At 34.4% G+C, this 50,881-nt stretch overlaps 3 protein-coding genes and 1 pseudogene across 3 annotated transcripts; 2 read left to right on the top strand and 2 right to left on the bottom strand.

The window, feature by feature from the left end:
• Positions 1-4,132: 4,132 nt before the first annotated feature.
• LOC112039053 (vesicle-associated membrane protein 711) lies at positions 4,133-13,926 on the bottom strand. Its single transcript, XM_024071889.2, has 4 exons — positions 13,438-13,926; positions 6,371-6,561; positions 5,700-5,863; positions 4,133-4,426 (listed from the first exon to the last, which is right to left on the bottom strand). Exons 1-4 carry the CDS (start codon positions 13,667-13,669, stop codon positions 4,336-4,338), a joined length of 678 nt encoding a protein of 225 aa, XP_023927657.2. The 5' UTR covers positions 13,670-13,926; the 3' UTR covers positions 4,133-4,335.
• Positions 13,927-32,289: 18,363 nt separating this feature from the next.
• On the top strand, positions 32,290-34,012 carry LOC112039050 (36.4 kDa proline-rich protein). The gene is made up of 2 exons (XM_024071886.2): positions 32,290-33,229; positions 33,800-34,012. The coding sequence occupies exon 1, from the start codon at positions 32,462-32,464 to the stop codon at positions 33,221-33,223; it is 762 nt and encodes a 253-aa protein (XP_023927654.1). The 5' UTR covers positions 32,290-32,461; the 3' UTR covers positions 33,224-33,229; positions 33,800-34,012.
• An 8,180-nt stretch (positions 34,013-42,192) lies between these two features.
• LOC136062647 (uncharacterized) lies at positions 42,193-48,108 on the bottom strand. The gene is given in 5 exon segments (XM_065761969.1): positions 42,193-42,603; positions 42,606-42,971; positions 42,974-43,252; positions 43,255-43,724; positions 48,089-48,108. Coding segments are annotated over 5 exon segments (1,170 nt in total). The 3' UTR covers positions 42,193-42,568.
• A 1,221-nt stretch (positions 48,109-49,329) lies between these two features.
• Positions 49,330-50,491, top strand: LOC112010044 (low affinity inorganic phosphate transporter 4-like; annotated as a pseudogene).
• Positions 50,492-50,881: the final 390 nt, after the last annotated feature.

Genomic DNA, 50,881 nt, shown 5'->3' with positions numbered 1-50,881 from the left:
GCATATGTGAAATTTTGTATCAATCAGATCTTATTTACTATTCATACATATATTTATTTTTGGACAAAGTTTGGCTACAATTCCCACTAAAAAAATTAACATGGTTATAGATTTTGAAAATCTAATCTTTACATTGCCAACGAGGGCTTGGCTGAGTGGGTAAGGCTCAGACGCTTCGTGCAACACACCTAGATTCGAGTTCCGCTGCCCGCAAGCTTTCGTTGGTGGATAAACTTAGTAGTAAGGTGTACTAACAAAATGTGAGGTGACTCCCACACAGAGGGTACAGAACGGGTACCAACTACGAGCTCCTTGACCGAGGCCACTAGCTCCCTGCCCGGGGGTGTAATATGACCATAAATACCCCCATTTTTGCTTCTCAAAAAAAAAAAAAAATCTTTACATTGTATGCTCTTAATGTTTTTAACATGCTTGTCAAATTTATTGTCAATCAGATGTTATTTATTATTTAACCCATAAAATTTTATTTATGCATAATTTTAGATTGCAAAAACATAAAATTTATATATTCAATTGATGATATAACTTTTGATCTTTGATTTCTAGAAATTTTGCACAAGTATAGAGGATATAAAAAGAAAATGTTATCCAATTGTGGATTTGTCAAAATTCACGTTAAATAAAAGATATTGAGTAGAGTTGTCATTGGCTACAACCAAGTTTATAACTAGACTTTATTCTTTATTTTTTATGCATAATTTTATTCAAAAACTTGAAATTTACATTTGATTGATGACATAACTATTGATCTCTAATCTTTTGAAAATTTTGCAAGCATAAATGATATAGGAAGAAAATGTAATCCGATAATGAATTTGTCAAAATTCACATACAATAAAAAGATTACAATGTTTGGCTACAAACTTAGTGGTAAAATTTAATATCATTTTATTAGATATGAATTTTGATATGAACTATAATATCATTTTATTATATATGAATTTTTACAAATCTACCATTGAATTACTTTTTTTTTTTTTTTTTAAATATCCTGCATGCTTGTAAAATTTATATAAAATGTAAAATTTATGTAAAATTAATAGCTATGTTATTAATCAAATGTTTAAATTTCAAGTTTTGTAATTTAAAATTATGCATAATTAATTGGTTTATGGATTAAATAGTACTAATAATGTAGGGTCGGTTTTTGTTGCCCAAGCCCAAAGGATATGGGTTAAAGGCCCAACGAACCCAGAACAATGAATTTGTAGAGAGTGGGCGAAAGAACTGGGCTGGTTATGAAGCACAGAACAGTTGGCTAGGTTACGTGCAGTGATGATAACAGGAACTAAAGCTCAGATAAGTCCATGAATGAATGTCTGAAGAGGTGTTTATTAAGTGAACGGTGATTACAACATTCAGAGCTACAGTAGAGCTTTTCTCTCTCTTTCTCTCTCTTTTTTCCGGTCCCCATTACCAGTGACCCTTCTTCTTTATATAGCATCCATTCCTATCATCTCCATCGTCCACCTGTTCTTCATCTGCGCATCTACTCAAGTGCATGTCACGTCATGTGTCTACTTTAGTCCTTTGTGAGTGACGGTAGCTGAGGTTGCACTGTTCAGGGGTTTTCTCCACATAAATGCGGCCAGAAAAGCTGTGCTAAGCATTAAATGCGGTGGTAGCAGCTTTTCCTTTAGATATTTTTTAGTTCTGATCATCCCCGGATCCACTCAGGACCTATCATTACCGTTGGGGTTGTTAGGCAGATTAGTCGGACCCTCCACATGTTCGTTTGATCAAGGCTCATCGTAGCAGAGGAGCAAGACGTCTTCGGATCAATGGTGACCTCTTCGGTCGACACTCTCCCGCTGCTTCTGGGCTTCCTTCTTTAGATGGGCCGCCCCAACCACCTATTGATCCTTGGAAATACAATAGTCCTTAACAGGGGGTTCCGGGCCCATTAAGTGGTTTTGAGCTTTTTCCCCCCACAAATAACATATGATTAATTTGCATGAAATTTGACATGCGTTAAGAACATAAAGAATATGAAATCCAATAGTTAGATTCTCAAAAAATGAAGTCATGTTAATTTTTTTTTTTTTTTAATTAGGAGTTGTAGCATTAGGCTACAACCAAGTTTGTAACCAGATTTTGTCCAATAGATATTAATTAAGTAAAGTTGTAGACAATGGCTAAAACCAAATTTTTTAGCCAAACTTTGTCCAAAACTTTTTTTAGACATTAATATTTTTTTAAAATTTAACTCATTTTTCCTATGGTTGGTAGTATTTTTTTTTTTTAATATTTCCTTATTTCCTATATTTAGTAGCATCCTTTTTTTTTTTTTTTTTGGTAATAGTTTGGTAGCATCCTTAAAAATGAGATAAAGTTTTTTTCAATTTCTCAAAAAAAAAAAAAATTTATTTTCCATATTGCCTCTTAGCTTCCTTCATTCAACGTGGACAAAGTTGTTTTCCAGAATATTTTAGTGAAAAACAATCTTTAAAGTCATATTTTCAATAGAATTTTCCATTAACCAAAAATAATTTTCCTTCAAAATATTTTTTCCGATATTACCGAACACGGGAAAAAACATAAAACTATCTTCGCAAAAAGTTTTCCATCAAAATTAATGGACTGATAGTTTATTTTCTTTTATTCTTCGGATCCCTTGTATTACTATGACAGTATCACTTATCTTATCAGTGAAAAGCAAATGAACCCAGTTGCATACTATTAAGCCTATGTTTGGTAAGTGGTAACTCTATCAAAAATGCGTTTAATCTTTTAGGTAGTCAAAAATACATTTTGAAATTTTCTTGTTTTGTAAAGCTTTTCAATTTTCCTGGAACCCACTTGCATACTGTTAAGCCTATGTTTGGTAACTCTACCAAAAATGCATTTAATCTTTTTAGGTAATACACCACTGTAAATTTCTTTAAAAACCTTATCCTCTCTCCCCATGTGTGTGTTAAAAATATTTAGTATTAAAAAAAATATATATATATATATATATATATATATATCTTTTTAGGTAGTAAAATAAATTTTGCAATATTTTTTTCTTTTTGTTTTGTAAAGCTTTTCAATTTTCCTGAGATGCATTTTATGAAGAATGCATTTTACATTTCTTTTTCTTACTTTTTTTTTTTTTTTGGAGGCAAAATGATTATAAAAAACAAAGAAAGAGGGAATAGAAATGGGAGTAGGAAAAAATGAAAAGGAGAAAAAACAAGAAAGAGAAAATAAATTGATAATAAAAAGTAAAATGATAATCTCCAAAATTGAGGATTATCATTTTTGTTAATGGAAGAAAAATATCATGAATATTATTAAGGTGCTATTAAATTAGCATAAAAGGGCCATTGCACATAATAAGCCACAAAAGCCCATATCCTTTAACGAGAGCCTTTGACTAAAATTTATCATATACTATTAAAAATGGATTACACTTGATACCCACATTATTGCGATTTTGACTTCGAGTTCAAACCAAACCAACTTGTCTAAACCAAGCACCAATAATTTTGATTGCAAAGTTTTAGTGACCATAAGTAACAAAAACCAGTTTATGTACGTACCTCAAAGAGAGAGTAGTATTATTTAATTTTTAACGAATAGAAATTACTTAAGGTAGTGATAGTGTATGGTTTTAATATTAAACCATGTACCACAATTGGTCAATTATGCATTGAAAGCTTTAATTGGGTTGCAAGGATCCCAAAATGTACTATCATCTAGTGGTTGAGCTTAGTTAGGCAGAACTTGCAAGCTAATTATGTATCGATCCAATACATATTAAGGTAACGCTCAGACTCTCAGAGCCATACGAATCATAACTACTAGTTGTTTCTCACCAGAAAAATGACATCTTTTAGACTCGGTTAAGAAAAGAACTCTTCTCAAAAAAAAAAAAACAAAAAAAAAAACAAAAAACAAAAAATAGAAAAGAATAAATGCTTCGGACAATTTTTTTTATTTTTTATTTTTTATTTTTATATTTCTTTTGTTGATAAAATGCTTTGGACAATCCATCATATGCACAATTCCTACGGAAATGATAATAGAAATTTGTAAAAGTTGTAAACATTAAAGTCACGATGTCCCAAATTCCACCTATGTATATATCAGAATGATCTTTCAAAATTAATCAGTCCATGAGAGTATATGACTTTAATATGTTGGCACTGCTGGGAATTCAAAAAACATATTCAAGCAATTGTAAGCTTTACAAGAAAGGGACAACTCTACTATATGTGAAATTGCATCCCCTGGTTTTGAGTAAATAAATCATAAAAGCAGCTTGAAAAGAATAGGCTATAAGATCTACAATTATGCAATGCAAAAATTACTCGACTGCAACTGCTGTGTTTACTTGAAGCAGGACGCCAGCAAGGGACCATGACAAACAAATACAAGCACAACATAAATGATGATCAAGAGGACAGCTACCAGAGCAAACCTGCAGCACAAAATGAAATTCGCAATAAGCTGAGTAAGCTTTTCATGACATGGTACATTGCAACTTAATTAAAACAGTACAGATCCATCTCACTCACAGATTATTTAGGCGATTACCAATATATGTAGAACTATCCATTTTATGAAGAACAATATAGCAGATGAATATAGAAGATGGATTTGACCACACTGTGTGTGAGAGAGAGAGAGAGAGAGAGAGGGGGGGGGAGGGGAGATAGAGAGCGAGAGAGAGGAAGATCTATTGGGGACAGATAGCCACCATTTCACATCGACTGCTGGTGATGGTGTTGGAATTATACTTAAAAAGTAATAACTCAAGAGAAACAAATATAATACATCTATCAATTAACAATTATATCATGTGCATATATAATAAAAATCAACAATAAGATGTGAGAAATTTACATACTAGATTATGTTATTCAAGGACCTCACAAGCAATCAGGATACTCTCCCCAGCTAGTCAAGATTAACAAGAGCTTTATTTTCTCTTCCACACACCCCCTTGCTAATACATGGATACATCTATCGTTCATATCCAGAACTACTATAATAACAACACTTTTAATAGGAGTTCAAGTTACTGGTATTGACACGATAGATTTATTAAAGCCAACACTCAACGTGCATGAATCTCATTATGGAATGACTTCCGAGATTATTATGCACTGACCATCGAAAGACTAGCCCTTATTGTCTTCCATAGTCTGAGCAATTTTAACTTGCACCTCCTTTCCATCATGGTCCAACAATGTACCTATCAGAATAAGCTACATCATGATGAATATGGTCAAGTCAAGGACTACAATGAATGAATTCATAATCTTAGTCTACTAAATCAAGTAGACCTATTTCAATATATCAATATCTTACATCATAAAAATATTGCATAATTTCATAAGAGATTTAACATTTATTTGTTAATAATAAAGGCATTATATATGTATATATATATATTATGTTGGGCCACATTATTCTAACAGATGGCAACCAGAAAACTCTTGGGAAGAATTCTTTTGTGCCAGTGGTCAAAGAATGACACTAAAAAGAGAAGCATTCTTGACAAGAAACTCAAGGGCTGCACCTCCATAATATGACAACTTGAAATCTAAAGACAATTTAACCCAACAGGTGGCATCCAATTAATAGAGTAGTTTCATTGACAATAGTGACTTGCACAGCATCTGTACACGCATTTGCAAATGTTTAACAAGTCCATTTATGTGAAAGTGGACAGCATTAAGCTTACTTACATGAGCTTGGCATTTCTCCACCATAGAGTATTCTTGAAACGACGGGAACTCCTGTTGAAGCGAACTGCACTCCCTTGAAATGAAGTAGTTTTATCAACCAGCAATGCCAAGCGGTCACCCCTGTCCAAGACTTTTTCAATATTGTCAATCATGACACTTTGCACCTATCATCATCACATGACCAGTATATGAAAGAATTTAATCTTCAGAATCAATTATAGATAATCTGGATATCACATTGTAGTGTATTTTGAGACAATTTAAAGCCAAGCTGAGTGAAGATATTTAATAACAAATAGCATGGTGACTAAGATGATTGGTAAAACCTCCAAAGGGCCCAACAAAATCAATTTGGTTAAATAATTCCAAATCCATCCCTAGAATCTCGTGTGGGATATCTTTCATAATAATCCAACTAACAATCATTCATAGTCAACTGCACAACAGGAGCAATTGACAAGAGCCAGTACAAATTGGACAGTTAATCAACTAAACATGGAAAGTTAAAGGAATCATGTCTTTCAAAAGACAAGCATGAATGAATATGAAAGAGAAAAAAGTAACTACAATCCAAAAAACCAATGTATATAAACTCACACATACTCACACAGGCACATACAGACACCCATATTTATATAGATAGAATATAGAGACATATAATATGAACTTACCTGACTCATTTCACCTTTCAAACGATTTAATCTATCAGCATTTGGATCATTTGTGTAATAGTCCATCTGTTGGCTCAAGACCCTTGAGAATTCCTCATTCATGGCATAGGCAGGAGCAGAAAGAATAGCACGACCATAAGTCTTCACAAACTTTAGATGAATATCTTCAAGAAATGCAAAAGGGAGTCTCCCTGTGCATAATAAATTCATGTGGACACGCATTACAAATCAATAGAAACAAGACTGAATTTCATCCTTATGTTAGAGTACTACAAACAACTCCACAGAAAGTATTGTATGTAATAGTAATAACTGTTACTGAAGTCTCAATTTTATTTCATACTAACAATCTGATATTCTTCTAAACTACCCCCCCCCCCCCCCCCCTCCCCCCCCCCACCCCCCAACCACAAAAACTACTTGACCTTAATTTCAAAATTACATCAGAGTTTCTGCATAAATTAGTGTATTGCAAAACGCATCTGATTGCAGTTAAAAGCGAAGAGCAAGTCTAAAGATTGTCATGATTTCAACTGTTTCACCAATTATAAATTCTAGCCACATCTTCTTGTTTCAAAGCATTAGGTTATATGTAACAATGGCCAAATGTAGTGTGCAAATCTCTTAAATAGCCCTCCAGAAATATAATTTTGAAATTCTTTCCTAGTGGCTTATTAAAGAAAACTTCTAGAAACTGCTTTGAGAGAAAACTATTTGCTTCAATTGATTAGAATGAAGAAGTGATTAAGTTACACTAAGGCTCTGCCATATATACACGTTCACAAAGCAAAGAGGGAAACTAAACTGCTCTAACTAACTTCTAACAAACTAATCAATTCTAATATTACAGCTGTACACCACTTAAACACTCTCACATGCCAACTATCTCACGTGCCAATCACTTAAGTAAAACGCCGCCGTTTGCCTTTAACTTTCCTTTCTTCTTTTGCTTATAAACTCTGTCGTTTACATCACTACATCTGTGCTCTTCTTCTTTCTTTTTTTTCTGTATTGCTTTCCTTTATGTCTTCTTTCGCAGTTGCATTCTCAACACTCCCCCTCAAGTCATGATTCACAAAATCATTGACTTGACTAGTTGAAGTCTTCAGACTTGGTGAGTAGATATCAATCAAACCCAAACAATTGACCAATCTGCTAAAGGCTGGAAGTCCTAAAGCTTTGATAAAAATTTCTACTGTTTGAAATTGGCTTGAAACATAAAAGGTTTTAATCACACCCTCTGTTATTTTGTCCTTGACCAAATGGCAGTCAACTTCTTTGTGTTTTGTTCGCTCGTCGAAAACAAGATTAGCTGCAATATGTAATGCAACCTGTTTGTCACAAAAGAGCTGAGCACTACTTGGATGAACAACCCTTAAGTCTCTTAATAATTGAAGAACCCACACAATTTCACAGGTTGTAGTAGCCATTACTCTGTACTCTGCCTCTGCTGAAGACCTAGAGACTATACTTTGCTTTTTGGACCTCCAAGAGATTAAGGAATCTCCTAAAAATACACTATAACCTGTCAGCCTGCCCAATTAGCATCACAAAAGGCTTTCACTTGCATTGTTGAGTTGCTAGAGAAAAAAAATCCTCTGCCTGGAGTACCCTTCAAATATTGCAGCACTCTATTGACTGCTAGCATATGAGGCTCTCTTGGTTCAGGTAGAAACTAACTCAACCTATGCACTGCATAAGTGATGTCAGGTCTGGTCAGAGTAAGATAGAGCAATCTTCCAATCAGTTTTCTATACTGACTTGCATCTGGAAGCAGTTTTCCCACATCTTTTGAAAGATGCAAATTTTATTCCATTGGAGTTCTAAGGTTTTGACCCCAAGAAGCCTGTATCTTGCAAAATCTCCAAGCAATACTTCGTTTGGTTCAAACTTATACCCTTGTCACTTCTAGCAACCTCAAGACCCAAAAAATACTTCAAAGAACCCAAGTCTTTCAGGCCAAACTTAGTGTCAAGCAAATGCTTCAAATCAGTAATGCAGCCAGGGTCATTTATAGTAAGTAAAATATCATCTACATACACTAGTAAGGCAGTGAAAGAAGCACCTTTAGTATATGTAAAAAGGGAGTAATCTGCCTTAGATTGGACAAAACCAAAATTCAACAAAGTGTAAGAGAATTTGGCAAACCATTGCCTTGAGGCCTGTTTCAAACCATAGAGACTCTTGTTGAGTTTGCAAACCAAAGGACCACAATTAGAAGTAGAAGCACACTCCCCCTTGCTGTGAAAACCAGATAGAAGGCTCATATAAACTTCTTCAGCCAAATCACCATGGAGGAAGGCATTATTCACATCCATTTGGTGAAGAACCCAACCTTTCACAGCAGCTAAAGATAAAACCATTCTGATAGAAACTGACTTGGCTACAAGAGAAAATGTGTCAGTATAATCAAGGCCTTCCCTCTGTGTATACCTTTTAGCAACTAAACGAGCCTTATGCCTTTCAATGGAGCTATCAGACTTATACTTAGTCCTATAGACCCACTTGCAGCCAATAGGAACCTTACCAAGAGGGAGGTTGGTTAATGTTCAAGTGTTGGTGAGTTCTAGAGCTGCAATCTCCTTATCCATAGCAGCCCTCCAATTAGGAGATTGAACAACCTCATGGAAGGAAGTAGGGTCTGGTGAGGTGGAATCAACTGCCATGGCAAACTGCTTGTAATGCTTAGTAAGGTTAGAATAGGTGAGACAAGCAAATATGTCATAAGGTAAGCAAGAGGAAGGTTTATAAGGTGTGGAAGTGACAGACTTGCAAGAATAGTCTTTTAGGTAGGATGGAGGGTTGTGGGATCTGGTGGATTTTTTGAGGGGCAGAGGAGAATTTGGCCTAGATACAGTTATAGGAATAAGATCATGCTCAGAATCAACAACAGGGGTAACATGTGGAAGTGGAGAAGGTGATAGAGAACTAGGAATCCGATCTGCAGAAACATTATCTGCAGAATCAAGGAGTACAACACTACTTTCATTTAAAAAATTGGAATCTAAAATGCAAGAATCAGGAACAAAACAAGAGAAAACAAATGAGGTTATATCAATAGAGGGAGAATCATATAAGTGCATTGAGGAAGAAGAAGAACCAAAAGCAAAAGGGAAGATATGTTCATAAAAAAACACATCTCTAGAAAAAAATATGGAGTTGGTTGCCAAATCAATGACCTTGTACCCTTTAATACCACTTGAATAACCTAGAAAAACACATTTCTTAGCTCTTAATTGGTGCAAATTTGTGTCTGTTTTGACAAAGAGTAGAAGTGAAGCATAGACAACCAAAAGTTCTAATGTGACTATATGAAGGAGGTGTTTGAAAAAGCATTTAAAATGAGTTTTATTTTGTAAATGTTTTGAAGGCAGCCTATTGATGAGATTGACTGTAGTAAGAATGCAGTCGCCCCACATCTTCAAAGGCAAGGAAGAGTGAAACCTTAAGACTCTTGCGACATTTAAAATGTGTTGATGCTTTTTCTCAACAATTGCATTTTGTTGAGAAGTCTCAATACAAGTTAATTGATGCAAAATACCTTTTGATTTGAAAAAATCCTTCATAAAGAATTCTATGCCATTATCACTTCTAAGACACTTGATTTTTGCACCAAATTAAGTTTCAACCATGTTAGAAAACTATTCAATAAGAGCTTGTGTTTTTTACTTAGATTTAAGCAAGTAAACCCAAGTACATCTAGAGTAATCATCCACAATGGTAAGAAAGTATTTGTAACCTTCAATAGTTGGAACTGAAAAAGGTCCCCAAAGGTCACAATGCACAAGATCAAAAAGACAATGAGATACATGAGTACTACTAGGAAAAGATAACCTCTTTTGTTTGGCAAAATGACAAATGTCACAACAAGCTACTTTATTAGGATTTAAACCAGATACAAACTTATTAAGCAATGACATTTTGGCATAAGAAAGATGCCCTAAAAGAAAATGTCACAAATCAACACTATTAACAAAAGTATTATTGACAGGAGGAATTGAAATAGGTATCTGTGAAGAAGCAGGAAGAACAAATGATGATGGAAGACTTTGTTATAGTAGATAAAGGCTTTTTGATGCTTTACCCAGTCCAATCATGTTCCAATTGACCAGGTCCTAGATAAAGCAAAAAGAACCAAAGAATACAATACAACAAAACAATGTTTTAGTGAGTTGACTAATTGAGATGAGATTAAAAATAAAAGAAGGAACACAAAGAACTCCATAAAAAGTAAGTTGATCTGAGATATGAACTGTGCCTATGTGAGTAACTAAAGCCTTTTCTCCATTGGGCAGGTAGACAAAGGTGTTAATGGTGGAAGTAATAGAGGATAAGCAAGACACTGAATGGACCATATGGTCTGAAGCACCAATGTCAATAATCTAGTCATTAGATTTATGAGCATGCCTATCACCTATATGAGTAGAAAAAATGGAATGGGAAAAATTGGGAGGCAACCAAAAAGGATTACCTAAAAAATTAGCAAGATAAAGCATGGAAGAGCTAGGGCTTGCAGAAGCAGCAACACCACTCAGTGGAGACAAGACTGAGGCAGCTTTGTGAGAAGGCTAAGAGGCATTAGACTGAGAAGCAAGGAAAGAAAGCAGTTGCTCACACTGACTTTGGGTGATGGGACACTGAGGTGCACTGAATTGAGACTGGGGTGCACTGAATTAAGACTATGGCATAGACAATTGAGGCTGTGGGGTATAATGTATCAGATTAGGTTGATTGGGAAAGCTTTGCATAGGCTAAGAAGTAACATTCCCAAAACCACCATTGTTGCAAAAGAAACTTCCAAATGAGCCATTACTAGAAACCTGATTAGTAGATGCATTCCCTTTGTGCTTATACCCTGGAGGGTACCAATGTAGTTTGTAACACTTATCTGCTACATGACCAACAATCCCACAGTAAGTGCACACATGCCTTTCCTTCCTTGAATTGCCATTCTTTCCACCCTAATTTCCATGAGTCACACCTTGATTGCCATGAGTCACACCCTAATTCCAACCTTGATGACCTTGAAACCCCTTAGGATTAGAATTATTAGCATATAAATCTGTTGGTTCAAGGACCCAATCAGCTTGACCAACTTGCCCATGTTTTTCTTCTTGTAAGATCAAAGAATAGGCTTTGTTCAAAGCAGGTAGTGGCTCAGTGATTAAGATCTGACTAGTAACAGTAGAATAACTGTCATTGAATCCCATGAGAAATTGAAAAACTTGATCCTTTTGCTGAGCACACAGTTGATTTCTTTGAGAACCACAAGTACAAACACAAGTACAAGCAAAGAAAGATTGATAATGCACAAGTTCATCCCATAAAATCTTAAATTTGGTGAAATAAGAACTCACCGATATGGAACCTTGTGAAAGCTTCGAAATTTCCTTCTGACTCTCAAAGAATCTTGGAACATTTGACTGTGAAAACCTAGCACGCTTATCAACCCACAATTTCCTTGCAGTGTGAATGTACATGACACTGGTAGCTAGATCCTTGCTCAAAGAATTCACCATGCATGAAAGAATGGTGGTGTTTGCTCTGTGCCATGCATTGTACAAAGGATGAGAGAGATCAAGTGTAGGATTGAACCATCAAGAAAGCCAAATTTATTTCTACCACTGAGAGATAAAAACACAAACCTCAACCAACGAAGTAATTTTTTGGGCCAATCAACGGTTGGGAAACCAGAACAACATCAAATGGTGGAATGAAATAAGGGCTTGAAGGGTTGGTATTCACATCATCCATTGAAGGAGCTTGGTTGGATGATCTACAATTTGCAGTATCAGAAGTGTTTGTGGGAAGAGTTTCAAAATCTGAAGCAGTGTTAGAGACAGAAGCCATTGATGAGCTATTCGAGCTCTGATACCATTTTAAAGAAAACTTCTAGAAACTGCTTTGAGAGAAAACTATTTGCTTCAATTGATTAGAATGAAGAAGTGATTAAGTTATACTAAGGCTCTGCCTTATATACACATTCACAGAGCAAAGAGGGAAACTAAACTGCTCTAACTAACTTTTAACAAACTAATCAATCCTATTATTAGAGCTGTACACCACTTAAACACTCTCATGTGCCAACTATCTCATGTGTCAATCACTTAAGTAAAATGCCACCGTTTGCCTTTAACTTTCCTTTCTTCTTTTGCTTATAAACTCTGTTGTTTACATCACTGCATTTGTGCTCTTTTTCTTTCTTCTTTTCTGTACTGCTTTCCTTTATGTCTTCTTTCTCAATTGCATTCTCAACATAGCTAGTCTCCTTCTGTTCATTCATATAGCCATTTTTAAAGTGGAATTCACTGTTAACAAACAATTATTTCCCCTGGATATCCTTAAATCTCAACCCTGCAAAATCATGTGACCATCCTAAAACCTTTTTCATTGTAAATGTTAGCTCAGTATGTCATTAAATTTCCAAAAACTACATAAATCTATCACCACAAAAGTGATCACTCTATTAGATACGTGGACACGCAACGTGACTTATTGATGTCAAATATCACTATATTTCCGATACACAAAACATGATCTTAAAAAGAGAGAAAATCCTGCATTCCTAAGTCCTAACAAAACCACAATTTTTAGCCCAACAAAATTAAACCCAGAAAAAAAAAATGCAAATTCCTAAACTTCATTCCGTTAATCAAAATTCATTCCAAATAATTCACATCATCAAACCAAAAATTCCATAACATAAAACGATATACTAATTAATTAATTGATTAAACAAAAGGACCATGAATTAATTCACACGTCAAACAAACGTAGAATTCGAAGGCTTAGATTCACCTCGTCTACCATGCACGTTGTTGCTTACATAACATAAACCAATATAAACAGACAAAAAAATAATAATAAAAACCAAAAAACAAAACAAATGGAGGGTATTAATTGTGACACCTTTTGACACAGCCCAAAGTTTGTATAACTCAATTGACACTTTTTGATGTCTAACCGAGAGTTGGAGACGTTCAAGGATCAAATCACCTCTTTCCGCAAATATCCAATTAAAAAAATCGTGAAAGAAGGAAAAAGAAAAGGTAAATAATAATAATTACGTCCAAAGGCGTCGTCAGCCATGCAAAGAACGGTGAGGCCATCGGTTCTCTTGACGTGAAAAATGCAGCGATCATGGGAGTACGAGGCATTGCTGTTATCTTTAGCTGCTTGCATCGTCTTCTCAAGGACTTGCCGGGCTAAGGAGCTTGCATTGGTGGCCGTGGCGGCGGCGCTGGACTCAGCCAATACCACGTTGCCCCTCGCCACCAAGCAGTAAAATATACCCATCATCTCTGTCTGTCTGTCTGTCTATCAAATTCTAGAGACAGAGAGAGAGAGAGATGAGGACGTTTCAGCTGCTAGGTTAGCCTTTCGGCATAGAGGTGGGGCTTGGAAGAACAAAACATAAATTTAGGAGAGATAGAGAGAGTCTATTACCATGTCCATGTGGAAAGTGGACACTGGACATTGGGTTTTAACTTTCAACTTTTTTTTGGGAAAGGACAGAGTGGAATTTGAACGGAATAGGGGCAAAGGGCGTCCAGAGAAAGAGAGAGAAATTTTCCAAACTATTAAGATGGTTAAGGCGAAAATTCCCCTCCAAAAAAAAAAAATTTAAATAGGACTTCCCTTTTCAAAAAAAAAAAAAATTTTTTTTAAATTAAATAGGACATTGGGTAGCATCTGCCTTCGGGTGCATCTTGGCTTGTATATGAATGGAGGTTACAATAAGAATGATAAAATTTATTACTAAAAATAAAGATGTTGCAATAAAATAACTTCTATTGTTGTAATATTAGAATAAAACTTAATATTAAAATTTTCACATCTATGAGTAAAAAATAGAAATTAATGATCAATAAAGAGAGCGAGTGAGCGCGAAACACTTGGAACAGCCATCCTCTTTAGTCATATACACCAATGAGATCGCCAAACACGGTGCCAACTCACTCGAAACATATAATCAATAGAGATTACAATAAGAATGATAAAATTTATTACTAAAAATAAAGATGTTGTAATGGAATAACTTCTATTGTTGTAACATTAGAATAAAACTCTGGATTTTTATTTTTGGAATATATTACATATTTCATTTATATTTCCCAAAAAATAGTAGTTTTAAAATTTGAGAGAGACTATTATGATGATTTTTTATTTTTATAATTATTATGTGCACTGATTAAAAAAACTATTATGTACATATGGAAAGTTTATTTTTTGAAAAATATATTAATTTTAAAAATTATTACACTTATTAAAAAATGGACAAAGTTTAGCTACAAAATTGGTTGTAGCCTTAGGCTACAAACTCATTTAATAAAATAAATATTATTGCATATTTTGAAAATCTAACCATTGAATTACATGTCCTTTATGCTCTTAATACACATGTCAATTTTTATGTTAATCGGATATTATTTACTATATAATCTATAATCTTATATTTTATGTATAATTTTAAATTACAAAAACTTGCAATTTAAAAATTTATTGATGACATAGCTATTGATCTTTAATTTTCTTAAAATTTTGCAAATATGGAGGATATAAGAAGAAGATGTAATCCAATGGTGGATTTGTCAAAATTCACCTCCAATAAAAAGATATTAAGTGAGTTTGTAGCCTAAGGCTATGATCGATTTTGTAGCTAAATTTTGTCCTTAAAAAATAGATGTTACATTTTTTTAGAGGAATAGTTATTCCTCAATTAAGGAATAGCTATTACTAACAAATAATATTACTTGTAATAAAAATGCAACCAAATAATTAAATAGTTATTCTACATAAATAGGCATTCCATTATAGGATATATTACAACATACCAAACATATCCTAAGTCTAAGCATATAGGCAAAATATTTCATATTGAAAACAATAAGTCTAGATTCACAACAATTTTCACAAAATATTTCACATCTACTGAGGTAGCAAATTATGAACGAGACAAGATAAAAATAATGTCGATGGTGCTTCAAGATAAAAAATAATAAAAACTTATTAACTCAATTTTTTTTTAAATTTATGTTTGTCTATTGAAACTGCACAGTAAAAGCAGCATGTTCTAACGATAATGCTTCAATTTTTTTTAGAAAGAAAAAGTATTGTAATTTTAAGGTGATTTCTTATGTAATATCTTATTCCTTGCTCTCTTTTCCTTTTAAAGTTGTTTTGGTACTTAATTATGGATAAATGTTTCCCTTAAAAAAAAAAAAAAAAATTGTCATGGGTGAAGATCGCGACCTAAGGGGTCCACTTTAGATTCTCCTCTTTAATTTAACAAGTAAGGAGAATTCTTCTGGTTGCAAATCTCAAGTCTTTTTTTTTTTTTTTTTTTTTTTTTTGAGAATTCCCCAATCTGGGGATAATTTATTTAACAGGTCAAAATTCAAAACATTTGATGGAACATCCTCCATCCAAATACGTAAAGGAAAAGACATTCTAGCCTGCCTAACTAAAGCATGGGCTACACTATTTCCCTGCTGCCTTACATGAGAGATAGAATAAGTTTGAAACAAACTAGCTATAGACTTAAAATCTTTTACTAGGTGCCCCACAAAAGCATTGGAGCTATCTTCCTCTCTGATACTTCGCACCACCCCCTCAATGTCCCCATCAAAGCATACATTCTTGAACCCCAAATCATTGGCGAAGATGGCAGCTCTCCTGGCAGCCAGCATCTCAAGTACCTCCACTGACGAAGGCATCGCTATTTTCTCTGATAGGGCAGCTCTTAGCTCCCTCCTTTCATTTCAAACCACAACTCCCACCTCTGCCTCATTCGAATTACTAAAAATTGCACCATCGAAATTGATCTTGACTGAATTAGGTAGAGGAGGCATCCAGTGGTTTGGACTTGATTGGCGCTGACCTGATGGTCTTGACTTCATTTATTGGAACTTAGTGAGGAGTGACAAGGTGGATTTATAGACCTTATTGATCGGGGTGTTATCTTCATTTAACCAAAGCTTGTTACGACGTTGCCATATTGCCGATGCTACCAAATTTTTCTAGCTCACTAGTCTCCTTAAGTATGAAGCTGATCGACCAGATCACACATGGAATTCATCCTCGGGTTTTTCATCCTAGCTGCTACAAATGGGGCTTCCTGAATTGCTTGGATTCAGTCATAACTCCAGATTGCATGAACTTCATCTTCAATTTCCACCAAGCACTAGTCACAAAGTTTGTCATCAACAATCTTCCTTTTGTGTAATCCCACCTTAGTAGGAAGGGCACTAGAGCATGCTCGCCATAGGAAGACTTTTACCTTATTTGGTACTTTAAGATGCCAGATACCCTTCCAAAACCTCTTGACACCTTCATCCGTAGACCTTGATGGTGCACCTGTTGCCTCAGTTTCACACAATAATTGATAACCCAATCTGACAGAGTAAGACCCAGTTCTACATTTAGGCCATGCCACACAGTCTTCTTGGCTTGTGACACAAATTGGGATACCTTTGATTCATTGTGCCTCAAAAGGAAGGAACATGGCATCCATTAGTTGATCATTCCAGCCAGCCCCATTCGAATCCAGTAGCATACTCACCATCCAATCTGTAGTAACACTATTTGAGGGTGAAATCACCTTAGCAAGTTCCTCCCCAGGCAGCCACCTATCCCCAAAAATTTTTACTTGCTTACCAAAATGCTTTGCCAAGCATATGAGCCCGACGAAGGTTTAGCATCCAAGACCAAGCACTAGGAAAATACTTGGAGCTAAAAACTTGGTAAAACAAAGATGTGTGATCTGTTAGCAACCTCCAAACTTGTTTTGCCAACATCGCCTCATTGAATTTCTCCAAATCCTTGAATCCCGTTCCTCCTAAAGTTTTCGGTTTACACAATGACTCCTAATCCTTCCAATGAATTTTTTGTTGGTCTCCCTGTTGCTCCTGCCAAAATTTTCCAATCAATCTCGTAATATCTTGTATGAGTCCCTTTGGTAGCTTGAAACAACTCATTGAAAATGTGGGGATTGCTTGAACTACCATCTTAAGCAAGACTTCCTTACCCGCTTGAGATAGAAGCCTCTCTTTCCACCCTTAAAGCTTATTCCACACCCTTTCTCTAATGTAATTGAGACTTTCTTTCTTATTTCAACCCACCATTGCCGGTAATCCTAGATACTTCTCATACTTCCTAACCTCATTCACTCCCAAGAACTCCACCAACTCTACCCTTCGTTCCTCAGTAGTAGCCTTACTAAAAAACGCCGTGGTTTTGTCTCTATTCAACTTTTGCCCTAAAGCTTGCTCATACAGCTGTAATAACTAAAGAATTGCTTCCAAATCACCCCTTGATGCACGGTAGAACAGTAAGGTATCGTCGACAAAGAACATGTGGCTGATTCTAGGACCATTTCTACACAAAGAGAATCCTCTAATCACCTTAGATCTGGCTGCATGTTGTAGTTGCTGGTTTAGAGCTTCTGAACATATCAAAAATAAATATGGGGAAAGCGGATCACCCTACCTAATCCCCCTTGTTGGCCGAATATCCCCTCTTGGAACACCATTTACCAAAACTTGATAGGAAGCTGACCCCACACAAGCCATGATCAAATCCACCCACTAATTAGAAAATCCCATCTTCCTCATGGTTAAATCTAAAAATCATCATTCAACCCTATCATACGCCTTGCTCATATCAAGGTTGAGAGCCATAAACCCCCCCCCCCTTTTGACTTATGGTTTTTCATATGATGTAGAGTCTCAAAAGCTACAAGGATGTTATCCGAGATTGCCTTATCAAATTGGAAGGCACTCTGTGATTCTGAAATAATAAGAGGTAGTAAACCCCTCATCCTGTCGACAACAACCTTTGAAACAAGTTTATAAAAAATGTTACATAGAGAAATAGGACAAAATTCAAATACTTTGGTAGGGCTTTTTACCTTGGGGATAAGAGTGATGAATGTGCTATTAAGAGAAGTAGGAATGACTCCCATGGATAGGTAACTCAGCACCGCCTCAATCACATCGTCTCCAACTACATGCCAATACCGTTGAAAGAATAAAAGAGGTAACTCATCCAGCCTTGGCGCTTTCAAAGGTTCCATTTGCTTCAAAGCCACTACCACTTCTTCCCTTGTGAAATCAGCCAAGAGCTTGGCATTCAACTCATCTGTAATGGTACATGGAATGTGGGCAACAACCTCATCTATCATGGACAGATTTGATGAAGTAAAGAGCTACTGGTAGTATTCAACCAATATATTTAAGACGCCCTCTTCATCACTACATAACTCTCCATTTGAATCTTTCAAAGTATCAATCCGGTTCCTCCTAAATCTGTGAGATGCTCGGCTATCGAAGTACCTTGTATTGTTGTCACCTTCTTGCAGCCACAAGGATCACGATCTTTGCTTCCACATTTGTTCCTCCCTCACCAAGAGTTTGGAAATTTCTTTTTTCAACCTCAAAACCTAAGCATAGCTGCCTCCCCTTGTTGCTTCAGCTTTGGTCAACCCCAACAATTCCTTCTTTTCCTTCAATTTTTGGGTTACATTACCAAAGGAAACCTTACTCCACCATTTCAGATTTCTATGACACCGATCAACTTTCATTTCTAATCCGTTTATAGCACTTCCCTGAGAATCATAAGCCCATGCATCTTCTACCACTTCTCTACATCCCTCATCCTCCATCCACATTTGTTCAAACCTCTAAGGTTTATTAATCCTCTTAAGTATGCCCACTAAATAAATCATAAGAGGCTTATGGTCGGAGGAACCACTCTCTAAAAGGACCACCTTGGATGCCGGAAACATATCCATCCATTCCACCGTACCCACTACACTATCCAACCTTTCCCACACCATGTGCCCTTCCCCATGGCCATTACACCACGTAAACTTATTATTGTTAAATCCAAGATCTTGAAATCCACATTAATTGAGTACATCTCTGAAATCCTCCATTTGCTTATTCGGCCTCAACCTCCCTCCTAACTTCTCATGTGCCCTGGTAATTTCATTAAAATCTCCAGTACATAACCAAGGCAATGAGTATTTCGATTTTAAACTCCTTAGAGTAGCCTAAGAGATGTGGTGGTTTCTTGTGTCAGGTTTGCCATAAAACCCTATGAACGTCCATTCATCCTCCTTGCCCTTATTTATAATAGCATCTATATGATTTGGGGAGTAGATATCAACTGAAAAATCTACATCCTTTTTTCACATGATACCAACCCGCCACCTCTTCCCTCTCTTAAGAAATCCAGCAAGCCTTCAAATTTGAGCTTGTCTTTAATGAAAAGCAGCCTAGCTTTATCAAGCCATGTCTCGACTAAAAACACGACTGAGGGACCTTGAGCTTGAATAATGTCACCAAGCTCTTGCTCTGTTTGGGGGTTTCCAAGCCCCTGACAGCTCCAGCATATAAGATTCATTGTTATTGGCAGGGCTGCTTAGCAGCCTCCACCATTAATGAAAGTGTAATTTGATCATAGCCAGAAACCGCTCTTTTCTTGCTTGGTAACCCACTACAATCCTCTCCACAAAGTCTCTTCGCCTTAGTCGAACCCAACAAAATCATATTCTCATCTATACTAGCCCAACCTTGCTTCTTTCTTCTTTATCTCATCTCAATAGTGGCTGTGTTATTGGTTTGTCTAGAGCATTAGTGATATCACCCAAAATATTTTAAGTGATTAGGACACTTACCAGATCAGCTTCATTTACACATGGCTACTTACTCAAATTCTGACTCAGCAAACTCCCAAAATGATCCTCATAAGGAAACAGCGCCTCAACATGCATGCTCTGATTAGAAACCAGCTGTGTTACATGATCAGTGCTAGCATCTTCCTTCAAATTTGAATCCTTATCAAATCGCGATCCTGAGATATTACCCTTTTCAAACTTATTTAATTCCATATCAATTTCCATAATTCTCTCCTTAAACCCCTCACTAGTCTCACGATTTTTTTATACTCTCCCACTCGTGATTCTTTCCTCAATTTTAGGATCCGATCCCCTGACATTACTCCCCTCCGAAAAATCCTCACCTCCCTTTGCTTCTGGCAACACCACCACCTGTGAATTATGTGAACCCAAAACCACCACAGGGATCGGACTTTGATCTTTGCTGTTCACCTGCTTCCTCTCCTTTTTCCTTGCCTCATAATAACCTGGAACTTTGATAACCGGACTACTTCCCTTAACAAATGAAGGAGCATGGATCCAAGTCCCGTACGCTTGCTCTTCCTTCTTCAACTGACCTTCACTATCGAGCCATAGCTTGCAATCTCTGTCCACATGACTCAAACACCCACACGAGTAACATAGGTTAGGTAATCTTTCATATTTAAAAGAAACCCACCCTTGTTCTCCCATAGACAAAGAGAAACGTCGCCCATGACAAAGAGGTTTATTGATATCAATGAGAACCCTAAGCCTCATAAAACTCCCTCCATCCATTTGAGTAACATCATCCACGCTACATACCGAGCCCACCACATCACAAAGATCTTCAGCAACCTTTCAGTTTAGGAATCTCACTGGGATGTCATGGACTTGAACCCAGACTAGAATCTTATTAAAACTTAATGCCCTAATCGGAACTCCTCTGTTATACCACTACATCACCACCAAGTGTTTATCGAAACTCCATGGTGCATTGTTTATAATTTTCTCTGCTTCCTCCTTATTGTCAAACACAAACAATAGAACATGATCTCCCGCTCTTTGTAACTCAAACCCCCTCACAGATCACCACAAAGGGCTAAAGGTTTTTGTTACTACCTCCACACTCAGAGCCCTCTTTGTTAGGAATTTCCCAGCCAGGATGTATTCAGTTGTTGAAATCTCATCAGGTAGCTCTAAGTTTTTTTCCTCTCTATCATTCAACGATACCTTCTACCAATGCTCAACCAAACTATCCATCTCAGGATCACTCCACTTCTAGTGTTCCTCCAATACCTTAGAGAAAGTAAAAAGAAAAAGATAGTCTTCCAAGATCCTCCAAGCAAAACAAGTTTACTTGAGGTACAAAATAATCCTCACACTAGGAACGACAATTCTATAGCCTAAGGAAAGTTTCCTTGGGTACCAAAGAGAACTTTCTTAGTAACAGAGAAACTACAAGAATATCAAGATTTTAAACTGTATGTAATCTCAAGTCCATTGTTGATAGTGATTCCCCTTAACCTAAGAGACTTATAATGCAATTGCTACTTAATATAATTTACTAGAAAAATTAAGAAAATATCATAAATAAACTTAATTAATTATTAATGACAATAAATAAATTACAGCATTTTGGTCCTACGCACATTGTAAGAAAAGAAAAATTCACAGTTTTTTTTTCTAGTAATATTCTAAAAGAAATTATATGGACAATTCTTAATGTATCTCATAAACTAAGCTTGAGTGTTAAATTATTAGGTGCAAAAGAGCACCCAATTGGCCTCCTAGAGTTCAATGGCAAATATATAACAAGTTCAACTACTTTATCATATATATTAGGCATATGATTACACCTGAATTCAATCCGAACGCAATTTCATGAGAATTACAATACTGTTAACAGCGGGTTAATTCCATATCAGAAAATAAGTATGAGTTAAAGAGGTTTAAATTATGTGCTTTGTATCTAAGAATTAGACTCTTTTAGATATATATCACTGTCAATTTCTTTAAGATCTTCTCCCCTCTCCTTCTGTGTGTGTTAAATACTTAGTATTCTATAAAATAAAATAAAATAAAATAAAAAAACTGTTGTGAACCTAAAAAATAAAAAAAGAACTTAGTCGATTCTATGTGATTAGTCTCCTGAACTTGAGAGGGAGAATAGAACTTTTGGGTTAATTTTCTAATTTTTCTCATTAATACATTTAACGTACATAAATAGCCAAGCTTGAGGTAAACTCATCAACAAATCCTAAAATATAGGAGCTAATCTTATCCTAAAACATAGTGATTAATTTGAATACAAGCAAATAACAATACTGATCTATTAGAGCATTAGTAATTGGGATGGTATAAAAGTTGCATTTTACCATCTAAAATCCTACTTTATCTATTATACCAACACATTTTACAATACATCCTACATCCCAGTTTCTATTTTTACATACAACCGATTAAAATAATATAACTATACAATAAAATAATATTAAATAAAAATAATGTTTCTCTTTTATCTCTTTCTTCTGCTATCAGTCAAAACCACCAGCAAACTACCACCATACACCACCATAATTGACCAAGCAAACCACCATAAAAAACCATATTCAATAGTAAATTCAGAAACAACCCAACAAACCCATACCAAACACCACCACAAAGTAAACTTTCTTGCACCAAACCCACCAAACTAGCACCACAGCACCACTAGCAGACCCACCACCAAACACAATAAATAAAACAACCATTTATCCACCCATCTAAAGCCTCCACCCACAGCCGATCTGAAGCCACCAAAGCCGTCACCCATGGCCCCACGACCATACCACACCCACCAGTATTTCACAACCCGAAATCCAAGATAGACAAGTTGATCTACAACCAACCAACCACCCAAGGCTGATCTGGCCAAACACCGATCCAAACAACCACCAACCCAATCTTCAAGCTGCCGCCACTGCTACTGTTGCCATCCCCTGCTTCTACCATCGCCATCTCTATTCATCTTAAACCTATCTATTCTCACCAACTCTTCCTCATCATCATCATCATCTTCACCGAAACCCATTACCAAACAAACCCAGCAAACATCGAATCCCACCATCAAACCCATCGAAACAAATCCCCCAACCCATCGAAAAAAATCACAACCACCAAACCTAAATCCAACCACCCAAATGCCAACCCAAATACCACCTAAATCCCACCCAAACGCCAACCAAATTCGACCCAAACGCCGACCCAAACCCACTAAACAACAACCACAACTATCTATTTCTATTACAGTAAGCAATCTATGATTTACAAGGGAGATGAGCTAAGAAAGAAGATAGATTCAAAGACTGAAAGGGGCTGAGGGAGAAGAGAGAAGGGAGAGAGAATGCAGAACACACACGCAGAGAGAGAGAGAGAGAGAGAGAGAGAGAGAGAGAGAGAGGATAAAATATATTATTATTGGTTTGCAATCTGATGAACAGTAGGTTGTAAATATAGACACCTACTGTTCACAGATGCTTAAGAATTTGGAATTCCCATACCTAGATGTAACTGTATTTTGGGTCTTAGTTGCTAAAATAGCAACTGGGGGGTTTTTACACCCCCCCATTGCTAGTGCTCTTACTACCTTATTCAAATAAAGATCTATCACTAAGTCTAAATTTAAATTCTTCTAATTAAAATAATAATTTATCCAGCACATTATCTTAGGTCATAACAAATACGGAGTACCAAAACTTGGATAATGCCATTGAAAATAATATCAAAGTTACATTAAAGTACTAAACACAGATCAAGATATTTGTGATTTAGTGTTATTACACAATCTTTGTCATGAGAAAACATAAGTTTAAATGAACCCCTTTCTTCACTTGTTACATGAAAGAAAAAAGTGACTGTGAAATAAATTTTGATTATATTTTTATTGCACAATCTAACCAATGAGGAATCTACTAGAGGTTTCTCTCTTTGTAAGAATGGTCCTCGTCTTACTCTTTTTCTTTTCTTTTCTTTTTTTGGTTGATGATAGCTATTGTTTTGTCGTGCAAACTTGGAAGAATTGAAGATTATTCAGGGGATGTCTTTGTACAAAAAAGCTTCAAGTCAACAAATTATCAAGAGAAGAACACACTATTCTTTAGTAAGTGTGTCCCAGATGGGAGGAAGGAGGAAATAAAAAATCTATTAGGCGTTTCGGAAATCAAAGAATATGAAAAATATTTGGGGATCCCTACATTAGTGGGGAGAAACAAAAAGGCAAGCCTTAACTATATTAAGGAGCGAGTTTGGAATAACTTACAGGATTGGAAGGAAAAGTTATTGTTCCAAGCAGGTAGAGAAATCTTACTTAAGGCTGAGGTACAAGCTATTCCAACCTTTGTGATAAGTTGTTTCAAACTTTCCCTTGGCCTTTGTCACAATAATACATCATGAATTCAAATCCTAAAGTTCAACCAAAAGAATAATGAACTCATGTAGTGCAATATTGATCCAATTGCTTGGTTATACCTCTAAAGGAAATTTACCCTAATGGGATGTCGGGCCAGCTCTAGGCCTATGGTCCCATAAGTATTGTAGGATAATAATTGATATTTTTTATTAGAAAAATTGGAATGTACCTTGACCTCCGAAAATTCTCCAAAATATTGCATCAATAAAAATCCAATCCAATTGAAACTTCAAACTGCCCAAAAAAAAAAAAAAAAAAAAAAACCCATTGAGTATGTCAAATCATCAATGTCAATCAATTTACCCTAATAGCTTGAGGTTTTAACTTTTGTAAACCAATATTTCACACAATAAATTGCCAAATTATTCACAACAATAAATTGTCCAAATTATTCACAATCTCTCTCTCTCTCTCTCTCTCTCTCTCTCTCTCTCTCAACACCATAATCAAAATTGAAAATTTGTTTCAACTTTCTTTATCCATGCATCACTTTATCTAAGGTAAAGTATACATAATTTTTTAATAAAGAAATAATAAACTTCATTTCCTTTTTGTTAAATTTTATACTTGAACTATGATAGTTGATTATCTGTATGAAATTAATCTTGGTTTGGTTAGTATTCATTCATTGACTTATGTTTTAAGTGAAGTGAAGTTGTATTGGTAGATTGGGGCTTTTGGGTGATTCTATTATAAAGTGCAGTTGCAATAATGCCTTTAATGAATTAGATTATATTATTCTAAGCTTTAAAGTTTTGTTCTTATCATGTTATAAATTTTTTTATAAATAGTGTTTTTTAAATAAATATTTTGTTATTATATATATCTACCAAAAAATATCACTCTGGATATGAACAAGCAATTAATCAAAAAAGTTAGGTAGATCATGAAATAATACTACAGAAAAATGACAATTCTTTATTACTTAAAAAAGACTAAAGGCTAGATTTTTTTTTTCCAAATATGTATATCGCTAACAGAATTCTATTGACAATACTTTACATATGTTTATTCATAAATAAGTTTTTTTTTTTAAATTAATATTGATAAAATTATTCTTGAAATTAATCGATCATGTCCCAAAAAAAATTAATTGGATAAACTATTATCAATTGAAAAAGAATTGTTAGCAAAAATTCTAAATACAAAAACTTGAACAATAAATTTGCAACTCAAAAAGCAAGAGTGGTTTTTAAATAAATAAAAAAATTATAATATAGAAGTTGAATAAATATTATTTAAATGATATTTTATTTAAAAAAATTCCTTATTTAAATCTGAAATTGTATCAAGTCGACTCTAATGCATAATGGGATCGGATGTCAAGCAATTATAATCTTCTTAAATATGAAAACAACATAAAAGTTTAATTGTGCTTAAAAAGTGAGATTTTAAAAAATTGTGCATAAGCTAAACAAGTTTGAGTGAGTTTGATAAACCAGTGCAAACCTACCAAAAGGGGTACAACAGCACCAATTTGGTATCTTTTTCCATTCTAATGTGCTTGATTTGGAAAATAAGCAATTAGAAAGAATGTCTATATTTGTTGAGGACATAAGCTAGCTTGTTGATGTTTCCTTTTAAATTATTTAAAAATAAATAAATAAAAGGTAGCCTGTTGATTTCCATTCGAATTCTGCTCTCTCCTGTTGGAGGACGTCAAGACTTCAGATTTGTTGTTGAATTTGCTTTCAAAAAAAAAAAAAAAAAGATTTGTTGTTTAATTTCTGGGCATGCTCTCATGTGTATGGAGTATGGAGTATGGACATTCTAATTGCTTAGCCCACGCCCATTGCTGCGTGGGCTCATGATTGGGCTGATTCATGTTCTTTTGTAGAATCTGATACCCATCCATAATCTCTACACTGAAGTTTTTGTGGAGGAGATGGGTGATGGACTGATGGGTTTAGAATATATATCCTTCCCTTATTCAACCAAAAAAAAAACCTATACGAACTAAGCTATTTCAATTTAGTTCATCTTCTATGCCTTCACACTAGAAAATTCCAAGCTTACAACATCTCTCTCCAGGTTTGTAAAAATATCATAAGTCACCTCCAATTTTTATAAACAACACTTCAGACCTTGAGATTTATATATTAAAATAAATAAATAAACTCCTATGATCATTTTGTTCATTATAAATTAAGTCAAAATAAATATTTTCCAAGTTTGATTCTCATACAAAATAATTTTAAAATAATGCTTACTAACCAAATAAATTGTATGATAAGCAAAATTAAAAATTAAAAATAATAACTCCAAGCATCTGTCTTTTTCAAATATACAAGGAGATTTTGATATTTTTCTAAATCGCAAAGAAGATTTGTATAATTTTTTAAACTTAACATAGGGCTACTCTGACCACATCCATAGCATTGGGATCAATTATATAGCATTGGTTGCATTGCCTTGCTAGCTACATTAATTTACACGGTATACACTCATGGAAATTGGAATCGATATCTCTTCAAAAAATGTAGTATAACAAATAAATGACCAAAGGCCTTGTAGATTTGTAGTCCAACAAATACCTTTTAATATTTCTAATGAAAATATTCATAATTTAAATCTCACTTCGCTATTTTAATTATCGAACTAAAAGAACAAAACAAAAGAATATGATCGCTCTCCGTGCTTCCCATGTGCCATTATTGATAGCATCACATTTTTTCTTTGGCTCCCTATACAAACAAACTAAAAGAGATTAAATTTTATAAGGATGAGATGTAAAACTCATGTTTTACACCATCTAATAAGTGATTGTCACATCAGCATTTTACTTAAAATTCAATATATCCTACTACACCTAATAACATCTCGATAGATTCCTAATTTGGTTGGATTTATATATGCGTATTAGAATTGATTGAGTGTGATTGTGTTTATTTTTAAATATGTGATAAGATGATGTGACATGCTGGGATTAGAGGAGTAAAACATGAGTTTTACACCACATTCTTATAGAATTTAATCTCAAACTAAAAACAATTAGACAAGCATTCTGTGGATGTACAATATCCACGTACATGATCACAGCCAAGCCAACCCAACACTATCATCACTGGCTCAGATTTCATTTTTATCAGAGACTTGCATTCAGGGCCGTGAATTTCATGGAGGAAATCTGATTCTGAGCCATGAAGACCCAGCGTCCATTAAATTTAAATGTTACTGTATAGAGACACCACACGCGACAAAAAAAAAACCAATTAATAAGACTCGTGTCTTCGTATGCACAGAGGAATTTGTGGATCGATGTAGATCAAACATGGAGTAATGTACACGTATGTGCGTTGGATTAACGTTTTCATGAGTCTTGACCAGGAAGTCTGTCTCGTGATAAATTCACATTTTTCGTCGTACATGTGTTGACGTATATATGCTAGTAACTTTTTTTTTATCTAAGATAGAATTCTATTGACCCTACCCGGACCTTATACCTTAAAAGTACACTATACTTGTGAAGTGATTACAGCGCAATGAGAGGCGCGATGATCATATACACTAGTAACCGGTTATGATCATAAAGGTATAACCAATTTAGCAAAAAGGATAAAGGAATATCCTTATGGTGCAAACATGGTATATTAGTGAAACAAGTAATGATACAATCATAAATTGTTGATATGGCCAGTTTTTCATCTAGGCCTATAATTAATCAATAATCATTCACCACATTAGCAGTTTGTAAAAAATTTAAAAAAAAAGTTTGTATCTCAAACATTACTCTTAGTAAAAAAAAAATTGGCTAGATCGTTTAAAACTCAACCCAAAAGTAGAACAACATTGAGAGAGACATTCTCAAACTTGCCAAAAAGAGATTGTAATAATAAAGTGAACAAGATGTCACTACGGTATTGATCCAAGTGATAGGTCACTCGTGACAAAGATGCCAATTGAAAAGTTTCTTCCTCTACTCTATAATAAAACTTAACTGGGGGTTTTTTTGCTACTCTCCCTCAAAAATAACAGAAGGATACAAAGTTTCTTTGTTGGGATTTGTCAATGGATGGGTTCGTAGTTTAGATTCGATGATATCTCCTGATAGGTCCCCAACGTTCAGCAAGCCAATCCAATCATCTCATTTGGGACAACGCTTATCCAAGTGGACTTTACAACCTGCTTCAATTGCATGCAAGATGATCCAAAGCTCTCCCCATCAATAACATTTACCATGTGAGCAAGGTGTTCTAAATGGGAGGGTAATATAATGAACCCAAACATGTACTATATATATATAGGGGTGTAGGTGTAATTCTTCTAATCACACAGTTACAAGATTAGTTAGCTTGGTAGTAGTAAGATTGCACTAGTGTAGCCAAGTTTTTTTTTTTTTTTTTTTTTTTTGAGAAGTGTAGTCAAGTTGGTCACAAGTTGTTATGTTGTGGGATATTTTGACCAATAAGTTTTGCAAGCAATTTTTATAAATACTTGTAATTTAAAGCATTTCATCGTTGAAGAAATAAGATGATCATTGAAGAGAGAGGAGAGAGAGAGAGAAAGATCGGTAAGAGCAAAAGAGGGCGACCGATCACATCAGAGTGAGCAAAGCAGTATCACGGATTCACAACATTACAAAACTTCCAGCCTCTCAAGGATATCCTTTCACAAATTGACTCACGGACGGACATATAGACCAACTTCCAGACCCATCACCATGTCCATGCATGCCTCTCTCTCCCCCCACCTTGCTTCAGTACTGTACACACTTTCTACCTGTATAATCCTTTTCTTTCTTTCTTTCTTTTCCTTCTTCTTCTAACCCCACCATTGCACATGCTTGCATAGCTGTACAGCTCCCCAAACACAACAGCTTCACCACTCTCCACTCTCTGTATGTTTGCATATATAATACTCTCTTTTTTATTAGCAAAGCAGATGGTATTTTGCCTTTTGTTAGCTCACTGTTTTTCGTCCTAGACTATTTTATCTTTTTTCAGATCTTACTATGTCCGAACAAATTTGATCAAGACGTAATGTTTGGACTAAATCATAAGAGAGAGAATTGTTTTCTAGCAACAAATGTCAGAACAAAAATATGAAAGGGAGTGAAAATAATAGAGTCAAAGATTTCAAGGATTTGCATGTACTAGCTTCTGTAATTTCCATGGTGAAGTTTCTTTGTTATTGCACATAATAATAATTAACGCATAGTAGTTCCTGTAACCCCACCTCCATCAACGCGTTTATAAAGCGGATTTTGTCCGTCCAAACGTTCAGTCTCCTTTCATGTGGGACCTATATCGCTTTAGAAATGGTCAAGCATGGAACCTCAAGTTACATCTTTTTCCATGCCTTTTTTCGCTTCAACTCTAATAATTAATGCAATTAAGGTAAATTTTGACCTTCTTCAACCATTCCAACTAAAATTGTTGGAGGGATGCTCAGAATTTTACTATATTATAGTTCAACTGACACCATCTTATATATATATATATATATTAATAGGTAAAATTTAGAGAAAATTCAATTAGATTTTACAATTGAAGTCGAATTTTGCATCATATATTCTAAATTATTTATTTTTAGAGATTTTTATTTCTTAATTTTGGAGCCAATTATGGGACCACATTATAAATATTTATCCAAGTGAGTTATTGAATATAAAAACCAAAAAGTATAGAATTAATGAACTATAAAAAAAAAATAAGAAAAAAAAGTACTTCACAATATCGAAAATTAAGAATTCATAAAAAAAAAATTAAAAATACAGACAATTTACATTTTCTACCTAATAATATTCTTACTTAATTTTCTAAAGAGTTAACAAAATATAAAAATAACTATATATCAATAGTATTTAAATTATATATATAAGAATTATATTATGCATTTTAATGTATATCTTTTAAATATATTCATGCATATATATGCATGAGGTTACAAACTAGTATTTTTAATAGAAATGTTCATGATTCAAATTCATCTTCTCTCTTTGTAACTACTCAATTTATCAAAAAAAATCAAAATCGTTGGAGGAACCAAGGGATACCTTAATAACACCTCTTATGATGCTTAGGCATTTGGCTTCAAACCCCCACTAGTCCTTCTCCAGTTCTCTCCCTAGTTAGTTAGCAAGTACCAAAATTTGTCTCCACAATGAAATTGTGAAGTGATTTTTTGAGTCTTTAGAAACAATGAGCCAAATGAGTTTTCAAAGTAGGTCCCACCCCATTTTGTTTTAATTAAGGGAAGGAAAGATGCATGTATTGTACTAAAAAAATCTAAATCAAATCCCTTTAAAAAAAAATCTAAATCAAATCAAACATCCATTAAACAATTTTATTCTTTTCTTATTATTTTAACTATCAATAATTAAACCATAGATCAATTTCATTTGCACGTAGCATTTACCAGTTGAGAATATCAACAAAATAATATATATATATATATATTGGTGATTTGATAATTACAATAATAAGTGTTCGTTTGAAATCCGCTTTTTTTGCTGAAACTGAAAATTTTTTCCTGAAAGTACTATAGATAAAAGTAAAAGTAGTACAAATAGTACAGTAAAGTCATGAATAGTAATAAAAAGTGCAATGTGACTCATAAATAGTAGTAAAATTAAACTAAATAGTCAAATTAGTTAACAAAAATAATCATTGCCAAACGACACTTAAAAGAGATAATTTGAATCCAATCTTCCTTATAAAGGACCTATAATGCTGGTGAAATATGAGGCTATATGTATGACAGGTAGACTGTTGAAGTACAATCCTAAGAGTAAATGATGGAGTTAGATTCAGGTTCGGCAAACTTTTATTAATATATGTTATTTTGCATAATTAAAATTTCTAAGATTTTAATTTCCAAAAAATATGGATTCCCCACAAAATATATATATATATATATATGAAAACAGATCAAATCGTACTGCACCACACAATGAGCGATCTATTAAGGTGAGGTACAGTGAAGGTTTTGGGCAAATCTCACTATGCATTGTGGTGTTAAATATGGCCTAAATCTACATTGAGCTACATTATGAACACCTACTTGTTATTATCATCAATTTATCTATAATATATATATATAACCGAAAGCAATTGTCTTTTAGTTGACTTTATAATATTTTGCCACATAAGTTTTTGAAACCTCACAATTTTACATGTTATTATTTAATATATATAAATTTTAATTAAATTTAGATTCTATACCATATTTAACCATCCATTAGAAATTGTCACATTGCATTTTTAAAATTTTAAAATAAACAATTCCATATAAATACAATCATGATAAATTAATATTAATTTTTTTTTTTGAGAATAAGAAAGAATATATATATATATATATATGCATTGCTCAAGTTATTTTTGGTAAGTCTATTCTCGAATATGAGTTTTAATTAATTCAATTGATAAAATCTATTATTCTCAAATGGGATTAACTGGAACCCACAGGGGCCAAGTAAAAAGGGGCGGGCCCCCATTGACAACTCTTAGACCTAATGATAAAGAGTAATCATATATCATGGAGCGAACATTATAAATTAAAATTTTTATTTATAAGAATTTATTTAAAATTTTTTGTTGCTAGAACAACAATAGCCAAGGTTTTTAAACATGGCCTGCCCTGCCAATTAGATAAGGTGACTAAAGGTGGATGAGCATAGATCGAGTTTCCTCCACCAAAAACCATGTATGTTAGCGTTAATGAAGTCTCTACCTCAATTTTTTTTTTAATTAATGAGCGTCTCTCCCTCAATCAGATGAAAACGAAAGATGATGTTAAATGTTAATGATGAAAAAAAGAATAATAGCACATGAACATATAGTCATATGGATTCACGCATTTGTATGGTAGTTGCCAACTAGCAAAGTTTGGCAGCTGCCTTTTGAGGCTAGCAAGCCCCCTTATATTCACGTGATATGCTTCTAGGGTTCTTGTTTTCTTGCAATCCTCACTATCCCTATATAGCACCCTATTTCCTCTTCAAAAAAAGAAATCACCACTCTATATTTCTCTCTCTTTGTTCCATAGAGAGACTTATAACCCCATGAAAATGGAATCCTCTAAGATCTCTGCTCTCTTGTTCATTTGCATGCTCTTCATCTCCTCAGTCACCCCCATTCTTGGCTGTGGATACTGTGGTGGTGGCAAGCCCCCAAAGCACAACACACCCAAGAATCCAAGGCCACCCAAAATAACAAGGCCACCAAAGGTAAAGAATCCCAAACACCCCATCACTCCACCCACTGTCAAGCCCCCAATCACATTGCCCCCAGTGACAGTCCCTCCCATTAAACCACCAGTGACTCTTCCCCCAATAGTAAAACCACCAGTGACTCTACCCCCAATAGTAAAACCACCAGTGACTCTACCCCCAATAGTAAAACCACCAGTGACTCTGCCCCCAGTAGTACTCCCTCCCATTGTGAAACCACCTGTGACTCTACCTCCAGTTACAGTCCCTCCAATTACAGTTCCTCCAGTGACAGTACCTCCAGTGACCAAGCCACCAAGTGGCACGCCATGCCCACCGCCACCAGGAACGGCCCAAACATGCCCCATTGACACATTGAAACTAGGTGCTTGTGTGGATCTTCTCGGTGGGTTGGTTCACATTGGGCTTGGAGATCCAGTGGTTAATCAGTGTTGTCCAGTGCTGGCAGGACTTGTTGAGCTAGAAGCTGCAGTTTGCTTGTGCACCACTCTCAAGCTCAAGCTTCTCAACCTTAACATCTATGTCCCACTAGCACTTCAGCTTCTTGTAACTTGTGGGAAGACACCTCCTCCTGGTTACACCTGTTCTCTGTAGAAACAAGTTAAGTACTGCACTTTATCTATCTCGAAACCGTAGATAACCCTTGAGCTTTTTCTGCATGTTCATGAGCTTTATCACTATTAGGACTTAGAAGTAAATTCATTGCAAAAACTTTATTTCTGCTTCATATCAAGGAAAATTCTTTTTTTACATTGTGCGGAATAATTTATTCATATTAATATTTGAAGATATAGCATTTGAAATGGATGTTAATTAACTTAATTAATTACTTGTGCTTGTAATCCGAAAAAGGAAGTGTATTAGCTAGCTTGACTAAACATTGGTACGCTTATGATTTTTATAATGTATGAGAGCTAAAAATGCGAGGCAATTTGCGCACTCACTAACTCATAATCTGAACTAGAAAAGAAAAGACAATGTCCCTTTTTTTTTAAGGTTGAATATAGTGCATTTGTAAATAGTGAAGCTATAGTTTAGCCAATCTAGTCATTTTCTTGAAATATCCAACCATTCAGATGTTATTTGCTAATAGCATGCATATGTATTATTTCTTTGGATATGGGATAATTAGGAAAATTTGGCTCATTGGATGTTGTAATTGCATTGCAGGTTGCTTGATGGCTGGACTGACAGGATCGACATGAGAGGATGTCGACCTTCCTTCTCTCTCTCTCTCTCTTCCAAGAATCTTATCCTTTTGTTGATTGGTATTCTAGTTTGGCGAAATTGTACACCATTTGTTTTTAAATTAAGGGATTGTTGCATGTGTGGTTTTGTCTTAATTAAGCAAGGAAGCAATCAAAGATGCTTTTTCGTCTCAAATTTCAATTCTTTATCGGTCTCTCTCCTTGTTGTATATCATCTTGTATTATATCTATTGTATAATAAGAGTAGTGAGCCTAAAAAATAAAAATAAAAAGAAGAGAAAAGTAGTGAGCCTTAGATTAATAATAACTGCGAGATGGAATCCTCGCATAAGAATTATAATTTGGATCTCTATCAAACGATATCTTCCATATGATAATTATTTCTAAATTGAGGTATAAGGCTCTTTATAGTAAAAAAGTGAAGCAAATCTTAAAAGAGTGGCGGTTTTGTACAATTAATAGATTTGTTGAGCTTGAACAAGGGGATCTTCTTGATTTGGTAAGTTCATAGCTAGCTCTAAATCAGCCTAATCTTTCATCTTAGATGTTCTAAGTTCTGACTGCATGTGACTCATACCTATTATAATTAGAGCCTATGTGCACGCAGGACACAATAATTTTTCTCATTTTAAAACACCTTGCATGTAATTGGAGAGGAGGAGATATTTTTGTCCTAAGTGCATATGCCCCATTCTCATATGTGGTTGGTGCCAGCTTAGACTCAGTACACACAAGATAATTTTTCTTATAAGAACACCATATAATTGGGGAGAGAGAGAGAGAAGAGAGATTCTGGTTTTGTGATTTCCAATGGGCGTTGAGAAATTCCACCATTTTTAAAGTGTTACATTTACCCTAAAAGTGAGGGATTGAGTATAAATTAATTTTGTTGGACACATCACCTTTGCCAATAGTGCAACTTTTTCCATCACTTCAAGTGACAGAGAAATTCCATATTCTAAAGCATGCCTGTAACTTTACAAAATATATTTGATCTCCAACTTTTTTTTTCCTTTACCAAGCCTTTAACTTTACTGTGAACGCTGGAGTACTCGACCCCTTTTGAAGCCTAACCCCAAATTTAATGGAAAATCTTGAAGCACCCATTGATGTTTCAATGCTTTAGGAAAGTATACAAATATATAGTTCATAGAGTTTCAATGTACAACCTTTTTTTACAACCTTTTATAACAAATGTAGCAACCATTAAGATATAAACGAAAGGAAGATCGTGTTGCAAAGTCTAGTAAATTGGTGGACCACGCTTGAAGAAGAACATCGAATCTTTAATTTAGTCCATTAGTCAATAGCAAAAGCATATATACTAGGTAGGGTTCACTTGGAAAGCATGAACTAGACCCCACGCCGCACTACACATTTTTCTTTTGCAACATTAATGTCTTATCGTATTCCCCAGGGTTTCACTTTAAGTTACGTACGTTCCTGTCCCAAAAAAAAATCCTAATGACTGATTGGTAGCTTTCACCCACAGAAAGAAGATGAGTTTTTACATTAATAATATCACATACAAAACAATTTTTTATAAACTTTTTTTATAATAATAATTTTAAAAAATTGTTACTGATTTTTACATAAGTTTATGATTAACATCACTTTACCGTCTATTAGTAGTGACCAAAACTTAATTGGGCTGTAAAAAATAAATTATGAAAAAGTTGTGTAGGGAAAATTATTGTTTTTACATTGTGAAGGTAAATGGTGAGAGTATTGAAGATTGAAAACCTTATCTTGTGTGCTGCCTTACTTGAGAAAAAGACGGAGAAGGGATAAGAAAACCAATACATGAGAAATCCCAAGACCTAAAGTTTTGAAAGTAAGGACCTACGGTACATGAAATTTGTTTGTCTCTTCCAATTAAAGCATGTGGTGTCTGTTAATTTGAAGGGTTCCTGTTGCTTGATTGATATCACAAGAGATTCCTTGGTTATTTTATGCATTTTCAAGTTAAATAGCATAATAATGTTAAATTGGATCTTTCTTCAAGATTTGAGACAGTGTATCAACTGAGAAATGTTTACTGGGGTATCTCTGAAAATGAGATGCACCTTTAGTTTTTTTTTTTTTTTTTTTTTTTAATCACTTTTTTTGATAATAAGATAAGCGAGTTTAAATAGTTCACGTCAGCAAGGGCACAATTAATGACGGAGACAGGAATTTGTTCCCCGGCAGCAAAATAAAAATGTAATGAATAAATTATATATATATATATATAGTACTAGTAATGTAAAAGAATACTATAAATCAGTTTTAAATTTTAAAATGGTACTTAAGTACTTTACAACATCATATGTGTGTTTTTCCCAACAACAAAAAAAACATAATATGTGTACTACAAGAGATATATTTATTCAACTTGACAAATTTTTTATATTTCTAATCTGTCTTTAATCAAAAATCAGCCATTAGGCAAATAACAAAATAAACAATAATGTAAAATTAGATACCTTTATTTAAATTATAAGCTATAAATTGTAAAGACCAAAACTTTTTTTTCTCTTTATTATTTAAAATAATTGTTAGGATATGTGTTCATTATAATTTTATAAATGTTCAATTAATTTAAGTAATTAGTATATACAACTTTTCATTAATGAGATTGTGACCTTATTTAAATGAATATAAATAACTTTAAACTTTCTCGTAATAATTACATACTTCAAAAGAAATCATTTTATTTATAGATATATATATTAAAAAAAAAAAAGGAGGTTTGGCTCCTAACATGTTTGGAGCCTTGAGATCCGACCAAAAAGATGACATATGTCTTGTTATATGCAAACAGATGCTCTTTAACTCTTAAAAAATTTGTTAATGAACTATTTTTAAAAAATTTCATACCACTTTCATAGATATATAAAAAACTGTTAAAAAATCTTTTTTTTTTCTAAACCAATGCCCGGCCTTAGGCATTGGTTAACTTTTTCCTAAATTTAATTGGTATATACGTACGATGTCCTAAGCGTTTCATATGTATAACACTTTTATATGTGTGTGTGTTCAAATGTGACTCCGCCGCTACAGATAATCAATTATACTTTTCCTCAATACTCAAATATCAAATATCGCAGGACATCTAAATATACAATAACTTAATTTTTTTTGATAATTCAATGATGACAACAGGGGAGATGGGATCTTTAGCTATAGGGCTCTTCAATAACTTAATCTATACCATTCATTATGGAGGTTCTCTTTGATATTAATTTAATCAATACAATTTATTTTGGAGGTCTTCTTGGATTTACGGAAAATAGTACACAACCCTTTTTTTTAACCCAATAATTATAAATAAATAAAATTGGGTCATTTTTTGTAATGAAAGCCTTTTCTAGACTTGGAGTAGTAGTCTTAGGTTCTAAATGACGCTTTGACATAAAACTATCTAACCAGGTGCATGGGAAACTAAGGTATCAAATTTATACTACTAAAACCATACTAAAGATTTGCAAAACACTCCCTCTGGTAATATTATAAAAAATTTGAGTCCAAATTAAACGATACTGTTAGATTTAGAGTAACTTTCTACTTGAACCTAAACAAAAAATCTTTATTTGTTTATTCAACCTTGAGTTTAAATTTATTTTCATTGAAAACATCAAGCTTGTTTCTTTATAAATTGAACCTATACAAAAAATCCTTATTGTGTTTATTCAACCTTGAGTTTAAATTTGTTTTTATTGAAAACACAGAGCTTGTTACTTGATAATAAGTTCATTGATGTGTTTTTCGAAGAATTCTATAAACCACTGAGTTCCAGATTATCAAGGTAATGAGGCTATTTATGAAAAATTATTAATTTCCTCCAATACCCTAATGGTGGTACTCATTAAACATTTCTTTGTAAAGCTATCAATTAGAAATTTGCTTTTTTTAATAATTTTAGTCTCAATTGATTTAGTTTCTTTGTATTAATACCACTATGATCATGCCAAAATCATGAAATATTAACCATATTATTGGCATGCAAAATATGGCCACATTTCTATGAAGATTCATATGCACAGAGTATTTTAAATATAAAATAAAAAGTTTTTAAAACTTATAAATTCTAAACAGTGTTGTTTTTATTGAATACCTCAATCCAACTTTAAACATATTCTTTTCAAATCTTGCTCGAATTCACCATCTACCAAAATATATATATATATATATATTAGGCCCTACATATGGCTTAATCTAGGGCTGACTCAACACATTTTGGAGTTGTTGATGCTCATTTCGGCAGAAAAGCCCAACAATATGGGCAAAAAAGAGTTAGTAAATTGAGAAAAAAAAAAAAACCATTAAACCTGAATGGCAGGAATAATGGATCATAGGCCTAGAAAATAATAAATGGGCCTCAAAGGAAGCAAGCAGGCCTAAAAGAGCCCAGAGAAAGAAGTATTAAACCCATGAGTAGTATGAAAGCAAGAATGGGTCGAAGTAGGCCCAAAGTGATGAAGTAAGTAAGTAAAGGGTTGATGGAAAACCCATAAACCCCAAAGGTAAAGGATATGGTAATTAGGCCGAAGAAGCCCAAAAGAGTTAGCAAAAACCCATGGGAATGCAAAATTGGAATGGGACAAGGGTGCCCAAGGAAAGAAAATGAGCCGAGGATGCCCAAGGAGAAAGAAATGGGCCAAGGAAGCCTGTAAGTAATGGAATTGGTCAAGAAGGCCCGAAGTAGCATGAATGTAAGCCCAATGACAATACTAGATCACTGTAATTAAGTGAAAGAAAAGCACACAACAAGTCCAAAAGAGACCTAGCGAGCACGAATCAAATAACACCACAGCAGGAATAATAGAGTGGCGTGGCAGGAATGCTAGCAAGTTTACAAAAGGAGCAAAGAGTGGGTTAAGGAGAGAAAAGCCCACAATCAAGTAAGGCCCAACCCTTGAAGGAACCAAGTCATAAAGAATGAAGGATCAAGAAACCAATTCACGCCACAAAAGGTCAAGAATGAGCAGCAAAACACACAGACGAGCCTCCAGGCCATGGCAAACGCATAAGCAACAGACAAGCTTTGGACACACATGGAAGTGGAGCATGCACAAGGCTCAGGCACCACTAACCTGTACCTAGCCAATACAGGAATGGTGGGTCACAAGCCAGAGGTAAGAGAGGGTATGGTCTAGCGGTGGGAGAAGGGGGTGCCTATTTAGGGCTCCCGCTCAAACTTTTTTGGAGGAAATGTCCCGTTGGAATGACATACCATCCAAAAGAAGGAAAAATTAGTTGGAACCACTAGGTGCATGCCATGAGGGATAATGAGAGAGAATGCCCACCTTGTGTCGGATGAGAATGCCACAGTAAACAAGCAAACAAAATAGAATTCTTTGTCTGGTAATGGGATATGGCATGGCCAGCATAGGTAAGTGGTGGTGGTAGCTGACAAACTAGTAAGTGGTCTGGAAGGACACCCACACCCAGAAAAAAGTGGTTAAAGGGTGAAATGCTAAAAAACTAGTCACGACAGGCAGTATATAAGGAGCATCCGCCGTGCGCAGTAGGATCATCATCACAGCAACAATCATAACGAGAGAGTCACAACATTACAACAATCACATCACAGCAACATCAGGAAAAACAACATCACACGAGCGAGAACTAACAAAGAAAAGAGAAGGAAAAAGCAAAGTAACGAAATAGGGAGAAAGAAAAACAAAGAGTAGGCAAGAGTGTGATGACAGGCATGCACCAATAGGCTAATCCCTTCTCTCCCTCTAAAAACCAAAATACCCTCTGCTAAGGATTAAGGATTTTCTAGGTATAAGCCATTTAGGCCCATTCTCTCTAAGTGGGTAATTTCTACAGCAGGATCTTCCTGTGAGGTTATCCACATTGAGGGAGTGGTTCCCTCCTTGGTCTTAGTTCCGTAATGCAATTGAGCACGACAGACTAACCATTCATTCTTTGCTTTTATTGATTAAATACTAGTATTATTTCTCTTTTGCCTTCGCCACTTCATTTATAATGCATTTCTTGTTGTTGTGTTGTTCTCTTCTTTATTTTAATTGAGCATCCTTTACTTATTCTGTTTAACAGCAAACATATTTTCTCTATTGTTGTTATATTGTATTTGTCTGTCATAACTCTTTTGTAACAGTCTCATCTACTATAGGCATGCGACCAAAGTTTCAACAAATGGGCTTTAGTTTACGCACAAGCCGATCTAAGGTGAGTTAAAATTTGACTGATCTTGACTCTCTTACCCAAAACCTTTAGGCCATAGTGTGGCAGGAGGCAAGCCAGCCCACAATCTCAAAAGAGGCCCACCACAGGAGTCAAACGCAAATGTAAAGTGTATTATTACTTAATATTTTATATATGATATATGAATTATACAAAAGGATTCAACATTTTTATATAATTTAATAAATTTATTTTAGTAAAAAAAATTATTACATTAATTGGACTAATTTCATATATTTATAAAACGTATTTTAAACTTTTAATTCTGAAAATTATTGAAATATCATGAGAAATAATATATTTTATATGGTCACTAACTCTCTTGGTAATATTGAACAATAGATTTCAGTAATGAATTTTTCTCGAAAACTATTAATTTTTATTTTTAATTTTGATATAAAGGAAAAGGAAGAGTAAAATTTTTGAAAGGTTGAAAATTTTTATATTTTTAAACTACTGCAAACATAATAAAATATGTTTATAAAATATTGAACATTTGAAAAGAGTATAATATAGATATAATATATTCTATTCTAGGGGTTTCTTCCATTTGGGGGCTTAGGGCCTTCTTCCAGAAGTTTTAAGTGCGAACTTTTGGTACAGTAACTAACCGCCTACATGTTGGATGTACAATATAATTGCAAGAAAAGAAACCATAGCTTGTTTTACTTTACATTCATGCGTTTCTTTGTTTCCTATACAGTTTCTTGATATGATCCAGTTGAAAATTTTGAAATTCATGCATTATAAATTTATAATGCTTTAGTCTTTACCCATTTGCAGTGTAGCACCAGGATTATGTAGTTATGTAACCAAATCCATTAGGAAAATGGTTGATTATTCACGGGTTTGTCAAAAGAATATTGATTATCTCACCCTGATTAATGTACTTTATAAATTTTTTGAAAATTATGTACTTTATACATTATTAGTTCCATGTGTTAAATATGTATATTCTTAGAAAATGTGGACAGTTAATGTGAAAATATGGACATTATGTGTATAAAGTGTATATCAACAAATGTGAATCAATATTTTCCCTTGTCAAAATATACATTTTCTATTATATCTCCACATTTAACAGCATCTCAGTTTTTTATTTCACTTGGTATTATTAAACTTTTACATATTTTCCACCTATTGGGCATATTACAAAGAACTGAACCTATTGGTCACTTCTTTTTTTTCTTTTTTCTTTTTTTTTTCTGTTTTTCTTATAGGAGTCACCTTATATTATTATGACAAGTGGTACGCGGACGCCAACTCAAGTACGCTACTTCACGTGCAACATGAAATGTGATTCATGCCAACGGAGGCTTAGCTCAGTTGGTAAGGCTCGGACACTTCGTCTAACCCACTTAGGTTCAAGTCTCACTGCCTGCAGGAATTTGTTGGTAGACATCTACACAAGTTGGCCCAAGGACTTTAATTCTAACGCCCTGCCTGGGGACTAGCGTAACCTAGCAAACCCCTATTTTAATTCACCAAAAAAAAAAAAAAAAAGTGATTCATGATTCAAATGAAATTTTGAGGTATCAAAAAAAGTACTACAATTTGCATGTTTTTATGACCTATCAACGATTCGAAGGAAACACGAATACGCAGGCAAACTTGCCACTAGCTTCCAAAACTGATCGTTGAGACCTGAGACTCAAATAAGCCAAATCACCAAGTCGTTTGACCAGTTTCCTCGATCAAAAGATTCACTCCGATAGTTCTGTTTTATCTATTTATTTTTCAGAATGTATCGATGTTGGGTGAAACAGTAAAAAGAAGTCATGTTTAAATGGCATGTAATGTATGCATTCGCAGAACTCTTTTAATTTTTGTGTGACAGCAAGTTGTTGCTTAGAAGAAAGCTTGACTTTAAATTCAGTGTTAAGCATGTAAATCCATTTTCAGTGTTAAGCATGCTTGCCAGGAAAGCCTACCCCTGTGCCAAATTGCCAATGCTTTAACCCAAAAAAATGGTTGCAAGTTATAACAATTATGTAGACTACTTTGTTTATTCTGCCCTCCGAGTGAAGTTGTTTGTTCTTCCCGTTCAAATTTGGGACACAGTTTTCTCTGCTATTTGTTTAATATATATCTATCTCCTTTCAACCAAATATATATATATAATCTGGATATCAACACTTCAAAATGTAGAGAACAAAAAGGTAAAAGAAACGGTAAGAGCCTTGATATGAAAATATGACTTCGAATTCAAATCCAAAATGAATCATTTGAGTCCTTTCGTGAGAAGCACAGCTCTATATTCTTTAATACCAACAGGATTAGCCACTGAAACACAATAATCTGAATCGAACTAAATCTCAAATCTGAAAGGTGGGCATCCGCACTAACCAAAACACAGCCACCACCGAGTAATGAACCCTAGATGTGAAAAATTATAAGGAAAAAAGAACAGAAAAATTTATTCCCTGAATTGAACTATATATATGTTACAAATCCTCTTGAAGGATTGCTGATCTACCCACTAACTAATGCTGAGAGAGGGCTGGACATAACGAATTAAGAACCGCCAGTACAATCATCAAGAAGATTTATTGACTGTTATGCCACTGGGAGAAACCTAACACGACTACACTGCTTTAACTTGGCAAGAGCTTCTCTTGACTTACCAAGCATTAGATCCACATAAATTGAAGTCAAAGTGGCTTCTGGACTGTTGGGTAATATGGATAGTGCCAGAGTCGCAAAATTGTAGGCCTGCTCAAGCTCGCCTTGCATTGCAGACGCCGCAGCAAAGTTTGCATAAAGTGCTGCACGTGCCTCTTCGGGACTGAGGAACACAATACCTTGTGAGTCATCAGGGGAAGAATTCTTGGCAGTCGCCAATCCTCCGTTTAACTCTTCACTGTCAATGGTCCTCTCCACTCGCAATTGCTCACAGTCCTCTTGGCTGAATGGCAATTCAAAGTTATTTCCCCAGAAAAATAAATTGACAAATGCTCAGCAGCCTCCTTTGGCTTATTTAACAGGCAGAGTGCCTCTGCCGCATACACATGACCTAGAAAGACATAAATTCTGGAACATTCTGGAAGTTCCAAGAGAGACCTTGCGGTTGACAGGGCCTTCATGGGATTTTCCAGCTCCAACTCTACATAAGCCAGGTTAGCAAGAACAGCTTGCTTGATCAGCTGATTTTCTTTTCTACAAATACCTTCATAATGGGAAAGAGAGTTCTGAATGAGCTCCTGACTTGTTCCTCCTTTGGTTCTCTTGCATCCCCATTTGCATTAACCTGACCCATGCCAACTGTTACAGAAAACGCTTTGGATTCAATGCTGTTTAAGTTCTTGTGGTTTGAGTTCTTGGAAGAAGCCACTTCACTTGATTCATTTTCCTCCGAGAAATTAGAGGGCAAATCAGGCTTTGAATGGGTTGATTCAGAGCAGTTCAGTAAGTGCAGAGCATTATAGAGACACTGCCGAGCAAGGGACATTGAGAGCTTTGGTTGCCCATCGTTGCTTTGCATAAGATCATCCATTTCAACAGAATCCACAAGTCCATTTCTTGATATCCCATCTTCCGTAACAAGCTGCCTCCATTTACCCTCACCAACAACGTGGACTCTGACTTCTGATCTTTCTGATGGAGGCCGACTTGTTTTCACTAGACCCTTCTCTAAAGCCATCAGACAGCATTCAGCTAGTCGGAGCCATAAAAGAGGCCAGTTTANCACTTCACTTCACCACCGTCTATTCTTTTTTTAAATAATTACAAAATATATTATTATAATACAAGTTGTTTATTTATACATTATTAAAATAGGAATATCTGTTAAAGAGACGAGTGAGTATGCATGAATGACCATATCATTGAAAGGGATCGAAATTGAACATGTGACTCCAGTAATGATGATTCTCAACTAAAAAAAAAAAAAAAAGACTCCAGTAATGAAAGATGAACATGGGAGCAACTCAAGCCGATAATTTCCTTTTGTTGTATGAATAACGGCTTATGGTGATTGATTTGCTAGCTTTTGACAAAGCTGAGCTCTTTTATAACAGTGCTTAGTTTTATGTTATTATCTTAATTAATCAAAAAAAAAAAAAAAAACTGAACCTTAGAAACTCAGGCTAGCGTATAGTATTTCTAACTTTTTATCAAAAAAAACAAAAAAGACTAGCTTATAATAGTATACATGACTTCAATTTTCTTTCTTTTATTTTTTGTTAGCAAAAAGAAGTTCAAAAATATTGTAGTTTGAATTGTCTTTTCTAACCTAGGATCCAATCTTCCCTTTCCTATTGATAGAGCTATTGTTGATGCCCAAATTTTCACAATTCGGATCAATAAATAAGGCCCAAAACCCAGCAGGCCAAATCTTGGAGAATTGAAAGACACAAAAATTATAACTCAAATCCATGTACAAATTACTAAATAGGCTAAGAGTAACCATAGAAAATGTACTGTTGTAGAATACCTGAATATGAGAATAAGCGGGCCCATAAGTAACCCAAAACCCTTACATCACGGGAATGTTGTAAAGTAAGCCCAAAATGGCTTAACCCATTTGTATAAAGAAGTTAGAAGAAGCTAGAGAAACTTGGAACCCTTGTTGGGCATTTCAATAAGAAGAGGGAGCACAGTAAAACAAAGAGAAGGAGAAAAACTACATGGTAAAGTAGAGAAAAGCAAAGCCAATTGGAAAAGTGAGAGACCTAATAAAGGAGACTTCCCAAGTCCTAATTACATAAGATAAACCAACATATAAAGTAAGGGAAGCTAGGTATTTCAAAGAGAAAACATAAAGGAGGAAAAAGATGATGTGAAATGAGAAAATTTTCAAATATTAAATGCTACAAAATATCCAACAGGTAAAACAATACAAAATAGGGAAATTCCCAAGTTTCAAGTTGCAGAATAAGATCTAATAGGTAGAGCAAGGTAGGCGAATGCGTTCACCCAATCTGTATCTTAGACATACAAAGGAGGTTTAACCTGTTGTTATCGAAATTTAGGGAGGTGTGGTTTGGTGGCGCCCGCCGGGGCGGGGGGAGGGGGGGGGGGGATGAAGATTCTAGTTATGGTAATCTGCTGCAACTCTTTAGAGATTGCTTTTGCTGGGAAAAGCACTCATACCAAAAGAGAAAAAAGTTGTGGATTATCACTAGGTGCATGTTTTAGGTTCAATTCACACCAAGCCAAATAACATTAATGGTCTTCCACCATTTATGATAAATAAAAACCAAATTGTAACCATAAATCCACAAAGAAACCAAAGAACTCTTTTGTGATTGTAACCTAAAAAAGAGAGTAAAAATAGTTAGACAAACATGGGCTTGAGAAATCAAAGGAAAAGAAAAAGGGGGGTAAAAGACCCGCTCAATTTCAATTATAAAAGGAGTACATATCACTTGCCCAAAGGGAGAGGTAACACAAAGGGAAGAGGGAAAAAGAGAAACAAAAAAGAGAGGAAAAGAATGAGAAAAATGTAAGGAGAGAATATAATAAATAAGAGAAAATTAGTAGAAAAAAAGGTTGAGAATTTGTACACATTAGTGTACTTGCTCCCTTTCGCAAAATACACCTAGATTGAGAAATTACAGTAGAATAGTAGTATTGACATACATCACTAGGAAAACTTTCTCTCTCCCATGAGACGCATCTCTCTTGAGTTGTTCAATATTCATCTTAATATGGCCAATCTAACTCACATTCCAAATGTCACAGTTTTGTGCCAACTCTAGGCAATAAGACTATGTTAGTTGGAGTTGAAATCTTTTTAGCCCGATTCTTTCTGCATAATGTATTTTTATATCTGTATGTGTGTGTGCAAATATATTATATTTGAGAATATGCATGTATGCTAACATGTTGTAAACTAATATTTGCTTAGTGAATACTTTCTTTGGGTTTTAATTTTTTTTTTTTTTTTTTTTGTGTGTGCAGAATTATAATAGTAGAGGAAGAAGAGTAATGATTGTTAGGGTACATTCTTTTACACCTAATTTTATTCAAGTATCACCTATTTATTTTCAAACACCACTAAGAAGTTATTGGGCTTTCACAAAATATTTTTTGCCCTATTATTATGTTAACCACAAATATTTCATATCTTATTATCTAAATTGGGTCATGATATAAACTATCACAAAAAGTTAAAAAAACTCATATCTTATCAAATTTTACTATTATTATTTAGTTAAGCACAAAACTGGCCCTATGAGCCCAACGCACACATCCCATCCTTTTTTTAAAAAACCCAAGGCCACTAATGCTTGCCAATATTTCAAAAGCTCAATCCTCATTGGCAATATATCAAAAGCCCAAATTTTATTGGCAATATTAAAAGTTTAAGCTAGCTACTTGGCACTATTTTGTACAAAAGCCCAAAGTTATCAATATTTGGCAAAATACTATATCATAAATATTTCACTTAAAGTCCAATGATTAACAACGTTTTAAGTTATTAAACCTATTACTACAATATTACAAACCTATGAAATCTATCTTATAAAACCCATGGTAACCATTTATGTAACGTTACACTATTCATTTTTCTAAAACTCATGGCAAACATATATCAAACCCATGGAGAATTATGAATTTGTGTTACTAATATAAAAGTCCATGGAAAGTTATGATTATTTATTTTTGACCTATGACATTTATTTATTTCAACCATATTATAAACCCATAGAATTTATATAAGAACCCATGGTCACTGTTTATCTTATATATTCTTAGTATTTATTTCCAAAACTCATGATAATTATTCACCTTATTATGATTATCTATAGAAAAACCCATGAGTATATCACATTATTCTACTATAGTGGTTGTTATCATATTTTATTTGAAACCCATGGATATTGCCTCTATTTAAAACCCATGGTAAATATTATTCTCAAGAAATATTGGAGGTCATTATTTAAAAGCCCCAAAGAAAATATTATTTACAAAAATAATTCATAGCAAAAATTATGAGAAACTATACAAGTTGTTATTTAAAGCCCATGTAAATTAATACCCAAAACCTATCATAAATATTTATTAAAGCTCATGCATTCATTTTATTTCTACTAACAACTAAAGCCCATGTGGAATAAAAATTTATGGCAATATATAGTAGCTTTGTCCATTTTGTAGGGCTCATAATGAGAAAGTAAAAGGATAGACCCAAGTGGAGAGAACCACCAAGTTAGAGGCCCACTAAAATACTCAGCCTTCATGGCCAAGCCCAACATGAAATCTCAGCCAAAACAACCCTTGTGTGCAAACTGACCCCGCTAAAGAACTCTATTCAATTTTGCATACCGCTGGAGGTTACCTCAAGAAGCAACCAAGCTCTTAAACCAAATTAGAAGCTGGCCACCTATCCCACTACCAACTCTGTCGTGAATAGTACTAGAGGCTGACACCTAAAGGCTAATGGGCAATAAATACCCTTCTTTCCCAAGTTTTGGTCACAACTCAAGGAAGCCATAACCAAGACCTCCAAGCTCATGAAATCCTCAACCAACTAGTTTATTTTATTACTAAAAATGTATGTAATTGGTTCATGAACCAAGCCCCTAAATCCTATAAGGGAAAATTAGGGAAAAATGGTTTGGAGGGCATAATGGGGTGTTCAACAGAAGCTTCCAACAGAGGCATCAATGGTTGACACTTGGCTTGGAGTGTCAACCAACCCTTTTGAGCTTTGATCCTAGTAACAGCAAGCAAAATCTCTAGTGCTCATACTTGCTCTAATCCTATTAGATGAAATTAACTTCCAAATCCCAACATTTAATGCCTAGATTAGGAGCATCTTAGCCTCCAGCTCCATTACCCAAATAAGCAAAACACCCAAAAAGCAAGTCTCACCATTTTGGGCCAAATCTCAGAAAAGATATTCTAAGATTTTGCTACTGTCAGACTTGGTCCTTTCTATATTTTGCTAATCAATCTCTTAAGCTTCACTATAAAAGGGAGCTACCATCAACTCATGGAGGACAAAAATCTTATCATAAAATTCCTCACCCATCATACTATTTTCAGCTCATAAATCAGTCCCTTAGTTCAGAAACTAGCCTTTAGTCCATAAATGCTCATATACACTTACCCATAAACATCACATTCCATCTTCTCAGAAAATCCCAGCACCTTAAAATAGTCATAAACAACCCCTCTTTACACCATACCCCATTGGATTCTAAGTTCTTGTTCTTCTTAACTTACACAATAAATTTCATGATCAAGTGTTATTTACTAGTTAATTTATAAACTCATGTTTTATGTATGATTTTAAAATATAAAAGAAAAGTCAATTTAACAATTTTTATAAATGAGAGAGCTATTGTTCTTTATTTATATTCAAATTTTGTAAAATAAAAGTATAGAAAAGAAAATATAATTTAATAGTGAACTTTTCAAATAAATAAATAAATAAATATATATATATATATATATATATCTCAAGTGGCATTTAGTATTGCCAAAAGTTACCTTAAGAGTGAGTGTTGCATCGTTAATTTTTGGTAGCTTATTGGTGTGACAAAAAGATAAAAATTGGTTTATTTTAATTAAACTAATTTTATTATGGATAAGACTTAGATAAAGTACTTAGGTGCTATTACTTAGATTTCTCTGTTAAGACTTAGCCATGTGGATTTTTTCTCATAGGATGAAAGTGTATTTTTTAGTAAAGTAACTACATGGCTGAATTTTAAGAATGAAATCTAAAAAACAACACTTAAGGTGGTGTACCTAAGTTTTGTCAATTTATTATATATTTGGTAAATGGTGAGACAAAAAGCAAAAAATTAAAAGCTTTTATAATTCGACCAAACGGAAGTATATTAATTTGGACTGTTATAGATAATATAGTAATTGTGTGTTTGATTCTTCTTCAAGATCCCAGGATTAAGGACCATTTATAATGAAATGCATTCACCAAGCCAGGCCAATACAAAGGGAAAATTTGTCCGATGTAGGAGGGACAAATTGATACGTACAAAAGCTATCATATTCAGGAAAATTAAAACAAGTTCATTTAATTATTTTCAAAATTTCTCTTCCAACTAGAAAGATTTCTACGAAGTTTTGGGCTAGTAAATGGTTGGTTGATTAATCAAACTGACATAAATTTGTCTTTATTTCTTGATAAAGAATATCTTTTGTTGTATCGATGTGAATAGAATATCCCTCAGATGCTGTTACTTTCTTGTTCATTCCTCGAAAATTAGCCAAGACTCATACGTTGGTCTACTCATTATCATTTTCCTTCATAGATCAGCTACAAAAGGAGCAAAGGTACACGCAAACTTCATAACCAGCCACCAAGAAAATAAAACAGACTACAAAATGGGTTTAAAATTAAAAGTGCTTGAAGCCCGCGACTCTGCCCCGCATGCAGTGGAACTACATCACAACCATTATCAGAATGGGGTTTTTCACTGATGCATTCAACCTTTTCTGCATCTCAACAGTCTCAAAACTCTTGGGCCGCCTTTACTACTATGACACTAGCACAGGAAAGTCTGGAAAGCTCCCCCAAAACTTTAACAACGCTGTAATTGGTGTTGCCCTAATTGGTACTCTCACAGGCCACCTTGGATTGCTGACAAACTTGGCCTTAAAAGAGCTTACAGCGTCACTCCAATTGTCACGGTCATTTGTGCCATATGCTCCGGCTTGTCCTTTGGTGCAAGCAAAGAAACTGTCATTGGAACACTTTGTTTCTTTAGGTTCTGGCTAGGGCTTGGTATTGGCGGAGACTATCCCGTCTCCGCCACAATCATGTCTGACTACTCCAACAAAAGAACTCACGGAGCATTCATGGTGTATGCAATGCAAGGTGTAGGAATTGTATTCACAGGGCTAGTTCCTATGATACTTTCAGGAATCTTTCTTCACTTCTTCCCCACTGCTTCATTCAAAGATGATCCTGTTTTCCACACAACTAGAGGCAGATTATCTTTGGAGGATTGTGTAGGGAATTCAACCCGAAATTCTCAAAACATGAGAAACAAAAAAATAGAGAAAAACACACGCCAAAAGAAAACAATCACACGTATAAGACAGTATTTACGTGGTTCAGCAATTTGCTTACGTCCACGAAGTTGCAGGGATTTCATTATTATCAGAAAAAAGTACAAAGTGCGGCTACATTGTTTCTCTCTTTCAAAAATAACAACAAGAACGAAATCCTAATCACAAAAAATGGTTTCTATATCCTGCGCACAGGATTATTTCGAGTCGGGTCAAGTCATCAACCGAATCAAACACAATTAAACTCCACAAAGCCCAACAGATTGTGCTTATGCTTGGAGCTCTTCTAGCACTCTTAACATACTATTTTAGAATGAAAATGCTTGAAAAAAAATATGTACACAGCCATAATCGAAGGGAATGCCAAACAAGCAGCTGAGGACATGAGTTGGCTCTTGACCTTGAACTCCAAGTTGAATTACATGAAAAATTATCAACACTCAAAGCCAATGGCGGCTCTAGGAATTTTATTTAGGGGGGTCATTAAAAAATTTTAATAAAAAAAGAACTTGAATATATCGAGTTATCGACAAAAAAATATTAATACATGAAGTTTTACAATTTTCTTCTACAAACTCCCAAATTTTTAATTATTATATGATAGTTCATTATGACTATTTTATTTTGTTAAGTTTATCTAACATTTTTATTTTTATGCAATTGTTATTATCTATTTGTTATTTTTTTAAACTAAATGAAAAAACTAAACTCATTAGTTTTGTATTAATTATTGACGCACATAACCACACTCATTCATACATAAAATTATACACTATGTGTTTACTTAACCAATTAAATGCTTGGACAAACACTAACTTTACAATTTTTTTCTTAAATTTTACTAACTTTATAACAAAAAGTTATT

The sequence above is a fragment of the Quercus suber genome, unplaced genomic scaffold (genome assembly GCF_002906115.3).
Source record: "Quercus suber isolate HL8 unplaced genomic scaffold, Cork oak 2.0 scaffold_436, whole genome shotgun sequence".
In the NCBI taxonomy this organism is placed as follows: Eukaryota; Viridiplantae; Streptophyta; class Magnoliopsida; order Fagales; family Fagaceae; genus Quercus; species Quercus suber.
The sequence above is the reverse complement of the archived record's forward strand: the minus strand, read 5'-3'. Positions and strand labels throughout refer to the sequence as shown.

Excerpts from the sequence above, each read along its gene's own strand:
- LOC112039053 (XM_024071889.2), bottom strand. The coding sequence starts at position 13,669 with ATGATGGGTATATTTTACTGCTTGGTGGCGAGGGGCAACGTGGTATTG. Across the intron at positions 5,864-6,370 it reads TGAAAGGTGAAATGAGTCAG|GTGCAAAGTGTCATGATTGA; the intron begins GTAAGTTCATAT and ends TGATGATGATAG. Across the intron at positions 4,427-5,699 it reads TGGAGAAATGCCAAGCTCAT|GTTTGCTCTGGTAGCTGTCC; the intron begins GTAAGTAAGCTT and ends TTTGTGCTGCAG.
- LOC112039050 (XM_024071886.2), top strand. The coding sequence starts at position 32,462 with ATGAAAATGGAATCCTCTAAGATCTCTGCTCTCTTGTTCATTTGCATG.